The 71,769-nt window shown below is 44.9% G+C and overlaps 3 protein-coding genes and 2 pseudogenes across 3 annotated transcripts in view; 1 reads left to right on the top strand and 4 right to left on the bottom strand.

Moving 5' to 3' along the window:
• Positions 1-12,708: 12,708 nt before the first annotated feature.
• LOC132316715 (olfactory receptor 10A7-like) lies at positions 12,709-13,659 on the bottom strand. The gene has a single exon (XM_009820454.2). It carries the CDS (start codon positions 13,657-13,659, stop codon positions 12,709-12,711), a length of 951 nt encoding a protein of 316 aa, XP_009818756.1.
• Positions 13,660-26,626: 12,967 nt separating this feature from the next.
• Positions 26,627-27,602, top strand: LOC132319432 (olfactory receptor 10A4-like; annotated as a pseudogene).
• Positions 27,603-40,130: 12,528 nt separating this feature from the next.
• On the bottom strand, positions 40,131-41,093 carry LOC132319431 (olfactory receptor 6E1-like). The gene has a single exon (XM_059830227.1). It carries the CDS (start codon positions 41,091-41,093, stop codon positions 40,131-40,133), a length of 963 nt encoding a protein of 320 aa, XP_059686210.1.
• Positions 41,094-51,039: 9,946 nt separating this feature from the next.
• LOC132319430 (olfactory receptor 6X1-like) lies at positions 51,040-51,950 on the bottom strand (annotated as a pseudogene).
• Positions 51,951-63,600: 11,650 nt separating this feature from the next.
• The window catches only part of LOC132319429 (von Willebrand factor A domain-containing protein 5A-like), a 9,686-nt gene continuing 1,517 nt past the window's right edge, over positions 63,601-71,769 (bottom strand). Inside the window, 19 exon segments of the mRNA XM_059830226.1 lie at positions 63,601-63,710; positions 63,915-64,041; positions 64,249-64,472; positions 64,972-65,068; positions 65,070-65,182; positions 65,362-65,543; positions 65,903-66,006; positions 66,152-66,316; positions 66,667-66,775; positions 67,290-67,369; positions 67,685-67,829; positions 68,282-68,370; positions 68,643-68,770; positions 69,212-69,326; positions 69,466-69,608; positions 69,970-70,192; positions 70,298-70,335; positions 70,338-70,541; positions 70,903-70,978. Of these exon segments, the coding sequence (XP_059686209.1) occupies positions 63,601-63,710; positions 63,915-64,041; positions 64,249-64,472; positions 64,972-65,068; positions 65,070-65,182; positions 65,362-65,543; positions 65,903-66,006; positions 66,152-66,316; positions 66,667-66,775; positions 67,290-67,369; positions 67,685-67,829; positions 68,282-68,370; positions 68,643-68,770; positions 69,212-69,326; positions 69,466-69,608; positions 69,970-70,192; positions 70,298-70,335; positions 70,338-70,541; positions 70,903-70,978 (2,472 nt within the window).

Here is a 71,769-nt window from a genome sequence, read left to right as displayed (position 1 = left end):
GTTCAACTAAAGGACACCATGAGGAAGACTATGGACGACCACCAGAGGACCTTAGATGACCATCTGTGTACCTGAAGGCGCATGCGTCACGAGCATTTACATATATTAATGAGTTCTCAGAAATTGTATGACTATGTTAATTGTTTCTTGGAAAATATGATGAATATGTATACTTTGATTGTATATAACTTTGGTAGCGGAGAAGCTAGGCACGCACGCTAGGTGGAGCGATCCCCTGTGTGTCCAGCGTTGCAATAAAGAAGTGCCTGCTCACCTGCATACATTGTGTAGATGAGTTTTTATATTACAGATTTGTAACACTGTCTTCTTATTAAGCTCCATTTCTAACTGTTTTCCTGTGCAAAGGGACTCTCTATTCTGCGTGCAACTGTATGGAGGTGTAAGAACCTGCAACTGGAGAGGGAACTATGGGTCATAGGGGATCATGTGTCTGGGGTACCAGCAATAGGGCAGGCAGGAGTGTGTTTGTGTATATGTATGTCAGTAAGTGTAATCACTAGACTTCTTTTTTTTTACAGAGAAAATAATGGAAATACTTCTGTATATATCCAAAAACAGATTGTCCCTTATTGAAAAGCATCCCAGGAACTGTTTAAAAAATAGTGTTTTCAGTTTTGTTTATTTACTTTCATGCATCTTGGTGTTTTGAAGCACTTTTCATTTAGTTCCAGGTAAGGCATACACTTGGTTGGGATGGAATTGATCTCACCAAAATTTAGCCACACAGACATAACTCTGATATACAGGCTACCTCAGAGGTAATGAAAAGAGAGAAGTAATTATGGAATGCAATTAATTCAGCTTTTCCATAGAGCATTGCTTCATCAAACACAGGGAGCATCAGGCATTTCCTTTGACCAAATAGTGGTCTTGTCTTTTGCTATTACCTGCATAAAGGTAAAAGGCTAATTTAATTTTAGGTTTTGGGGGGAATAAGAGGTAATGAAATATCTTGAAAAATCCTTCTGTAACATTTATGCTCCAATGTGTGAATCTCACCTACATCCAGATGTCTACAATATGAAGATGTACCCCCAAGCTAGTCATCTAACCAGTCATCAATTAGCCCCAGAAGGGTGATCGCTGGCCTGTGTGAACAAGGCCATGGGTTTTGTTTACTATTGTTTGATTACTATTGATCTTCTTGATTACTTGATCTTCTTGACATGGTTTAATGTCTGTGTGTCCTTGCAGCAAAGGCCAACCACATCCTTGGCTGTCTTATCAAGAGTGCAGCCAGCAGGTCAAGAAACAATTTCTCCCCTACAATACCTGCATATGAGACTGCACCTGGTGTTGTGTGCCCAGATACACAATACCTTTCTTGTGTGTATGAGAAAGATACTGGAATACTTGAGGAAGTCCATTGGAAGGCCAGCAAGATAATTAGGGGGCTAGAGCACCCCAGCAAGAGCAGTCTTGTTCCAGGAGATACTAAGGGAGGAGGGCTTGTTCAGCCTGAAGAAGGGAAGACTAAGGGGAGATTGTATTGCTTTCTCTCCTACCTAATGGAGGGTGTGGCAGAGGCAGAGTTTGCCCCTTTCAGAGTGCACAGTGGAAGAAGGTGTAAAGGACACAGCCTGGACCATGGGAAATTCTGACTCAGTATAAATAAGCGCTTTTTTAGCTTGAGGGTGGTCAAACAGTGAAAGCAATCTGAAGAGGCTGTGCTATCTATTCTTGGAAGTGCTGAGAGCTCAGCTGGATTAGGCCGTGAGCAGCCTGCTTAAACAGGCTTCACTTAAAGGACGAAGCTGGGCTGGAGACCTCACAATGTCCTTTCCAATCTACATGATTTCATGGACTTAAGTAATTAAACGTTTTTATGATTGCAGGATTCTAGGTGGCTGTCATCTGCTACAGCAAGAAGTGGAGTGTGTAGCAAGCGAGTCATCTTATTGAAGCTTCACCATTACTACACACCACTTCTTGCTGTAGGAGATGACATACTCCTAGAATCCTACAATCATAAAAACGCCAGTCCTTATAGATATAGTGTTTACAAGACATAATGCTCAACCAAAAAATATCTATTTAAAACATGTGATCAAAACTTTTGTAAGACCTGCCTGAAAGGGAATGACTCACTGAAAAAAAGAAAACTAAAAGCCATTATATAACTTCTTGTTGGTACAGAGTTTTTTGCATTAATACCTGAAAAAGCAACAGAAAAAAGGCAGGGCAGGGAGGGGCAGTGTGCTGCCTGGGGGATATCTGGGAGCTGGGGCAGGAGACTGTGCAAGAAAGGGCTAGAAGCAATGGGTGGTCTGGGACTGCCTCCCGGTGGGGTTGTGTGGAGGTGCATGAGGAAGAAGTGAGGGCTCCCATGCCCCATGAGCAGGCCCACCCCAACCCAGCACTCCCATCAGGGCCTATGCCACAAACAGTGAGTATCCAGGAGCTCTCCGCAGCCACTGTTGCAGCCAAAGTCCGCACCCACACAGGCTCTTCAGGCAAGTTTGTTGGCCTGTCTTCCTGACACCCTTCCATGACTTTTCCTTTTCCAGTGTGCCTCATTGGGTCCAAGAGGATACAGGTAGGAAGCCAGTTTTGGACCAGCGAGGAAACCTTGGAAAAAGAGATGGGCATCTTGGGTCTTTCTTGTAGACATCGCTGAGCTTGCTCAGAGTCATACACCTGCAGGAAATTGAATGCCAAAACTCCAGACCTGGAAACAACCCTGTTATGGATGTCCTCTGGAAGCCTATATCCAAAGATAGGGTCCCATTTTCTTGAGGGCCACTGAGACCTTCTTGTTCCCCAGAGGGCAGACTAGTTAGGTTGAGAGCTGGCATCACCAAAATGCACTAGGAGCCTACAAGCCTTTCTCTGTCAAAGGAATAGCTGGGCACAGCCTGATATTGATGTAGATGGATGTGGAATAATGAAAAGACAACACAGTGAAGGGGAAGAGGCAAGTAGACAAAGCTTTCCTCTTCCCTGCATGTGGTCACGATATTCAAGACTGATCTGAGAATGAAGCAGTGTGAGAAGCACATTAGGAGAGAGTTCCCCATCACTATGAAGATATCTACCATGAAGGCCATGACTTTGCTGATCCTTTTAGAGCTGCAGGGGAGTGTCAACAACGGGTGAAAGAGTGGCTCATGATGTGGGGACTGCAGAAGGTCAATGGTAGGATCAGGCCTTTGTGCACCCAGGAACTGACCACAGCAATGATCATGGCAGACAGCCCCATGCATGCTCTCATGTTCATTCAGGTACTGCAGTGCAAGATGAAGAAATTGGCCTTGCAGTGGTCATAAGCCATCACTGACAAGAGTGCTGTCTTTTTCCCCAGACACCACATGAAGAGGTACAGCTGGAGCATGCCCTCAGATAAGCAGATGCTATTCTTGAGGGTCAATAAACTTCCCAGCATCTTAGGTATGATCATAGTGGTGCAGACAATGACCACCAGTGCCAACTGGGAGAGGAAGAGACACTTGGGATTGTGGAGTCTGGGGTTGGAAAAGGTGGCAGCAAAGATGACCGTGTTGCCTAGTGGGAAAAAGCATGGAAAGAAAGAGGAGAAGGAGGAAATGGAGGGGTAAAAAACCCAGCATAATTAATATTGTCATGGAACTTTGGTTCCTCATCGCTGCATGCCCTGGGGATCCTTACAGGCAAAGGCACTGGTGAGGAATCGTTTGCCATAGTTAAAGTGACATCCCTACAGCATGGAGATTAACCTAAGAGTTATTTCCCTAAACTCCATTTATAATCCAAGAGGAGAAACAGGCAATTCCTGATCTTCATTTGTTAGCCCTGCTCAGCAGTCTACCTCTGGAACAGGCCAGTCATGATCTAGAACACCTCATGCTTTCCATGGGCTATGAAGTAGTCTAGGTGTCTAGTTCAGACATAGTTCTATGTTTTGCAGAAGCCCAAAATTAAGAAAGATGGTTCCTACCCTATGTAAACTACTATTTACCCTTATTCCTATCTAGACCTTACCAAAGTGTTGCCCAAAAGATTAATGAGCTAAAAAAAAAACCCTGAAAAAACCCTAACAACACAGTTTAATTAAAAAAAAAGCAAGTATCATAATGAGGAACATGTATGGTTCAAAAGGTGTTCAGCTAAACCCATTTATGTTAAATGCAACATTGGAATCACTGCCAACCCCAGTTGTGCCGACTGCCAAATACTGATTCGCCTCTGTAACAGTGAAATCTCCTTTTCCTCTTCTTGTACACTTCAGTTAGTAAGGTTTCATTGGAGCAATTGTCAAGAATTTTCTACGCCAGTGCTGACATTTAAAAATGGGCCATGAAAATCTCTCACAATTGTAGTGAGTAATCATTGATATTTCTGCCTAAATACATTGTGGTGTGTGTCTATAAATGGACAGTGCTTAGTTATTGTATGGATTAATTTAATTCTGGGCTCCTCCTGAGCTGAACCACCCTGTTCCAGCAAGAAACCCATTACTGCAGAGAGACAGTATGGAAACAGACTGCATCAAGAATGTTTCAATCACTATCTCAGCAGATCTTGCACATGAAAGTGGTCTTTTCTTGTGCCTCTTCAGGTCTGCCGTACATACAATCAATGCTGTGCCACAATACAAAGCAAAACACCCTTTGGTATCTTGCAGTATGACCCTGTCTTAATTTCAGACTCTTATTCCGGATACTTCCTTCCAGAGAAAACATTGGTTTAGCTTGGGATCACAAGTGGCTGAGAGCAGATATTGGCAGTGTACACAGTTTATGTGGCCATTCCACTCCACGCAAACCTTTTCCCATTAATCGAAAAAGAATACACAAGGAAAATGCGAGTCCATCCTGAATGCTGCTGGTGATTTAGTGGCAGCAGATGGAGATACAGCTGAAGTACCCAGTACCTTCTTTGTTTTGATCTTCATTGGCAATGTCTCCAAGAGCCAGAGCCTCAAGAGGAAAAGGAACTACCAATAGTGGGAAAGAATCAAGTAAGGAGTCTTCTTGAGAAATCTCAACCCATACAAGACCATGAGACCTAGGGGAGTGTATCTGACGGTGAAGAGATGGCTGGCTGATGGCACTGTGAGGCCTGTGAGGCCTCTCCATCATCAGGATGGCTGGAGAGAGGCAAATGTTACACCCATCTTCAAAAGGGTAAGAACTATCTGGGAACTACAGGCTGGTCAGCCTTTAACCCAGGGGAAAACCATGGAGCAAGTCCTCTTGGAAGTTCTTTCTGAAAGGAAAAGATAATGATTGGGAATAGTCAACATGGATTTTCCAGTAATAAATTATGCCTGACCAGACAACTTACCTTCTATAACGAAATGATGAGAGCTGTGGATGACAAGAGAGCTGTGGATGTAACCTACTTGACTTTAGCAAGGCTTTCAACATAGTCTCTGTTAAGGGATGGTATAAGCAGATGCAGCCTCCAGCACTGGAGCCCAGCCAGCTGCCCAGGGACCTGAGGTCTCTGCCCAGGCTGAGGCACACGGCTGACGCTTTCCCATCTGCAGGTCTGATCGGTAGCAAAGTTAAGCACGTATCCCAGAGACACACAGTGGCAAAGACACACACACACAGAGGCACATGCAGGACACTGACATGGCCAGTAACACAGACACTGCCACAGACAAGGCGGTGCCTCCAGCAGCAGCAGCACACAGGGCCCACATCAGACACAAGCACAGACAGCCATGTCCCCTCTGCTGGGCTTGGCAGAGACAGGAGGTCACTAGTGCAGACACACACGTGACACTCAGGGTTCACAAGCACACATACATTTGTGGGTCCTCCAAGCATCAGCGCAGCCCCTCTGTCCACCTGGTACCCCTACCTGGTTGCCAGCCCTCAGACACACACCACAGGTCACCTACTTGCCAGCTGGTCCAACCTGATGCACCAAACATGCAGCAGTCACACACTGGTCCACAGGCACCCCACACTCGTGGGTTCCGCTGGGCACAGACCATCTGCCCACCTGATTCCAGACCCATGGTCTCATTACTTGACAGCTAGTCCAGCTTGAAGTTTGCTAGTGAGTTACACACATACACCCCTGATGCAGACCACGTTTGGGGAAGATACAAACATTTGCCCCCTCCAGCCACAGCAGCTGTCATCCAGGCACACGGGCTTAAGACCCACAGTTCCAACCCTGTCACTGGTGCTGAGCCATCTCACGGGCTGCACTCATCCAAGTCCCTCCCAGTACCTGGTTTTGGGAACACACACTCTTCCTGCCCCAATGCCTGGCAGCTGAGACCCCACTGGCACCAGTAGCTGACACTGGGTCCTCAATGGCTGCAGTAGCCGACACCACAGGCACCTACACTGCTGGTCTGACTCCAGTAGCTGGCACCAAACCCACTCACACTGGTCCCCTTAGTAGCTGGCACTTAGACTCTGCAGCACATGTACACATGGGATAGAGAGTACACAGAGAGAGAGTTAAGGAAAGTTTTAATAAGAAGACAAGACAGACTGTAGTGATCATGTGCAGGGCTCAGCCAGACAAACACACTGACTGTCTCTGTTTCACATGCAACCTGCCCCTTTTATACCCCTTTCTATTTCGCTCTATGTTCATCCCCAGTCCCCTTCCCCTGTACGTTTCTTCCTCAGTGTGCACAGTCCCACAAGCCCCCTCCAGTATCTGGGAGCATCTGCATTTTTATCAGTTGCAAAGTCCAGGTTGGCCCTCTCTGAAGTGATACCTGCAGTTTCTTTACAGTCCATCAATTAGTGTGACTGGTTAGCTCTGTTTCTTGTTGTCTCTCTCAATGTCTCCATCATTGTTTGCGTGTCAGGGTTGTGTGTCTGAATGTTTTGTTTACTATTTTCTCCTTTTCCTTATGATACCATTTTGACAAGGTCCTTGATCAGATAACATTGAGGGATCAGATGGTCTCGCCTTCCACATATTGTTAGCAGTTTCCACAGCTTCCTTGTATCTAGTTTTGGATATTATGGTCTGAATGGGTGGACCGCTAGATGGGGGAAAAACTGGATGGATGGTATTTGGATTCAAAGGGAAATGGTGAACGGTTTGTCATCTACCTGGAGACTGGTTGTGATGGGATTTGCTCAGGGGTTTATCCCTGGATCTGTACTGTTTAATACCTTTATCAAAGAGCTGGAGGAGGAAAGAGAAAACAGTCTTATACAATTTACAGAGAACATCAGTGTGAAGTGATGGCACTGTCCATCACTGGCACTGATCAACAGTCAATATACTCAGGTGCAAGGGAGGCCATTCAGAAGGACCTAGACACACTAGAGGGACCTCATGAAACTGGGAAACCTCATGAAACTGAGAAAGGATAAATGCAAACTCCTGCATCATGGATTGATTAATCACCTGCATGAGTACAGGAGGGGCAACTGCCTGCTTGGCTAGCAGCACTACTGAAAAATGATGGAGGTTATCAGCATCCTGAGCCCGATCAATGGGGTAGGGTGTTTATGTTCCTTTAACTCAGCACCTGTTAGACCATATGTGGAATACTGCTTCCAGTTTACGGCTTCACACTACAAGAAAAACGTTGATAGTCTGGAGTGATTCCAGTGGAAAGCCAGGAAGATAGTTGGGCACTGGAAGACAGGACATTTGAGGAGATGCTAAGGGAACTGGGTTTGTTCAGTTCTAAGAATAGAAAGCTTAAGTCATATTTGATTAGACAAAACAAGAAATATTTTCACCATGAAGCTGTTCAAATGCTGGAACAGGGGCCCAGAGAAGCTGTGGGACAGCATCCTTGGAGACATTTAAAATTCAACTGGACAAGGACCTAACTTAACTATCTTTGAGAAGGAGGTTGACTTAGAAACCTCCAGAGGTATTTCCCACACTGAAAGATCCTCAACACAGCTAAAATAGGCAGCTAACAGATGCAGCAGTTTGCACAGCAGTTTCTGGGCTCTGCTTCTTGGAGATTTCCTTGGGATATTCTCAAACTTTTGCAGGCTTTGTCTGGGATTGTCAGGGGACTCCTAGGAACCCCTGAGGAACTTAGAGGGTGCCTGCTGCTGCAAGTTAAGGGTAAAGATGAGGAAAAGGATAAGGATAGAATAAGGATAGCCACAGGGGTCCTTTACTTCTGGCAAGCTTCCAGTAAGCTCTAGCAGCTTCTAATGACCTTTGTCAGCTGCCCTTGATCGAAAGATCCATATGGGATGGAGTTAGAAAGTTACTTCACAGCAGCCCTTTATAGTGCTGTGTTTTGCATTTGTGGCTAAAACAGTGTAAGTAACACACCAGTGTTTTGGCTATTGCTGAACAGTGCTCACACAGCATCAAGGTTTTCTCTCTTCCCCCCACCCAAAAGCTAGAAGGCTAGGGGTTGGGTAAGAGGATGGGAGGGGTCACAGCCAGGACAGCTGACCCAAACTGTCCAAAGGGATATTGTATGCCATGTAATGTCGTGCTCAGCAATAAACCTCAGGGAAAAAAAGAAGGGCACATTTGGACCCTGAGCTGCAATAAGACTTTGAACAGATCAAACAAGAGATAGTTCCTGCAGCAGCCCTTGGGACAGGCCAGAAAGTACAAGCTGTGAGGAGTGTACTCTACACCACACCTGGGGAGCATGGTCTCACCTGGAGTCTTTGGCAGAAAACATTCAGAGAGATCCAAGGTTGACCTCTAGGGTTTTATAGCTGGGGGTATGGAGGATGTTGCTACACTCCAACTGAAAAGGAGATACTAGCAGCATATGAGGGGGTTTGAGCTGCTTCAGAGGTTAGCATGGATTTCATGTTTAACTGACCTGATAGCCTTCTACAATGAGATGACTGGCTTGATGGATGAGGGGAGACTTCAGTAAGGTTTTTCACACTCTGTCCTGCAACATCCTAATAGACAAGCTGACAAAATATGGACTAGCTAACTGGACAGTGGGATGGACTGAAAACTCACTGAACTGCTGTGCTCAGAGGATTGTGATCAGGGGCTCAAAGTCCAGCTGCAGGCCAGTCATTAGTGGAGTACTCCAAGAGTCAGTATTGGGTCCAGTACTATTTAACCTCTTCATTAATGATCTGGATGACAGGATAGAGTCCACTCTCAGCAAGTTTGCTGATGATACAAAGCTGGTAGTAGTGTTGCTAGACCAGATGGGTAGGACGTCATTCACGGAGACCTCAAGAGGCTGGAGAAATGGGCAGAGGAACCTCATGAAGTTCAGCAAAGGGCAATGCAAAATCCTGCACCTGGAGTACCCCATGCCCCAGCACAGGCTGGGGACCAACTGGCTTCAGAGAATGATCTTGGGGTATTTGTGACTTAGTAGGTTTCACCAGATCCAGTTGTCCAGGATTCTGTCCAGTCACATTTTGAATAACTTTGCAGGGGGACACACCAAAACCTCTCTGGAAAACTTGTTCCATTATTTGAGCACCCTCAGAGTAAAAGTTTTTTTCTTCTGTTCATATGGAATTTCATGTTTTTTAATTTGTGCCCATTGCCTCTTGTTCTGTCACTGGGCACCACTGACTACAGTCTTGTTCTGTCTTTTTCATCCTCTCCCATGAGGTGTTTATACACATTTACAGGATTCCCTCTGAGCCTTCTCTTCTCCAGGCTAAACAATCCCAGCTCTCTCATCCTTTCCTCATAGGAGAGATGCTCCAGTCTCTTAATCATCTTTGCGGCGGCTCTTTACTGGCGTCTCTCCAGTATGTCCATCTCTCTCTGGTACTGGGGAGCCCAGAACTGGACACAGTACTCCAGGTGTGGCCTCACCATCACTCAATAAAGGGGAAGGATCACCTCCCTCAACCTGCTGACAATGCTTTGCCTGATGTAACCCACAATACCATTAGACGTCTTTGCAGTAAGGGCAGGTTGCTGACTCTTGTTCAACTTTTGTGTCCACCAGGACTTCAAAGTATTTCTCTGAAGCACAGGAAAATTTTTTGAAAATGCCTGAGTAGGAATTAATGGATTTTCAAATAGCATCACATATATGGATTTAAAGGGATGTTTTCAGTCCTGGAGTGCCCTTTTCAAGGAGAACCAGCTGCAGGAGAATGAGGTTTCCATTATGTACCATATCATATCAACCAGCACCATGAAGACTCTGCTGACTGTACACATAAGACTTCCTTTGAACATCATGGGTTAACAACGAGACATGCAGACACCTACATGCAACAGCTTTAGAAGTTTTAGCCAGCTATCTGGAGCTGTCATAATTTCAGTAACAATTCAGTTGCCCAAACTCAATGTATGTAATGAGCTGAAATGCTCTCTAGACTCCATTAAGTTTCTTGGGGTGGCATTCAAGTATCCAAATGCAGCTGATCAGTGCTACTTAGATGCCATAGAGTGATGCATTACATGGAGCTGGCAGATACATGCTGGACATAAGTGAGACCCAAAACTTCCTGAATTGGCTGCTGGTGGTGAGGTAGGGTATGCCTGGGGCTCTGAAATTGTACTTCATGCCTATGTGTGGGTAATTAAACACTGGAGTTAGGGAAGACAAATTCCTCACTGCCTGCCATCTCCAGATACCTGCAAGTTGTCTGTTTCCCAGGTTGTCATCTTAGCTCTTTCTACAGTCAGAGGATAAATCACATTTAGAATTTACTTCATGTTTTTGGTAGATCTCTTAGAGACTCATATGTTCCATTCTGACAGTTCTGTTGCCTCTCTGCTAAAATGCTGACAAACCTTCATGGAATCAGTTTCCACATAGTATTACAACATCTGAATGGCTCAACAGTAGCAGAAGACACCTTCCCCCCTCTCCCATGAAATGTAAAATGAACAACAAGATAAAAACACAAAAAACCAAAACAAAACCAGAAAAAGCCCAGAACAAGCCCATCTTTATCCTTCTCCCATCGCCCATGGCCATCTCTGTCTTGATAGGTTGGAGTGTTCAATTTTCTCAGAGATATTGGGCTCAAACTCATAGAAGTAGCTTCTACCTTTTAGAAAGACAATTAATAAATCAAAGTCTCAAAAAGGAAGTGATAGTAAGCCTAATTACTCCTAGATGCATACAGAGGCTTACTGAAATTCAGTCTTTTATTCTGAAATATAGGAGTGTATTGGAACAGCTAATTGAGGATCTCTGCTGCTGCATTCTTAATGTGGAGAGTCCTACTTTCATTCAGTCCTACCAGGAGGATGCCTAATGCAACTTTCCATCTCCTGTGGAGGCTTGGAACTTGCTGTTTATCATTCTGAATAGATCGTAACCAATGACAACCAGTCTTTCCTAGGAAATAAGACTACCTACAATGACATATCCTTTACTGAGGTCCGTTAGTGCCAAGTGCTGAAGAAAACAAACACAGAAACAAATGAAACAAACTGCATTTACAATTACTAGCAAAGGAGGTAAAATATCCCTTAAGTTCCCCCTTTAAGAAAAGTAAAAATATACAGTTAAAATTTTTCTGTCTTATCTGCAATGCAGCTCAGCTTTAGCAGGATGCCTAGAGAACACCATACCCCCATCTCCCACCTGTACTCTATACCATAACAGTAAGGGCACTATAGGTTTCAATTCCCTCAGTTTGAAAATGTTGAGAACTCACCTCTCTTGCAGTCTTGACTGTTTCCCAAGTGCTACTTAAATAAGGTCATGACTACCCCTCCCTCTGCTTCTAATGTCTAATTGTGGTTTCAACAACTGCATTTTCTATAGTTTTTTTCTGTAAAGCTTTTTTATATGTTTCTGTCATATTCTACGGATGTAGTTTAGATCGGCTGTTTCATGGCCTTTTTAATAGGCTATATCACCAGAGAGAAGAGGACACAGTATTCTGTTAGGCCCTGATCCTAAACTAGGAATTTAAAGTAGGACAGATGACCTATTCTCAAGAAGTTCCTGTTTCTCTTCATTATGTAGAGAAAAAGGACAGCTAGCTAAAATGCAGATGTCTGTACTGCATTTTTCTAAAATTAGGAGTGTTGCAAAGGTGCAGAAAACCTTGAATGAGGGCAGTATGAGAGATGAGGAGAGCAGGGAACAGTCTCTTCCACAGATGTCACTCAGGGCAGGAGGAGGATCACAAAGATTCAAGTGGTCTACTCCTCCTGGGGCAAATGATGATGTAACAGCAGGTAGGCCACCCCTGCACAAACTGAGAAGGACAAGGGCAACCCATTTCCACTGAGCACAGTCCAAGACCAACCTCCAGCACACTGTGGGCACCTCTGCTACCTACCCAAGTATGCAAGAAGTTCTCAATAAGGTCTGAGCATACATGGACATGCATACACACAAATGTGCACACATGCACACTCAGAGGCTGTTGGAGATCTGGTTATTCCAAGGTCCTGGAGTCATTTATCTGTGAGTGCTTGTATGAGGCTCTCAGGCACATCTCCAAAAAATTTTATTCATGGCGTAAAGAACAGAGAGACGCAAAATACAAATGACACTATGGCCCAGGTGACAAGATACCTGTCCAAGACACATTGCAGTCTCTGCTACAGTGACTGTACTTTATGAAATATTACCTTTTTTTTCTTGGAAACAAAGATTGAAACCTCATTTTCCATCAGACAATGCAAGGTAGTATATCACTAATACTGAAGTAATAAGATTCACATAAACTCATACTGGACAGAAGAAACACAAAATCTTTGAGTAGAGTTTGAGATACATCCATTTTCCAAGTGTTCCAAGTTAGAGTGTTTAAAAAAAGTCAAGCATAAAAGAAACAAAAAATCCAAGTATGCAGAGGAGAAAAAAGATTCCTTTCAAGCAGAATAAGTTTACATATTCCTTAGCTCAGCTATAATTTTGATTAGTACTCCTTTCACTTCTTTATTTCTAAGGCTGTAAATCAGGGGGTTTAATGTAGGAATTATGGTTGTGTATATGAGAGCTAGGACTTTCTTAGTGTCTTGTGAATTACTGGATTTTGGCCGTAAGTAAATCAAGGTCCCACTTGCATAATACAGTGTTACAACAATAAGGTGTGAGGAACAGGTGGAGAAGGTCTTGTGTCTGCCCTCTGCAGAGGAAATCTTCAGGATGCTGGAGATGATGCAGGCATAGGATACTAGGATGAGACAAAATGGTGTAAAGATGACCAGCACTGTGGCTGTAATGATCTGCTTTTCATACAAGGAGGTGTCAGTGCAGGAGAGCGTAATGAGCGGGGGAATATCACAGAAGTAGTAGTTAATCTTCTTGGGCCCACAAAACAGCAATGTGAACACCCAAGCTGTCTGCACCACAGACACAATATTACCACTGCAGCATGACAGCAGGACCAAGGAGAGACAAACTCTGCTGTTCATGATGATTGCATATCTAAGGGGGTTGCATATGGCCACGTAACGGTCATAGGCCATGGCTGCCAAAAGGTAGCATTCAGTGGCTCCTAAAAAAATCACACAGTAGAGCTGTGTGGCACAGCCCATGTAGGAAATGCTCCTGTCCTCTGACAGGAAGTTTACCAGCATCTTGGGAACAACAACCGATGCTGTGGAAATATCCAGGAAGGACAGGACCCGGAGGAAGAAGTACATGGGCATGCGGAGGGTGGGGTGCACTGTGGCCATGAAGATGAGAAGGTTCCCAATGATGGTAATGGTGTAAGTCAAGCAGAACGTGAAGAACAGCAAGTGCTGCAGTTCTGGGTGGCTGGACAATCCAGAGAGGACGAATTTGGTCAGCAGAGTGTGGTTTCCTGGTTCTGGTCCCTCTGTTGGCTTCATCTGGGAGGAATCAAATGGACAGATTTTTGGAGGGGTAGGCGCTGCACCAAGATCACGATGCTTCAACCAGTTACTGAAGCAATGCGTCTCTTGCGAATCCCTGGAGAGGCACTGGATCGAAGGGTGCAACTCTAGAGCTGGCTTAGCTGTACAAAGTAAGGCAGCAATGGCTGTGCATTCTGAAAGCACGTGATGTTAGTGCTCTCTAAGTTGCGTAGTTTGGGATAGTGACCAAGCATACAACTACGAGGAGTTTGTATTAAAGGGTTGGCTCCATTACGGGTGTAGGGTTCATTGCTGAAAACATGTGCTCCCCCCAGATGTCAGGTCTGTGGTCCCAGCTGGTTCCATAGGTGCTGTCTGCACTGAAGGGAATGCCCAGCTAAGAACCAAAACACCCACAGTCCAAAGAAAGCAAAACTAAACCGAAAAAAGCAAAACCAAATACACTTTGTCTATAGAAAGGAAATGGAAGAAGCAATAATTAGAGGGAAAGATATCCATGGAGAATTCTAAGAAAGTGTAGAAGGTAAAGCTCAGTACTACCTGCTTCATTAGTCACATTGCCTTCTTACCCTGATGAGTGTTGCGGTGTGTGTGGTGCCGATGGGATATTCATGCAGCACTGTGCCAGCCATGGCAGCTTTGTGTTTTCTTACTGCCCAGAATGGGAAACTGGTGCACTGAAAGAGAGAAGAAATCAGCCTGCCACAGAGGAGAAAGTGGTCATTAATTCTGCGTTCTTCAGATTCGTCATCTCTTACCGAAGGGGCGACCAACCACTGGACAACACTGGTAAATCTTAAAACACAAAATGCATGTTGGCAGCAAAAATGTATCCATATATGGGGACAGAGCAGGGAAGCACCTTTTCCACTGTACACACATGGACCTGGTCAACAGACCACAGCACATGGAGAAGAACACATCATTAAAGCAAGAGCATTGCATACAACCCTATCATGATTCAGTCACTCCTCATACTGACTCCATCTAATTTCTCTTTCTGCTATAACTTAACTCACACAATACTCCTTTTTGTGAGTGGGTTCTTCTAACATGAACATGAAAGTGAAAGCTGTGGAACGGGGAGCCACAGACGATCTTTACTTACAAGCACAATAAAGAAACTCCTAACGTGCTCAGGCATTTAAAAGTCTGATGTATTTAAAATGAATCTTTCTGGTCTTGGCTGTTTCCATTAACATAGAAAAGAAAGAACACTGTGGTATTTGAAGCTCCAAATTTTGAGAGATACCTCAGTATAACCTGTGCATAACAGAATAGAGAATGACATTAAAAATTCCCTGCAGTTTGTAATGGCACACATTCACACTCATTTTCTTAACTTCTTAGATCCATGTAGCTGAAGTAGAATCTACCTAGTGCTGCTCTTTTATCTCTTATGAAAATTTTAGACTCTTGCTTTGGTCATTAGCTGTTAATTAAAGTCAATAAAACCACAGCAGTCATTGTTTTACTGATAGGTTAGCATTCTATTCCCTAACACAGAAGACCTCTCAGAAACAACTCCCACTTTGTGTAATTCCTGTTTAGTGGCTATGAGGACTGTTAAGTTTTGGTCGCACTTCCTCCTTGGATTTGCTTTATGTATTCACAATAAGCATTTCGAAGTGTCCTACCTTCAGCAGTTCTGCCATCCAGTGCTTCCAAAATGGATCATGCAAATTTCACTAGAAGAATTTTCTTTGTTTTCTTACCTTAGGGACAGTGTTGGGCTGATGACTCTTACAGTCAGCTTACGTTGCAGTTTTTAAATTGTATTTTAAATGCAGATGCTCACCTGCCACAGGTGACATTAGCACATGGCATATTCCATGGAATGTCAGGCATGTTTTCTCTGAAGCACCATAAATGGAATTTACTTGCCCTTCACACACAATGCCAGTTGCCAAAGATTAGCCTCAAAGAGAAGAAGAAAAGGAATTTGTTCAAGTTCTTTAAATTTAGTTGAAATAGTAGCAGAATCAATTAGTTTCAAGGAACAGGGACAATGAAACTACATCATGCACATGCATGTTGACTTGCAAGTACATGAGAACATACATGAGCCTCTGCACGGTAGTTCAATCATGAGATTCCTTTTGCAGCAAAATTATGTAGTGCCTTTTAAAGACAATCACAGGAGCAAAAAAGAAAATTGTTTTCTTCAGAAATTACTCTAGTCATTGAGGATGTAGAGACCCACAAGCTGGGCTTCAGTGTTATCCCAAGGCTCCTTGAAGTCTCAGACACCTTTAGCATTATTAAAGGATGTTAAGAGCAGCTGCAGGCTCCTGCAGCCCTGACCCAGGACCCTCCTGCCCAGCCACTGGAGCCCAGCCCACTGCCTAGGGACTTGGGATCTCAGGGACGCAGCTGCTGCTATCCCATTTGCAAGTCCAACCAATAGTAAAGTTAAGCATGTATCCTTGAGACTCACAGGACACAGACACACAAAGACACACAGAGACATGCAAAGGACATTGACATGGCCAGCCACACAGACTATCACAAACAATACATTGAGGACTCGCATCACACATGAGTGCAAACCCCCTCCTTCTCTGGTGTTGGCAGAGACAGGAGGTCACTAGTGCAGGCACACACATAACATCCCCAGGATTCACAATCACATGCACATTTGTGAGTCGCCTGACCACTGACATAGCCCATCTGTCTGTCTGGTATCCCTGCCCAGATCCTGGCCCTCTGACCTGCCCACAGGTCTCCTGCTCACTGGCTGGTCCAGCTTGATGCACCAAACACGCAGCACTCACACACTCATCTCACAGGCACCCCACACTCACAGGTTCTCCCTGGGCGCCAGCACAGACTCTCTGCCCATCTGATGCCCTTGCCCGGACCTCCTACTCACTGCCTGGTCGAGCTTTAAGTTTGCTGGTGAATATACATACACACCTCACACACACCTAGTTTGGGGGATGTATAGACACTCCCCCCTGCCCCCAGCAACCAGCACAAGGCATAAGAGCTGTGACCCATGGTCTTGCTCCAGCTGCCAGCGCTGAGGCCCTCACTCACCTCACTCACACCAGTCCCCTCAGTAACTGGTTTTGGGGGCACATGCTGTTCTCACCCTGGTGGCTGTAGACTGAGAACCTACTGGCTCCAGTAGCTGCACTGGGACCCCACTGGCTGCTGTAGCTCACACCAGAGGCCAAGGGTGCCCACACCCGCAGTCGGACTTCAGTAGCTGGCATCAAATCCACGCACACCATTGTCCCCAGTAGCTAGTACTTGGTCCTTGCAGCACATGTACACACAGGATAGAGTGAGAATATGCAGAGAGTTATGAAAAGATTTAATAAGATGGGACAGACTGCAGTGATCAGGCGCAGGGCTCAACCAGACCAGCAGTGACCAACCCCAGTTTACACTCAACTGGTCCCTTTTAGACCCCTTTTCTCTCTATCCCCCTCTTTGTTCCTCCTGGCTCCCCTTCACCTGAACATCCCCTTATCAGCTGGCATGGTCCCACTGACCCCATCCAACGTCCTTGACACCCCAGGTTTGCATCCTTACTAGTTGCAAATTCCCAGTCGTCTGTAGTTTCTTGAGAGCTCATCAACTGGTGCTGTTTATTCCTGGTTATTGTCTCTTAGTGCTAATTGTTCAGGTTTTATGTCTCTGTGGTTTTGACTCCCTCCCTTTTATTATTATTCCAATTTGGCAAGGTTCTCAGTCAGAGGTATTTGTCTAGATTCTTTTTATGCTTAATGGCGAGGTCTTCTACAGGGTGTTTAAGATCATCCTCAGGTAGATGAGACTAACCATGTTTTAAATGGAACTGTTTCTCCCCTTTGACTATAAAGAGAGGCTAAAGTAATTGGCCCAGATACATACCTTTTGTAGACACCTAAGTTAACACCTGATTTTTCCCATCCTATTTTGTGCACAGTTGGTTTGGTTACAATGTTTTCCACATTATTGTTATGACTGTTTTTTGGGAACCAGAGGAGCTGGGGGAAGATAGCAGAACATCAAAATTATTATTTCCATTTTCTCATCAAGGAGTCAGGTGCTTTTTGGAAAGCAGATTGCATAGTTTTGATTGGGTAAATCCGCCCTGCAAATGTAGTTTGTGGACCCTCAATTTTGACTAGTCCTCTAGACATAGCTGCCCTATGTTTCAGATCAGAATCCTCTTTAGGCCTGGGTTTTAACTACATAGAGAGCAGAGCCACAGAATAAAGTCATGACACTCAGGTAGGAGGAACAGGTAGAGATGGCCTAGTGGAATGTCCAAGTGGAAACCATTAAAGTGTGGTGTCCCTCAAGGGTCCATACTGGGACAAGTACTATTTAATATCTCCATCAGCAACCCAGACAGTAGAATTGAGTGCACCCTCAGCAAGTTTGTGGATGACACTAAGCTGAGTGGTGCAGTTGATTCATTAGATGGAAGGGATGCCATACAGAAGGACCTTGACAGGCTTGAGGAGTGGCCCATGTGAACCTCATGAAGATCAACAAGGCCAAGTGCAAGGTCCTGCACCTGGATTGGGGCAATCCCCACTACCAATACAGGCTGAGGCATGAATGGATTGAGAACAGCCCTGTGGAGAGGGACTTGGGGATACAGTGACAGGACAAAGGGAAACGGTTTTAAACTGAAAGAGCGTAGATTTAGATTGGATATAAGGAAGAAATCTTTTGTGATGAGTGTGGTGAGCTACTGGAACAGGTTTCCCAGAGAAGTTGTGGATGTCTCCTCCCTGGAAGTGTTCAAAGTCAGGTTGGATGGGGCTTTGAACAACCTGAGCTAGTGATGTCCCTGCTCATTGCAGGAGGGTTGAACTAGATGATCTTTAAATGTCCCTTCCAATGCAAGCCATTCTATGAGTCTATGATTTTATGGTTCTATGATTCTGTGGTTCTATGATTCTATTATGATTCTATGATCTTTGTCTCAATTTGCTCCCAGGAAAGCATATTACCATGTATCCTGAACTAATGGCCACTAATGGAAATTGGGAGGCCTGCAAAATGATCATTGAAATCTGTGCTGGGACATCGCTTTTTCAGTGAACAGATCCCTGGTGACTAAGAACAGATACATTCCTATCCCCACCTATGACGATCATTGTGGGAAGGAACACAAACTGCTGGAGACTCCAAACTAAACTTAGAAAATAGCAGAAAGGCTTTTTTTTTTTTTTTTTTTCTGTGTAATAGTAATATTAACTTTGCAGAGAGAACCAAAGGAGAGGGTTATTACTTTCTTTCTTCGAATGCAAAATGGAACAAGGCTACAATGCCAGAATGTTCTTTTGGGTCTTGCAGAAAACTTGTAGGACTTTCCTGATTTACTTCATGTCTGCTTGGGAATCTTAACTGTTACACAATGGTCAGTGAACATCAGCTCCATACCTGCATACACATACCACAGACTGGCTGGATTGTTTTTGCTGGATGCTAGTGACTCATCAGTTGATGCTCCCACAATGTTTCAGTTCTCCTGTCATAGCACTAAAAAATTGTAATCAGTGATGGTGTTCCCAGAAGTTTTTTCCACTTCAGTGTTGTTGCGATGTTCTTTCTTGTAAGGGGAGTGGCCACCAGCCAGTAAATGACCAACTACAAACCATATTGTTATTAGACCATCATGATCTGGGATGTATGTTTGGGAGTTCTAATGGCAGATGCATGACTTTCTCATTTTGCACAATCTGCTATGCAGATGGAGGTGCTTGTTCAGATACCTTTCTGTAGCCATGGGAACATGAGTCTTCTTCTGTAAGTCAGGATCATGGATACATGTCATGCTTTAGCCCCCACCAGCAGCTAAGCACCACACAGCTGCTCACTCACTCCCCCACCCAGTGGGACGGGGGAGAGAACCGGAAGGGTAAAAGTGGCAAGACTCATGGGTTGACATAAAGACAGTTTAACAGGTAGACAAAAACTGCATGTGTGAGCAAAACCATCAACAGGGAGGTGCTTAGCCATCTCCAGGAAAGCAGGGCTTCATCACATGTAACTGTTACTTGGGAAGACAAATGCCATAACTCTGAACATCCCCCCCTTCCTCCTTTTTCCCCCAGTTTTTATTGCTGAGTGTGACATACTATAGTATGGAATATCCCTTTAGTCAGTTGGGGTCAGCTGTCCTGGCTGTGTCCCCTCCCAACTTCTTGTGCATCCCCAGCCTACTCACTGGGCAGAGTGAGAAAAAGAAAAGGCCTTGATGCTATGGAAGCACTGTTAAGCAATAACTAAAATGTCCATGTTTTATCAGCACTGTTTTCATCACAAGTCCAAAACGTAGCCCCATACAAGCAACTTTGATGAAATTTAACTCTATCCCGGCCAAAACTAGTACAGTACAGTAAGTGTACCATGTTTTCTTCTCACTAGGCTTTGTGTAAACCAAGTGAGTGTACGCTAAAGGTAGTTGTCACAAGTCCTTTTCTTTTTATAGTAATTTACTATTTTTAATAGAGTTGTACTGCCATAGAATGTACACAGCTGCATGAAGCGTGGAAAATACATTTGGGGTGACATGTTGGTAATATTCGGCACACAGGTCTAAGAAACTAAATGCAGAATGATATCTTTAAAATGAGTCACAATGTTTATCCTAACTATCCTTCCTCCACCCACTTCCCTGTCCAGACATTGATATATAAATCACTGCTACAGATCAAAATTGAAAGTGTAAAAATGAGAGAAGAATTTAACCCTGTGCTTAGCTTTTTATAAAAAATGGAATTCTTTTTCCTTATTTTTTAAATACTCCTGATGAGGACAACTTAAACCACAAAACTGAAAGGCAGGGAACACATCTACTTTGGAATTTACCTCCTTTAAATTTTATTGTCCTCTTTCAGGCAATGCAAACTCTGGACATGGGATTTCACAATATCACCTGCTTTTCAGAAATCTACAAAAATATTAGTCAACAATTTAGTGCAACTGAGGAGGTTTAAGAATGAATGACATTCTAGCTTCCTGGCTAGCTTTCTTCCTCCATGGCTTTCTAGGAGTTGTATTCAATGGCTAGGCTAATTTTTATAACTTATTGCTTAGCACACTCTTTTGGGAATGGCTTAGCTTCCAGTTCTTGCTTCTTGGAACTACTTGTTCCACAGTGTTTCTGTAAAAGCCTGAAAAAGTCCCACATACAGGGACTAAAACACTCTGAAATGTGAAACTGAACACATGGTAGTCTATGTATTCATAGTATGTGAGGCTAGCCAGGCACTCAACAGGTCACCTCATCCACCTAGATGAACCATGGCAGAATCAGCTCTAGACAATCCTGGCAGTTAAGTAGCTACATGTGCTAGGCAATTGCCTTAGCCTGCTATATGTAAGAGAGGTAGCCAAAAGACTCACTGGGCTCTTGATAACCCTCTTTGGTGCCCAGTGGAGGTGAAATATACATTTCACATTCAGGCCTAATTGGTTATGTTAAGACAGATGGGGGAAACTGGCTCTAAGGAAGGGAAGACACACATAAGTTCAATTTAATCTATAGAGAAGGCAGAGGAAAACATTTCAGGACAATTTTACTGAGGGAAGAAAAGATAAAAAGCCAACCATCCAAGTAAATCCTCCTAGGCATAAGAGAATAAATGCACAGATCATACATATATGGCTTACTGATTATTATATTGACCTATATAAGTTAGTGATAAGGGCCACTATTTCTTTAACTTTTAATACTAGTCTGACAGTATAGGATTTGCTCTTCAATTAACAAACAGGGGAAAAAAAAAAACAGGGACAACACCAGGTGTAGAAAAAGGCACTTTCTCTATGTTGAGCTTGATTTTTCTGCTTTCATTTTACAGAAAATTCTAGTAAATTTTAGCTATACATATTTTTTTATTTAAATTTTCTATTCAGAAAAAGATCTGCTTTCATCAGAAACAAGGACAAAGAGGAAAATCTTCAGTGTCTGCCTTGTTTGGTAAATATTCCCACTCACTTATCTGTATCTGAACAATCTGGATTCTGTTATGACATTTTCAGCATTTGACTGAGGTAGGGAAACCTACCTGCAATGAAAGAAGCTTTCTAGAATTTGCAGACTTTGTGATAGCAGTCATTGTTTTACTGGGCTCATTAACATGAACAATCATCTCCTATATATACATCTTCTCCACTGTGCTGAAAATCACATCTGCCTCAGGAATACAAAACATTTTCTCCACTTGTGGTGCTCATGTCTCAGTGGCCTCTCTATACTAGGGCAGAGCCATATTCATAGATACGAGAATTTCACAGACTTCTCTTGATATCAAGAAGGTTGTGAATGTGCTGACCCTGGTGTTCACACCTTCACTAAAGCCATTCATCTACACCTCGAGGAATGAGAAAGTGAGAGGCCTTGAGAATTTTCTTCACACAACCCACAGTATTTCATGAAGGTAGGACTGCCTAAGCAACATAATTCATTCTCTCTCGTCAGATACATTCCTTGGGAAATGGTGAACTGACCTTCGAAAGAGTATCTTTCTTCACATCCAGGCATGGAGGAAGCGTTTATATAGACATTATGTTAGGAGTGAGACTCAAACCACTTTAGTAAGGTGTAGAGGTCTTGGCCAGAGTCAGTCATCTAGACTACGTTTATACTCAGTGGGGAGAAGTGGACACTTTTACAATTTAGATCATCTTGCTCTTTGCAGTGTTTTAGAATCACGTGAAACAGACCATAGAAGTACTTGTTTTTCTCTGTTGACTATAAAAGACATTCAGACACCCAGACCAAGAATTCAGACACAGATGTATCATCTACTTTGACATCTAAACTTAGATGACCTGTATCTTACTACAACCTTGTAGGTATCTGCAAGGAGATGCTAAACTGCAAACCAACTTATAAAGACCCTGAGTGCACGAATAGGCCTTAATGCTTCTGCCCAGACTCTCCTATGGCCTCCACACACCCTCTGCCCATGAGCCCAGGGTCTACATTTAAGATGACTTAAGCTGGGCCTCGTATTGATCCTGATCAGGAGACCATTGCACGTTTAGGAGCTAGTGATGCATGTAACAGTTCACTTGAGAAAGCCCAGGTCTGTGCTGTGCTAAGCATCCAGAATGGCCTTCAGGTCTGTGTTGTGCTGTGCACATCCCTGTCACGTTAAAGGACAAGGCAATTTTAGAGAAAATAAACCCCCTTGTGTTCCAGCTTGTCCTCACATATCAGAGGGGCTAGGGGCAGCTAGGCTTAGATTCTGAGTGATGCCCAATTTTTCTGTGTTACAAGTCCGGTCACGTTCAATGTATTGAACTCTCACAATTACGGATACACTCAGAACAACATACACTTTCAGTCTAGTCTCGATCCATGAACTAGCATGGCCACACTTAAGGGATTTGGTGGTGTTCAATGAGAACTCTCACGGCTAGATTAGTGAATAGGGCAGTTTATTGAAGCAACAGATACACAAGTTCTTTTGGATTGCCGGTGATAAAATTACTGCCTGCAAAGCATGTGCAAATACCCAGAATATGAGTAATATAGCCTGGCTACAAACGCGTTAAGTTATAAAGCAACTCTATAGAGATTTTTAAGTTTCCCAGGGAAGGACTCCGTATAACCAAGTGTTAGAATCTTACCCAAAGGCGTCCTTATGGGGCGGGGGGAAGAGAGGCTCAGCCCGTCGACTGATTCCAGGTGTCAGAGGTGGTCTGCGATGGTATTTTCCCCAGCAACCCTCCTCTCTTAAGCCATTTTTATGTTATTTGTCCTTACAGGTGGAGCTTGAGTGACTCTAGTCATACATACCTCTATTGTAATTGGTGTAAAAGTTTCTCGTTCTGCTTTTAAAGGTATAGACTTCAAGGGGGGGTCGCACCTTGGAGGTGGGTAGCTTTGGGATGGAGGTGTGCTTTTTGGTATTATAATGAGATTATAATGAGCAAAGTTCACCCAAAGGATAGTATTTTGTCAAAAAATGACAGATTGTTGGCTCAGGGTGGTAAATATGCAGCTCAGGGTAGTAAATATGCAGCTTGTCATTTCCATAGTACCTTCCAGTTCCCATCTTATTGCAGAGCCTGGCCGCGGTGTCTTCAATCCGCTCCACTCTCCATGCAATTTCGCTTAGAGTCAGCACACCAAGCTCCCCTGGTGTTGCCAACATCTAAGGTTGTCTAGGGAACTTCTGTGGGGTGGATTCCATGCATATTCTCCACACTCCACCCTGAAGATTTCTTCAATCCTGTACCTTTAATATAAATTTAATTCCTAAGTTACCTCCAGCAATTATTCCGCAATCCCTTGCTGCACGATAAACTCAGCAGCTCATGGCAAGCAAGGGGCCTGCAAGCAGCTTCCACTCACTACCAGTGACACCACCACCTTGCCTGTGTCTAAAAGTGAAGCAACAAGTTCTCATGAGAACATCCTTTAGGAACAGAGTGGTTTTCTCATGAGGGAATTACGTAATAGATGGAATGTCCGAAAGGGAGACCTACCTCCACAAACAGGATCTACGCAGCACGCCGTGGGAAAATCCATCCCTTTCTGCATGAAGGCAGGATTCCCAGCATTGTAAGGGATAAACGATTTGCTCACTACCGATATTGATTTTTATTGTATACAATTAAAACAGCTCTTTTATTTAGCCATTTGTTGCTGCGCCTTTCTTCTTGAGATCCAGAAGGAACCCTGCATCGTCTCTCTCAAATCAGCGTCCCTCCAAATGCAGAAGAGATGACGCCCATCTTCCACAGTCGGAAGAAAAGCAATGTACTCCTTAGGCTGTTGACTGGCATGACATCATCTCAGTTGGACATTAAGCATTGAAACAGACCCCAGTTAAACTCAGTTGAGAGTCAATCTGCACCCAGACTTGACTATCTCCAGGCCTGACTCTGACAGAAATGTATTGCAGCTTTTCAGATAAATCATACAATGGAGAACCGCTCCCCCTGCTACTCCTGACCCCTCCCCAGCCCCACTCATCAGAACAGGGCCCAGATGATGGACTTAGATTTTTCTCACTAGGTGTTGCTTATTTGAATCAATACAGAAAAATTCCACTTGTGGTGTTCTGGGGATTTTGGCCAAAGTGCAGACAGAGACTAGAGCAATTTGTTCTAGAAATCTGGGGGTTGTATTTGATTAAAAGTGGAATTGCTGACTGACATCTGCACTGCCAGAGTTAAGACATCTTATTCTGTCTGACTTTCTTTCACGTGGCCTTGGGACTGTCTTTCCCCACTCTTCTCTTTAGTCATTGACTGTAGAGTGGCCTCTGCATTGTAGTCATCTTCTGTGAACAGCAGAGAGCAAGTGATCACCTAATGTGATGTAGGTGTATTCTGGATGATAAGGTAAGTGACTGCTTAAAAGTGCTGTGTCTTTGTTTAATTAAAGGGAAGCATAGTATGAATAACCCAAATAAAGACAAAAATTATTATCCATCGAGGACAATTTCTGAAAAATCTGAAGGGCCTATCTGAGATGGCATGATGAGTTCTCCCATGGAGGGGCCTGTCCCTCACCATTAATTAGGGAGCTTAAAGCCAGAGTTAGACATGAGTTATGCATATGTCCTCTCCTCCTGCAAAGCCTTATTCCTGTGCCTAGTTTGTGTAGATTATATCGATACCAAATTTTTATCCCTAAATTTAGGTGGGATCAGCCCCAAGACCATGACTGGTTAAAAAATAACAGATTAAAATAGATATGCAAGTGCTCTACAGGTCTTTCTTTACAGTTAGTTGCAGGAGCTAACAGGAGAACAAGAGAGAAGGTTTTGTCGTACCTAAACAATGAACAAAAAAATAACTGACTCCTACAATTGCAAGCAGTCAATACCCAACAGACTATTTCCCATTGGGAACATAAACACATTGATATACTCAAGGTTTGTGATGTGGCTTTTCCAAAGATATTAACCACAGCCTTCTCCTAATGGCAGGTGAGCTACCTTATTTTACTTCTTTCTCTTCTTCTGTATGTTCTTGTTCTTCTGCCACCTACACAGGGCTTCTCTTTAAGGGAGACCCATCTCTCTATGAAGTGAATGGATTATTGGAATAGACAATAAATTCTAAGACACTTTTTATCCTTGAAAACAACTGATCCTCCTGAAGAGTGCCTGGGACAAAGGTAATTTCCCGGAGAGCTCGCCACATTCTTTAGTACTTTTTTTGTTCTAATTATTAACAGGAAGGGGTTATAATGTCTGGGCTTTTCTGTGTGTGTTTGCACATGTGTGTGCTTTGGGTCTGGCTTTTTTCTTATTAACTGAAAGTTATGTCCCCCATCCCATTCAAATTATGTCAATGAAATCAGAGCAGCTATTTTGAACAGAAAGTCTTCCCTGCCCTCTTCAATGTATGTGTAAAAGAAAAAAAAAATCTTCAGAAAACCTCCCTTTACTGTTTGGATAAGAAGGGGATAGAAGTGAATACACACACTGATGATCGATAGTTATTATGTGTGATACTGTGGAGCGTATACAGGATTCTGTGTGTTCAATAGGCAAGTCTTTTCTAGAATGAGCCCCATCCACAGAATGATAGCAAGAGGGACTCATTGCCAAAAAAACTACTCTATCAACAAATTAATAATTTCTGGGTTTTAAGGACCAGCCTTCTTTACCTGGCTGTAGGTGTTAGGGTAGCAGATCTCAGCAGGATAAGACTTCAGAGACTGGGGCAGTAGAGTACAATCCTCATCCTAAAAGGCAGGAAGAGTAAAATATTCTACCATCATAAAGAAGACATATCTTCCTTTCCTTTGACTAGACGCAAAGTACACTCATTTGGAAAAGTTGTTCTTACTTATCAAAAGCTATGTGAAGGGAACCACCTTCCCTCCTCCTCTAAACAATCTTTATCACTAAAAATACTAAAACACGTAAGTAAAATATCACTTCCTCTTCTGGGATCTTGTCCTATTACAAAGCAATATATATAAATACTTCATATACTATTTTGTATTTCTCTAGATTAACTACAAAATGGATATGTAATGATTTCTGCACTTAAAAAAAACCTGAGGGACACGACCAGCTGGAATCACACAGTGGTGACCCATTTCCAATTTTTACCTTTCTCCAGCATTCCAGAGATCCAAGGCTCTCTCTTTTGTCTGGTATTGCTTGTGAACCTCAGTACTTTGGTGGGAAACAGCCTCATCATTATGATCACGATCGTAGATGCTGCCCTTCACTCCCCCAAGTATTTTTTCCTCAAGAACTTCTTCTTGGAGATTGGCTACACTACATCCACAATCCCCCAGATGCTGGTGAACTTCCTCACAAAAAGGAAGGGCATATCCTTTCTGGGCTGTGCCATACAGATGTATGCCTTCTCCCTCTTAGGGATCACAGAATGTTGTGTGCTGGCTGCCATGGCCTATGATCGCTATGTGGCCGTATGCCATCCCCTGCACTACACTACCATCATGAGCTGGAATACGTGCTTCCTGCTATCAGCTGTATCTTGGCTTATTGGGGTCTTGGTGGCCTTAGGGCGGACAACTTTCATCTTTACCCTTCCCTGTTGTGGGCCCAACAGGATCAATCACTTTTTCTGTGACCTGTCACCTCTGCTGAAGCTGGCTTGTGTGGATACTTACAAGAATGGAATCACCACCTACATAATAGCTGTCCTCTTCATCATGGTACCCTTCTTACTCATAGTTGTGTCATATGTCCAGATTTTACACGCCATCTTCAAGATGCCATCAGCTGGGGGGAAGAGAAAAAAGTTCTCTACCTGCTCATCTCATCTGGTCGTGTTCACTCTGTTTTATGGATCTGGCATTGTGACCTACTTGACACCCAAAGCTTTTTATTCAAGCAGCAGTACCAAACTGCTCTCCTCTCTCTTACACACTGATGTCTCCAATGATGAACCCTTTGATTTACAGCTTGAGGAACAAAGAAGTGAAACAAGCCTTGAAAAGACTGATAGCCAAAAATATAAGTGTGACATGTTTATGAATTATATTAAATTAAATCTAGCAGTAGCTTTGATATTGTGTGCATTACTGCAAGGACAATGATTTGCCATCACTTACCAAAAATTCATATCTATCTTGTCAATCCTCCAGATAATTCCATTTTTATTTTGGTATTTGGGGTTTTTTTAAGAGGTATTTTTCAGATTATTTTTCATGTCATTTTAAGGTAGGTTGGGCATACAGATCAAGTGAATTGCATGCTACTGTATCATTTATGTCCTGTCCATCCATACAGAAATAGTTTTGTACTTTGCAGAAATCTTTACCTGTGGTAAGATGAAACTCACAATATTCTCTGAATATTGTGAAAACATTTCTGTGGTGCTTATCTAAAAATAATTACACAGTGATGAGGGAAAGAAATTATCAGAGAAGAGGACAATAGACCTAATGAGAAGCACTCCACAAATATCTAAGACATTACTCTCTGGTGAGTTCTGATTAAGATGTTTCCCAGATGAGGTCTTCAGCTCTATTCTGTGAAGAAAGTTTATTTGAAGGCCTGAAGGGGTAGTGATTCACTTTACTTCAAGTATCTTGAATGTAAAGAACTATGGCTGGGCTGATAACCCTGTTCTCCACTGGTATTAAATGGAGTGAAACAGATAAAGTAAAAACACAGTTTATGTGTCCTAAACTAGATTTCTGCTGTAGTCAAACTATCACTTAGACATCTCCACTGCTGTATATTGTTTGTGTGTGAAGTCAAAATGATAAGTTTATGTAAGCATATCTATATCTTAGGCTTCTGAATTGAGAGCAGATGAAAACAATGTCCCTTTTTGTGCAAATAAAAGGTTGATTGTGGGATGAAAGAAACTACTTGAGTGTTAAGGAAACAGGTGGTCATAGGGAAGTTGGTTTGAGACCCATTATTTTAAAACGGAAGGTTAAAACCTCATTTGTTTTTCCTTTTTTCCTCTGGTTGTGGTATGTACCCATCTGGAGGATTCATGGGATCCTAGTTTACCTCTTCACTCTTCTCATTTTCTTTGCCAAGTTAAGACAGTGAATGTGACATTAATCGTTAAGATGGGAAAAGCATAGGAGGGTGTTTTGCATCAGGAGTTGCTAGATCATTATGATCCCAATAAGACAGACGCACACTGTGTCAAGTATCTTTTAAAAAGCTATGTATTAGAGCTAACATGGTAGAGGAGATCATAATATAGATAAAGCTGCATCACTTCAGATACTGGGAACCCCAAGCTGTGAAGCATCACATGGGCCTCTGATTAACACACAGCATACCATGTACATTCTGTCAATGGAAGGGTTACTCCATTTTGGTCATTTCAGTTAGTATAGGATTTTTTAAAAAGAAAACAATTATAACCATCATTTCTACTGTCAAACAGAAAGGATGTTCACCTAAGAACTTCTTGCTGCACTGTTAGATAAAGGCAAGGCCATGCAGGTGGTGTAATTGCTGGTACCAAGTGGGAGCTGCCCGCAGGCTCCTCTGCTACAATAAGCTTCTGAGTTTATCCTGCAGCCAGGGGATTTGTGCAGCACAACACAGACCTGAAGACCACACTGGAAGTGCAGCATAACACAGCGCTACAGCCTGCGCTAAGTCCTTGATGTACAATGGTCTTCAGTCAAGATGAGTGCAGAGGTTGTAAAGGGATATTAGGAGTGGCTGCCAACTCCAGCACCCAGCCCAGTTCCTGGGAACCCAGGATCTCTGACCAGTCTGAGGGACGCAGCTGTCACTTTCCTGTCTACAGATTCAACCAGTAGCAAAGGTGAGCACACACGGACATGCCCAGACAGACACACACAGGGGACACTGACACAGCCAGTCCCACAGACCGCCATCACACGCAAGCCCAAGCAGCCATGTCTCCTCCTCCTCTGGGGCTGGCAGAGACAGGACGTCACTAGTGCGGGCACACACATGACATTCTTGGGTTCACAAGCACACACACATTTGCGGATCCCCCAAGCATCAGCACAGCACCTCTGTCTGCCTGGTACCCCTGTCTAGATCCTGGCATCTGATCCCACCCCACAGTCCCTTGCTCGCTAGCTGGTCCAGCTTGATGCACTAAAAGTCTAGGGGGGGCCTCTCCAAAGCTGTGCCTAGAGTTTCTTAATGCCCCGTTAATTAGTAGTTGGTCTTTGCCATTGTCTCCATTATCTCTTGTCTACCAGGTTTGTGTCTCTGTGTTCTTGTTTATTCACTTTTCCCTCTACTTATTACTGCCTTTTGCATTGAAAAGGTCCTTGATCAGATAACCCTAATGAAGCAGATGGTCTTACGTTCCACCTACCCTTAGAAGCATCATACTATAATTTTGGCGTTCTGGCAGGCTGCAGTGCACAGGTATGATTATGTGGGGCAATTCAGACAGAAACAAATAAAACCCCAGCTATTGCTTGTTTATTTGTGTCTGAATTGCAGGAGTATCACATCTGTCTGGAATTCAGTTTGAGATTAAGATGCCTATATCCAGGCACTGAAATGTGACTCTACATGAACTAAAAATCTGAACTCCTGTTACAGACAGAACATACCTCCCTTTTTTTCCCCAGATATTGGAGGTAAGTGTTATGCAGTATGTGTGCCCACTTTATGCTAGAGAATTATAGACTGACGCATGGACTCCAACAGTAATCTGCAAAGACTGCAGAGAACTAGTTCGTGATATATCACGAACAGAACTTATGTAGGGTACCATTATTTTCAGTAGGTTTTCTTCAGAAGACACTAAGGAAATGGTTTTCCAAAATACGAAGTATGTTGAAAAAGTGGGCTACATACTACATGCAGAGAAAGAAATACTCTCTACTGAATAAGTAATATAATTCTTGTGCTCTCCTTCTCTGATATGGATTGTAAAAATGTGTTAATCTATTTTATTTATCTGACATATACTGTGTCTTGTTATGTGCTATTCTTTTCCAAAACGCAATAGACAAGCATTATAGGGCTCATCTGACAGGGACACCATGACATAGGGTTGGGGTTTTTTTAAAAATGTTTATTCTCTGTTCTCTTTTGCTCTGTTTTTACATCTTTAAAAAGGACATGTCACACAATTCCAGGAAAGGGAAGCGGGGCGGCACACAGAAAGAAATGGTAAAATATCATGGAAACATTTTGTAATGTTTTTGACCTTGGATTCTGAAAGACTTATGGTTGTGTGAAAACTATTTATCCTATTAACTGTGCTGTGACTCCATATGAAACTGAGTGTGACACTCATCTGCCTAACTCTACATCTAATTTAAGATTTAGAAATCTAAATCTATCTAGAACCATTATACAGAAATAAGAACATGTAGAAAGTTAGTTATGTGGCCTGTCTTAACTGAAAATTTTTGGATTAAAATAATGGCTCTCTGAAGGGGCCTCTCTTCGCTGACTGTAAACGAAGACTTGAGAAATATGTACATTGTAGCTATCCAATATTAGATTACATGAATCCTGCTTTTTATGTAAAAACTCTGCATCTTCCTTGCAGTCAAGACACTGGTGAGCCCATTTCCTAGGCAAACAAAAAATTTCAGTAAACCGAAATTTTAATTAAACTCTGTAACAGGATATCAATTTCATAAGCAAAAGTGATACTTTCAAATTAACAATTAATTTTGTCATTTTGATTGTGGTATTTGGAGAGGACACATATTTAAAATCATCAGACTAAATGATGCATGTGATTCTTCTTCATCAGATGAACAATGATTCATTCTTGTAAGGCCAAGAGAACTTGACAGGACTCCAGAATGCTAACTACTAAGCCTTGGCAGAGAAGAAATCTTTCTTTTCTTATCCATCAAAGTTGATGCAGACATTTTGCCTTGCAGGGAATATTGTCAACCAGATAAGAATATTAAATGGATGGCATTAATCTGATCAAATGCAACTACCTATAGGCAGAGATTTGCAGCTGGGTTAAAATCTCCTCATAGACAGCAGAGAGAAAAAGAACTTCTAGGACATCATTTGACTGATACTTGTCAGAAGAATAGTATCTAAACCACACCTAATTAACTACACACACTAATGGTCTTTCTTTGCAGTGACTGTAAAGAGAACCTGAGTAGTTAACTCAGAGGTAGATGTCTGCTCCAACATGTAAAGATAGGGAAGAGGAATACCACTGACGAAGGCATACAGTAAAACAGTGCATTATATGTTTATGGTTATTCCATCTACTTTTCTCTGCAGTCAGTTTAAGGCATTGTCATGTCTGCCTAATGCTTTTATCAAGGCTTTCTTCACATCTGTGTTCCTCGAGAGTGTGAATGAAAGGATTCAATATGGAAGTCACAACAGTATTGAGGGTATTCAGAATTTTGTTCAAATCAGAGAAGTCTGATGATAGCACCTGATGTACAGGAAGATGGTGGAGTCAAACCACAAAATTACAACAGTAAGATGAGCCAAGCTTGTGCAAAAAGCTCTTTGCCAACCTTGGGCTCATGGGATTCCCAACATAGTGGAAATGATATAGGTGTAGGATGTGAATGTTACCACTAAAGAGCCAAGTGTAGATGTGGGGAGGGTGGCAAGACATGCCATTTCAACAAAATGAGTGTCAGAACAGGAGAAAGAAATCCATGAATCTGTGTTACAGAATTTTCTCTGTTTGAAGCCAAATGACCAATGATTTCAGCAGGAACTTACACATATAAATACAAGTTATGCACCTGAATTCCTCTCAGTTGTTTAAAATAAACCCTGTGGCTGCTGAATCACACACAGGTGGTGAATTCACTCACTGAAATTCACTTCCTGAAACAGACTTCTAAGAGAAGTCCTATTGGGCTGCCTGTGTATCTCCACTGATGAGAAAGGGAGCTCACATTTGCATAAATGATTCAAAGTTGGCAAAATAAAATGAAAAAAATCTCTATTTAGATGTATTTATGTTTTGAAAATCATGTATATTATCTCTTTTTGACACAGTTTTATTTGTTTGTTTAATTAATTAATGTCTAGTGGGAAAAACGTTGTGCAAACAGGGAATACTACATTGTCTGTTGCTGTCAATAGATCTGTGCAGTTTGTTCCACTGGCTGATTAGTGACTATCAAAGAAGTACCGTGTAAAATGAGTTTCTTAGATTTTATTTACACACTTGTCAGAGGGAAGAGTGTTAATCTAACATAAACCAGATGTCAGCAATGTGTGCATGTATATCTGTACTAGTCTGCTTACACCATGAACAGGGGTAGTTCATGAAAATAAATTGTCATCTCAAGAATGTGTGTCATTTGACAGTTCAAACGTCATCCTCATACAATCAGATAATTATGCCCTAGAAGCGCTTTTTTCTCCCCACTGAATGTGAAAGTTTAGACAGTTTGCTCAAGTATAGGCATCTGAATATAGCCAGATTAATTTCACTTCATTCCCAGTGTATAAAATGAAAGAGAAACTCCTTATTTTTACCACAGTAAACCTGTGAACCTGTCCTGTCTGAGATATAAGTAGAGAATAGTTCAATACATTGATACATCGTATAAGTAGAGAATAGTTCAATACATTGATACATCGATACGTTCTGTGTATGTTGACAGATGGGTCATGGCTGAAAAAAAACAGAGAAAACCAATCTATGGTAGAAGAATTCATTCTTCTGGGATTCCCTGGCAACCAGTGTTTGCAGATCACCCTCTTTCTGCTCTTTTCTCTAACATGCATACTAACAGTACTGGTAAATATGGCCATCATAGTACTAGTGTGGGTCAATCCATTCCTGCAGACTCCAATGTACTGCTTCTCTGGCAACCTCTCCTTTCTGGACATCTGGTACACTACAGCTTGTGTGCTCAAAACCCTTGGAGTATTCCTTGGAAAGAGTCAAACCATGTCCTTCATCAGCTGTACCCTGTAGATTTACTTCATCTTCCCCCTGGGCTATATGGAATGTGCTGTCTTGGCTGTCATGCTTATCATCGCTATCTGGCCATATGCTACCCTTTACACTACAGTCCCTTCATGTGCAACACCTTGTGCACACAGATGGCCTTTGGCTCCTGGGTGTCACTATCCCAGCCTCTCTAATCTCCACCTCATTCTTCTCTTCACTGAAAGTCCTTCAGAAAATTATGTTTTATTCTCTGAGACTTTTTTGTTGTCCTTGTTTGGTTTTCTCTATCTAACAGCTAGTAGCCAGCACCAATATTTCAAAGGCAGATGATGACAGTGCTTGTTGTCAAAAACAGGTCCCACTGTTGGGATGATAATGGTCAGGAAAAAAGACATAATTTACCCAAAGTCTTGGTGGTCCTGATTGCTCTAAGAGGGAAACACTGCACCTTACTTCAGCCATACAAAATTTAAATGTCTATAATAAAATATATCTATTTAGCTGCTTCTATTTTTAGTGGAACGGAAGTCTTCCCATTTAATGGACAACTTGTACTAACTGTTTAGATACCCATCTTAGTGCGTCACATACCACTCCCTTAGGGTTACCAATCACTAAAGTGATTAATGAAAGTACCTCAAAATACTTAGCGGCAAAGTAGCCTTTAGAAGAGTAAAGCTAAGAGAGCTGGCAAAACCACCTATTTTCTGAAGATGTTTTGTCACTCATTGAGTAGATTCAAGAGCAGTCTGGGTTAATAAAGATTATGGCACAATCTGGGATAGAGGAATTTACTTGATGTAAGTGTGCCAAATTATGATTTTATTATGAGTTGTCCAGGAGATGCCCCGAGGTGATTTGTAGTGTTTGAAGGCTTAAACATTTGGGAAGCCAGTCATGAGAAAACTGGGTTGGAATAGTTAGACAATTTGTTTGTTGAGCTAAATTATTAATAAATTCAGATTTTAGATAGCCCATATGAGAATGCCTTTCTTTTTAGTTAGATTAATTGGTTCCCTTGTGCTTGTGTATTGAGTAAACCACTGCTGACTCAAGTTTATTTGCTCAAAAATTCTAAGAACTGTTGAAAATGAATGCAATTATTCAGATAATTAAAGAAGAATTAATTCACTTTCCTACCATAATAATTTTTCCACTTGTCTTATTTTTTACAGATTGCATTTCATGGAGCTATTAAGGTGAACGAACTCGAAATATGGTAAACAAACAACAGAGAAAAGAAAAAAATACCTTTATTTCATCAAACCTTGTTTTCACTTTGGAAATATTAGGCGTTCTATATTGATAAAACACAATTGATAAAAAGAGTGGAAATTGCAGTTTCACATTTCATCTATCAACAAAATTTATGTCAATACTTTATTGAGGACTCTAGCAGAGAAAGAACTCTGTAGCTCAGATTAATGGATATAACAGCTGCATCGATTCTGAACAATAGTTGATCCACTATATGATACTATGACTTGAGCATTGCAAAGAGGACAAAAAAGAGGACTGAAACATGTCTGAAGAATTAGTAGATGCCTCATCAGTATTAAGCAATACATATTAAACAGTACATAAAAATCTATAAAAAACCAATGATTTTATGAATGGAACCAGAATGAATGTGCTAGAAAGTAGGCCTCACAGCTAGGCAAGAGAATAGGGGAAATGACAGTGCATCTCAAGATGCTGAAATAAAGTCAAATCCATGGAAAGAAAGTAGCCAGCTACGAAACCTCTGAAACATTAAAATCCACTACAATCTAGATGGGCTTTAATCTCACAGAATGTTGTCCTTACAAGGACAACAAGGACAAGTTGCACAGGGACAGGAGTTAGATGGCCTGACCATTTCACACAGCTTTGATTCTGCCTCAGACAGGCACATGTTTTACTCTCAGAAGTCTTATTGCTCTATAAACTTGCAACTTTCAGCTAAAAACTATGGGCTTATGGGACTTAAGATACCAAGATTTTAACAATAAGCATAGATGACATTTCTTACTAAGAAGTGTTCTGTGTTGGTTCAATAGAAGTCTTCAGAGGAGGTTATGATGTTCAAAAGAGCCCAAGATAAACAAGCACCAAACTATATGTACCAGCTAGGTACATTACAGGATTTTCAGTCAAGCTGAAATGTATTTACATCAATTTTCTTCAACAAGTGCTCAAAATTCAAACCAGAGCTGGGATTCATCCCATTTAATTTTTGCTAGCTAGAGTTCAGATGTATCATGTTAGGTATTGGCTCCACTTCTAATCAATGAAGTATTTCCCCAGATTGTTCTGGAGAATGATTAATCTACCATGGTAGATTTCTAAAGAGGTCAAATGAAACATGTTCTCAAAGTTCTTGGTTTTTCCAATAATTCTGGAGAACCACATGTAACTGTATCAGATATGGGCAAGCAAGTTTTAGATGGCTAAAAATCAGTGAGAATAATTTAAACCCTCACATTTAGGGATATTACCAAATCCAGGTCAACTGTACAAATTTATAACCGATCACATACTGATTATTTCTTTAGTCATATTTGCTGCAAATCAGAACTTACAGTAGAAATAATGTTAAATCTTGAAGATAAATACTAAATCTAATTTGGTCAGCACTATTTTTGAATATATGTTCTACTTATGTACAATACTAGAGATTATTTTATCTTTCTTTTTTTTTCCTCTGTACCAAAAATACATTTTGCATTTTTATTGAAAATATCCTAAAATTATATTTTAGTTCCTCAAAAAAGTTGGTGAAAGGTTCATCTGGATATTCAACAGCTCTCTGATTATGGCAAACAAGAGCAAAAAAAATGTACAAAATCAAATTTGCTTTCATGATTCAAAGTTGAGTGGAAATGGTTCCTTTCTTAATTGAAGGTTAATCGCATGTTTTCACAGCAACTGACTGTGAAAACCCTGGAGACTTTAATTCCTTGGGGAGGGGCCAGTCCAGAAAATATTTGTATCTTGGAGCTATTCTAGAGCCATGTTTTTTTCCCCAAGTTAAGTGGCAGAAAAGTGGGCTTCAGAAATGTGCTGCATTTTCACAGAGATATTTGTGATTTCAGAAGAAAAATACTGGTTTTGCACTTACTGTTTTCTCTCAGCATGATGTAGAGATTTGTAATACTACGAAAGTGAGAGCTAAATTCTCTCTAATTCTGTTTGCCTCTGTTTCATCTCTCTGTCACTGTATATACATATATTTTTCTCTTCCTTTATCCATTCCTGTGCATGTAAAGCCCTGAAATTGTAGCTGACCATTCTTCAAGCAGAAGGTCCTCCTGAGATCTCTTCCAATCTGAATTATTCTGATTTTATGTGTATATACTACCTTTTTACTTTTCTATCTATCCCTTCATACTGATGCAAGGGGTTTTTTGTGTGTGTGTACATTACACCCATCTTTAATCTTTGCTATCTGTTCTCCATTTATTTCTGAGCTTTTCTGTCTACTCTGTCTTTATAACTATTCATCCATTCCTGTATATACTGCAGCACCTCTCTTTCTTCTTCCCTCTTCTGTATATAGTTCATTATCATATTATTCTCCACTCAGTTCATTGACTCAATTTCTGTATGTCAATCTTTCTGCCATTATTCACTGCCTTGCCTGTCCAAGGACACAGGGTGGGATTCATCTGTCCAGCCAGGCCTCCATCTGTCAGAAACATACAGATCTTGCTTGTTTTCTGTGTCATATTGAAATATGCCAGACTTAAAATTATGCCAGGGGGAAAAAAAAAGTTATCTAAGTATAGACAACTGAATAAAACATCAGATGCCTTATTTTCAGAAGTCTAAAGTGGGTGCAGATAAATCCCAGTTAAATTATTGAACATTTTTCAAAAATCAGACTTTTTTTAACACGTATCAAGTTAATTGTCTCAAAGAATGAAGTGACAGGATGGCCCTTCATTCTTTTGGACTTCTCTTCTTTTTTAGTACTCTGAGTGTCAGTGGCCATGCTCATAGCAGTCTATTTATAAGAGGCAAAACCTATTTTTCCTTGCAATGGTTTAAAAAGAAAAACAAGAAAAAAAGAAAAAAAAGAAAAAAGAAAAAAAGCTTGACCTTCCTTGCACATTTTTAGGAATTTTTTTTTCAGTATATTTTTGGGCAACCTGGGTTATGAATTCTGGTATGTAAAGCAGAAAATATGTAGCAATGAAGTGAACAAAGCTCTGGTTTTTTATTGTCTTTTGTTACTTAGATGAGTCTTTCATCTGATGTCCAAAGAGGAAACCATAGTGGCACACACCTATTCATCCTCCTGGGTTTTCCTGGCCATCAGTACCTGAAAATGTCTTTGTTCATGCTTTTTTTCATCATGTACATCTTGGTACTCTTGGGAAACTTTTCCATCATGGTCTTAGTGAGAAGCCATCCACAACTTCATATCCCCATGTACTTTTTCCTCTGCAACCTTTCCTTCCTGGAGATCTGGTACACCACAGCTTGTGTCCCCAAAGCACTAGCAGTCTTCTTGGGTGGAGACACAACCATTTCCTTTGACAATTGCCTTCTACAGATGTACTTTGTTTTCTCTTTGGGCTGCACAGAGTATTTTCTCCTGGCTGCCATGGCATCTGACCGTTGTTTGGCAATCTGTTTCCCCTTACATTATAACTCCATCATGAATCGCACCCTTTTAACTCAACTTGTCTTTGGATCATGGTTTTGTGTTTTCTTCTCCATAACCATACCTACGTATATGATTAGCACATTGTCTTTCTGTGGCCCTTTAAATACTGAGTTTATCTTGGAGGTATGAGTGAGGTTGAAGCACATATTACAGAAAATTATGGTTGAAGCACATATTACAGAAAATTATGGACAAAGTGTGGACCTGGGAGTCATGGATTTAATCTCCAGCTGTATCATAGACTTTCTTGCCTTGCAGCTCCACTTCCTGCATTTGTAAAATCTGGACATCACAGAAACCACTGTTGTCTGTTTCTCTGAGAATTAGGTGGAATTACTGGAATTATTATTTGTTCCACTCAATTTCAGAAATCTGTATGAGGAATTTCACCATCTGAGTCTCCTTTAATAGTCATAAGTAAGTGACGGGCACCTCCAAAAACCCATCTGAGACTTAAGAGTTCATTCATCTTAGAGATGGACACTTAGAAAGGACCCACATAACCAAGATGCTAATTTCGATGCGTCTACTTTGATGTTTTTACAAAGACTACATCCAGGCCTTCATATCCACTTTTATTCCAGATATGGGGATTGGTTCTACCCGGACACAGACTATATAGCCTTCATTTAAAATTTCCTTGAGCTTCTGAGAATATACCCATGCTATGTAATTAAACAATGCCAAGGAACAGCCCTGGGCACAAGAGCATGATTTTCTGTGTTGCAGAATCATTAGAAAGATCTTTGTCAGAGCATTGGGTTATGCCACCTACTATTATTGCAAACATTCTTTGTTACTTTAGAGGAGTTTTTATTAGCCAGAAACTATTTCTGTAGATGGCTTGCATGTCACTTCTACGACTTGCTTCCTCTGTCTCTATCTCTTTCTTCTCCTCTCTCAGTTATTTTCATTTGGTTGGTTGGTTGGGTTTTTTCCCTATGTCTATTCCGATATCTGCAATGACAGCCTCTTACCTGCAAAATTTTAAATGTTTTTAAAGGAAACATTAAAAAAACCTGCCTTGTTTTGTGCTCATTAAAAGGATCTCTTCTTCGTGACAAACGACATGGTTAGTAAAACACACTTGTTTAAAGAAGCAAGTATTAAAGACAATCAGCCTGCTGGTCAGCCCCCTGCAAGCAGAGAAGAGAAATAAAGTTTCTTTCCTAAGCAGCTGAGTAGAAGACCAAAGGCAGGGGATGATGATGTATGGAACAACACAAGGAAATCAAAACTGCACCCAGGCCATCTTGAGAACCCCTAAGCTCCATTCTACTGAAGCAGACATGGAGACAGAAACAATTTATTGGAAGAACTTGACAACACACGGGCATGACTGATTGAAATGGAGACTGGCACTGCTACAACATAGGTCAAGTAAGGACTGAACACCCAGGCCTGTGCTTAAATGAGGCTCCTGCATCCATGTTCAAAGGGTGTGGGTGGAGGCCCCAGGTGAGGCTGGTCAGGGACATAAGGGCCTATTAGTGCACTTAGGGTCCTGACAGTTTGTTAACATACACATGAAATTGATCATTGCATTGGAAAACAGTTTAGTGGGGCATGAACGTCCAGCTTCCACCATTCAAAACATTTGCTTGCAGAAATCAGGGAGGAATCCATCACAAACCTCCACGTACCTTTCTGTAGAGGAAATGATAGGCACCACAACAGGAACTTTCTGTGTGGTGATGTGTCGTCTGCTCTGAAGGTTAGGCATCTCTGTTTGAGGGATATACAGTATTGATTTTAATTTCCTATAGAAGTCTAAAGAGTTGATTAACATGTCTATGTTGCCTGGCTTGGATTTCACCACACCTCATTTCAAATGGATCAATTGTGGCTACTTCCAACTGATTTAAGTCAAAGAGACATTGTATGTAGTCAGGGCAGAGAAACAGGCATCATCCCAGAGTCTTCATACACTTTGGTGAGGTGAATGCCACCTAATCCACCCCATGCATCATCTTTATCCCCCACCCACCCCCCAGGGTACTGGGAACTCTGCTAGGAAGTCATTCGCATGCACTCACTGCTTTATGGCTCTGAATTTCAAAATATCATCAGAGCCTACAAAACACCTCGCCACTAGATCTTTCAAGGCCTGTTTGACTTGTTCATTTTGAAGGGTGTAGATGTAAGGGTTACACAGCTGAGTAATCACACAGTAGAGGAAAGACACAACTTTGTCAAAATCCCTCCCACCCCTCTGGCTTGGTCGGATGTACCTGAAGATGGAGCTGCTGTACAGAATAGCAACCACAATGAGATGAGCAGAGCATGTGGAAAAGGCTTTTTTCCTGCTTGCTGAAGACTGGATGTGTGTGACAGTGTAGACAATGTAGGCATAGGAAAAGGCAGTTACTGATAAGGTGCCAGGTAATATTAGAACACTTGTCACTAGCATTACTTTCTCAATGAGGCCTGTGTTTGTGCAGGACAGCTGAAGCAGTGGTGCTATATCACAGTAGAAATGGTTGATGATGTTGGGCCCGCAGAATGGCAAACAGAGTATAATTGTCAGTGGAGAGAACACCAAGAAGAAACTCACCACCCAGCAGCCCAGCACCAGCTGGAGACAAAACCTATTGCTCATGAAGGTGGCATAATGCAAAGGGTGGCAGATGGCCATGTAGCGGTCAAAGGACATGAGAGCTACGTGGAAGAAAGTACAGATACCCAAGGTGAAGAAGAGGGATAACTGAAGGAAACATCCAGAGAGGGAAATTGTTTTTGCTCCTGTGAGGAGGCTGTAGAGTGTCCTCGGCATGAAGGTAGATGTGAAGCAGATTTCCATGAGGGAGAAATTCCTGAGAAAGACAGACATGGGGATGTAAAGGCGGTGGTCCACCAGTGTGATGGTGATGACAGCAATGTTTCCAAGGAGGATCAGGAGGAAGGCAACAAAAAGAATGGCAAATAGGATGATCTCCAAAAAGTGATTGCTAGTGAGTCCCAAGAGAATGAACTCCACCACTGTTGTCTGATTCATCTCTGAGAGCTGAAAGATAGTTAAAAAGAAGTTGTTAAAGATGGTCCAAGAATCACAGAATCACTAAGGTTGGAAAAGACCTGTAAGATCATCAAGTCCAACCATCAACCAACAAACACCACCATGCCCATTAAACCATGTCCCACAATGCCTCATCCACACGTTCCTTGAACGCCTCCAGTGAGGGTGACTCCACCACTTCCCTGGGCAGCTTGTTCCAGTGTTTCACCACTCTCTCAGTAAAGAAATTTTTCCTAATATCCAGTCTAAACCTCCCCTGGCACAAATTGAGGCCATTTCCTCTTGTCCTGTCACTCATCACTTGGGAGAAGAGACCAACACCCACCTCACCACAACCCCCTTTCAGGTAATTGTAGAGAGCGATGAGGTCTCCCCTCAGCCTTCTCTTCTCCAGGCTGAACAACCCCAGTTCCCTCATCCACTCCTCATAACACTTGTGCTCCAGACCCCTCACCAGCTTTGTTGCCCTTCTCTGGACACGCTGCAGCACCTCAACGTCCTTCTTGTAGTGAGGGGCCCAAAACTGAACACAGTATTCGAGGTGTGGCCTCACCAGCACCGAGTACAAGAGCACGGTCACTTCCCTGGTCCTGCTGGCCACACTATTTCTAATACAGGCCACAGTGCTATCGGCCTTCTTGGCCACCTGGGCACACTGCTGGCTCATATTCAGCCAGCTGTCGACCAATACCCCCAGGTTCTTTTCTGCAGGGGAGCTTTCCAGCCACTCGTCCCCAAGCCTGTAGCATTGCATGGGGTTGTTGTGGCCAAAGTGCAGGACCTGGCACTTGGCCTTGTTGAACCTCATACAATTGGCCTGGGCCCATCGATCCAGCCTGTCCAGATCCCTCTGTAGAGCCTTCCGACCCTGCAGCAGATCAACACTCCCTCCCAACTTGGTGTCATCTGCAAACTTGCTGAGGGAGCACTCAAACCCCTCATCCAGATCATCGATAAATATATTAAACAAGACCGGTCCCAAAACTGAGCCCTGGGGGACTCCGCCTGTGACGGCAGCCAGCTGGACTTCACTCCATTCACCATGGCTCTCTGGACTCGGCCGTCCAGCCAGTTTTTAATCCAGCGAAGAGTGCACCTGTCTAAGCCACGATTTGCCAGCTTCTCCAGGAGAATACTGTGGGAGACAGTGTCAAAGGCTTTACTGAAGTCCAGGCAGACAACATCAACAGCCTTTCCCTCATCCATTAGGCGGGTCACCTGGTTATAGAAGGAGATCAGGTTGGTCAAGCAGGACCTGCCCTTCATGAACCCGTGCTGGCTGGGCATGGGTAGAAATGTAGGAATGAAAGCCTAATCAGGTGGTACATGAGGTGGTCCTAACTGGAAGACTATTGTAAGCCAAAGAATGAGTCATCTACATAACAGCTGACCTGAGTAGGCACCTGCCTGTGCTGCACGTGTCACTTGGCCAGAGGACAAACAGCTAGCAAATCGTAACGAAGCAGCCTTTAGGCAGCTCCCACTCGGCACCAGTGATGATGCCACCAGCATGTTCTTGTCCTCATCTTGAAGTGAAGCAGCGTGTTCTCATGTGGACATCCTTTTGCTGGACAGTAGAAACCATGAATAGCATTTTTCACTTCTTAAGAAAATTTGGTAAGAGCTCTAAAAACCATAATGTGTGGGAATTACTCCACAGACAGGATCTGTGCCTTGGCTACAAGTCCATCCAATGTTTCGCAACTGCAGGTTCCCAGCATCTGAACGGACATAAGATTAGCTATATTATTCCCTCTCCCTTTTCATATTAGCTCCAAAAAATACTATTTCAATTAATATCTTAGAGAATCTGAGTACCTTTCTTATGAGTATCCATTACAAACCCCAGAGCCCATGCATTATAGTACCTCTGAGGGCAGATTCCAAATGAGATGGCATACCCTTTTCCATAGAAATCTTGAATGTGATTCATCTCACCTGACTGCAGATTGTCACTTGTCTAAGTACCAGTGTATTCCTCAGTACTCCCTGTGTTGTCAAAGATGGAGATTCAATACCTCCAGAGAGACTTTCTGCTGATCTTAAGCTGAGTGTCTAAAGTACTGATACATGTTCACTCTTGAGATACTGACCCTAAATAACGAGATGGGATTTAAATCCTCTCCTGTCTTATTTGTGGTACCACAAGTCAGGATCTGCAAGCATACCTTAACATTTCTGACTAATTTCTATTTTCTAGGCTGGCTTCCTGACTTAGCAGACAAGTTCTAGTGCTCTACTTTTGATCCCATTTTCCTATATTTATGGTAACATAACTTCCCAAATTCCTGTAGGTTACCAGTATGTGTCAGTTTCCAGGTGGCAGCAAGATGTACAAGGTCTCTTCATCAAGTTTTAGACGCACAACGAAAACCAGTAGAGTAACTCTTGTCCATAAACAAAGCAAATGTTGGTGTTCCCTGAGAAAATATTAGTAAATTACTTTATTTCAATTTTTAATTATTAATTCCCCTTAATAAATATTCCAGGGGGGAGGCAGGGGGAAAAAAAGCAACAGTGGTCTGTGGAAGAAATAGCAAGGATTTCACAAGCAGTCTGCAAATCATCCCGGTTCGATATTATCTCAAGCCTTCAAACTCCCATTAGCATGCATATAACCACTAATTCACCATCACTATGCATGCCTTCTGAACCTTTTTAGGACTTTGTTTTAGCATGAGATGAACCCTGCACTGCAAGTTCATTCCATTAACTGGAAAGGTCACCTGTCCATTGATGATGTCTCTCTTGTCATCAGTCATCCCAAACAGGGGAACATAAATATCTGAAGCACAGCCATCTATCCTGCAAATTATGTTATGTCCCACATCACCTGTTTCTGACATGGAATACATCAGTTGAGCCTTCTTTCTCCCACTCCACGTTTTATACTTCCAGTTAGTCCTGCAGTTCACATCTGTTTTGCAGCTTAGGGAATAATTAGGCGCTGAACTTTGCTGATGACACTGCTAGGACACATTGCTTTCATGGGCAGGTTTTGGGGAGAGCTGGTTCGTAGAATTATGGAACCAGAGAAACAGAACACTTGAGGTTGGAAGGGACCTCTAGAGGTCATCTGGTCCAACCCCTCTGATGAAGCTGGTCACCTACAACATGTTGCCCCGAACCATGTCCAGTTGAGTTTTTAATATCTCCACAGAGAGAGACTTTACAACCCTTCTTGGAAATCTGTTCCAGTGCTTGTCACCCTCAGAAGAAAAAGGGTTCTCACGTTCAGACGGAATCTCGTGTTTCTGCTTATGACAATTGCCTGTGGTCCTGTCACTAGGCACCACTGAGAGGAGACTGGCTCTGTCCCATTTGCACCCTCCCTTCAGGTATACATTGATGAGATTGCACCCGAGTCTAGACGTCACGATGATACAGCAGAGCTCTACTCTGAGCAGCAGGAGATGCAATCCTATCTCCAACATTTCCTTGATGGACACTTACTGCCTTTATTTGATTCAGCTGGAAAAAAAATCTTATTTCTTACAAGGAAAAGTCACATGCAGAATAAACCAGGACTTTTTTCTTTTCCCCTATAAACTGGTAATTTACTCCCAAAATGGAATTTCAGAGAACTGTAGAGACCAGAACTTCCTGCACTTTTCCATTGTCTTTGGTGAACACTCTGCAGGGATTCTGTAATTTTTTTCCCACCACAATTAGCTCCTTAGTGTCAGTGGAGAACTGCCTTCTAAATCCGTATAAACACATTCCTATTTTTTGCTTGCACATAGCATTTTTTTTCCACAGGTCCAAAAAGGAAAGCCACTTTTGGTATGAAATCCTGTTTTGTAACAATCCACAGCTAATACTGTATAGAGACTTGTTTTTGTTGTCTGTAGAAACAGAGTATTTTTGCACAAGTATGGGAGGACAGAAAAGAAGGCAGTCTGCTTTCAATTCAAACCCAACCTTTCTCTTTTGCCTCACTAATCTCCCTAGCATAGGACTAGGATCAAGCTCTGGGAAAAATCTGAAAGACAGAAATGCTGTTAAGACAGCTATCAGTGGTGCAGCATAGACTGTCCGCCTTCAGACCTGTCCCAACCTGTGGGTAGTGTCTCTGAAGCTGTCTCCATTAAGGAGGATATATTACAAGTGGTAAGCAAGCATTTTCAGGTCATTTTCTCTTTCCTAGTGACACTCTCTTTCCTCTGTATATACACTGTCATTGGCAGTGCATGGAATTAGTCGTCTTTTCAGTATTTTTGTCAGAAAGAGTAAATACCTCCAGCAACCTGCTGTTTCTGTGATCCAACTTCACAAAAGCTCCTAGATGTCATTGTCAAGTTACAAGATAATACCGTGAAGCTCTACTCAGAGGAGCAGGGCGTGCAAACCTACCTCCAAGACGACTCCAGCAACCTTCCCTTACAGGATTCCTGATGCCTGTGTCAAGGCCAGTGCTGGGATTCAAGAGGAAAACAAAATCTCAAATCACCTTGATCTTCTGGTCATTCAAAAAAGAATAACAGTAATTAGCAGATTTGAGATTCTGTCACCACTGGGCTAATTAAAAAGTTCTTGAAGTGCTGGAGTGCTTCACTTCGTTTGCGTGGAGCAGGACTACATGCAGATGCAGGAACCTCGTGATAACTGGAGCAGAACTAAGATGGGGATTTTCTTTGTAGGAAAAAGAAGTAGCTGAGACTGTTTATATTGTAAGTGGAGCACAGCCCCATGACTTGAGGCTGGTAATATTTAGTCAGGTCTTAACTAGTTATCTCAGCTCACTCTGTAGTCAATGGAGAGAAGCAGACAACATTGGTGGGCGGTTCACCCGAGAAGAACCTACCTTTGTGAGGTGCCTGTCCCACTTCAGGTGCGCTTCAAGGGTTGCTTCTCTCTAGGGTATCCCAGATGACTGCACTGGGCTGGCAGACATGGCATAGGGCCATCCAGAGACACAATCAGCTGGGGCCACAGTTGGTGGCCAGGTGTGCATCCCACAACACAAGTAAGGCAACAGCTGCCTAGGCTGAGGATACTGAATTGTATTTTTAAGCTCATCCCTTGGTATTGCACTTCAGCCAGAGGAGAGCTCATCACGGGAGTAGCAGGCAGGAGTCCTCTCTTCCTGAAGCAACAGTCTAAGGGAGGGTCAGAAGTGGAAGGTTCCCAAAGGCCTTATTTCTCCAGCCTGATTTAAAGGCATTATGCTGACAAGCTCAGATGTAGACAAATGTTCTGTAGTGTGTGAAAACAGAGGAGAGGACTTCCTCCCAGGTGACTGGCTTAGGCAACCCATGCTCCTGCAGATAAACAAGTGAGTGAAATTCAGCGCTGGGGTTCAGAACCAGCAACGCTCTCCCAGGCCTAGGTGCAAGGGCCATAGCTGACCTGGGATCTTTGGAGGAAGAGTGTGTTCCTTTGAAACAAATCAGTTGCACAGGTGCTCCCCATTTGTTTAAGGGTCCATGATGTGGGGTCCCAGAATACCCTCTCTTCTTTGCTATAGAGTCTGGAATTCAGGGAAGTGCTTAAATCATTGACCTCTGAGAGGGTCTTGCCTCTGGGCTACCTTTGATGGTTGTTCAGAGGTCTACAGGTGGTAGTCAGAGGTACACAGGTGTCTCCACTGCCCTGCCACAGTGGCCACAATGAAGCTGGGAGTTGTTACAGGCTGTTTATTAGCAGAGTTTCTCAAACCGTGGCCACAAGCCCTGGGAATGAACACTACGACCGGGATAACAAAATATGAGAGAAACCAGCCTGAAGCCAGCAGTGGTCAACATGCTGAGGCAAGAAGAGTGAAAGAGCCTGGAACACACTTCCCTTCAGAGACAAAGCGTCATAGGACCCATGGTCCTGCTCCAGCTATGGACACCGAGCTCCTCACTCATGCAGGTCCCTCCTGTAAGGGTATGTAGAAGGACAATGTCTTCTCCTTTAAAGGTATCTGGTCAAAGACCTTTTCAATGCAAAAAAAAAGGATATTAATAATAATAGGAGGGAGCCATAAACACGACATGCAGGGACACAACCCTGACCAACAAATGGTAAGGGACACGGTGATTTGAACCAAACCTGGTCGTCACACTAACTGATGAGGGCATATGTTATGCAAATCCTGTGTGTAGGTGCTGTAAATAGCAGCACCTTGTTTGATGGCAGCACCTTTGTCTGCCAATGTCCTTTTATGTCTGTGCATGTGTGTGTCTGGGATACCTGCTCAGCCTCTGTACCAGTTGAACCTGCAGATGAAAAAGTGGCCACTGCATCCCTCATCCTGGGCAGAGACCCCTGACGTGGGGTTTCTGTGTGTCTGTGTGCTGCAGGCACTAAACGCCAGCTACTGGGGGGATCAGCGTGAGTGTATTTGGTGCCAGCTACTGAAGTCAGACTGGGATTGCGGGAACCTCTGACCTCTGGTGTCAGCCAGTGGGATCCCAGTGCAGCTACCAGAGCAAGCAGGGTCTTGGTGCCAGCTACTGGAGTCAGTGGGGCTCTCAGCTTCCAGCTGCTGGGGCAGGAACAGTGTGTACCCCAGAACCATTTACTGCGGGGACTGGCATGAGTGAAGTGAGTGAGGGGCTCAGCACAGGCAGCTGGAGCAGTGTATGGGGTTTCCTTGGCAAGGCTTTGGTAGTGGCGGGGCCACAGTGGTGGCTTCTGTGAGAAGCTGCTAGAAGCTTCCCCTATGTCCGATAGAGCTAATGCCAGACGGCTCCAAGATGGACCCACAGCTGGCGAAGGCTGAGCCCATCAGCGACAGTGGTAGCACCTCTGGAGAAACATATTTAAGAAGGGAGAAAAAACCCTGCACAACAGCAATTGCAGCCAGGAGAGAGGAGTGAGAATACGTGAGAGAAACAGCTCTGCAGACACCAAGGTCAGTGAAGAAGGAGGGGAGGAGGTGCTCCAGGTGCTGGAGCAGAGATTCCCCTGCAGCCCCTGGTGAAGACCATGGTGAGGCAGGCTGTCCCCTTGCAGCCCATGGAGGCCCAGGGTGGAGCAGATATCCACCTGCAGCCCGTGCAGGACCACATGCTGGAGCAGGAGGATGCGCAAAGAAGACTGTGACCCAGTGGGAAGCCCGCGCTGGAGCAGGCTCCTGGCAGGATCTGTGGACCCCTCAAGAAAGAGGAGCCCACCCTGGAGCAGGTTTTCTAGCAGGACTTGTGACCCCACGGGGGACCCATGCTGGAGCAGTCTGCTCCTGAAGGACTGCACCCCGTGGAAATAACCCACGCTGGAGCAGTTTGTGAAGACCTGCAGCCCATGGGAAGGACTCACATTGGAGAAGTTTGTGGAGAACTGTCTCCCGTAGAAGGGACCCCACGCTGGAGCAGGGGAAGAGTGTGAGGAGTCCTCCCCCTGAGGAGGAAGGAGTGGCAGAAACACTGTGTGATGAACTGATGGCAACCCCCATTCCCTTTCCCCCTGTGCCTCTCGGCAGGAGAAGATAGAGGAAATCGGGAGTACAGTTGAGCCTGGGAAGAAGGGAAGGGTGGGGGGAAAGCTTTATAAGATTTTGTTTTATTTCTTATTGTCCTACTCTGATTTGATTGGCAATAAATTAAACTAATTTCCCCAAGTTGAGTTTGGTTTGCCCATGACGGTAATGGTGAGTGATCTCTCCCTGTTCTTATCTCAACCCACGAGCTTTTGGTTATATTTTCTCTCCCCTGAGGAGGGGGAGTGATAGTGTGGCTTTGGTGGGTGCCTGGTATCCACGCAGGGTCAACCCACCTCAACGCAAGTCACAGCCCAGTTCTGCTGGCTGCTGCAGGGGGTGAGTATCTGTATCTTCCCCAAACTGTTGTGTGTGTGCAGGGTGTGTGTGTATTCACCAGAAAACATAAACTGGACCAGTGAGTTAGTAGGAGGCCCCAGGTCCATGCAGGGGGTCAGCTAGCAAGGAGGCTAGCCTAGTGCTGGTTCCTGGGTGCAGTGTGCCTGTTGGATGACTGTGTGAGTGCTGCGTGTTTGCAGGGAGCATCATGCTGGAGCAGCCGGCAAGTAAGGGACCTGTGGTGTGGGGTCAGAGGGCCAGGATCTGGGCACGGGTATCAGGAGAACAGAAGGGCTGTGCCAATGCTGAGGGGACACGCAAATATCCATGTGGCTTGTGAACCCTGAGAGTGTTGTGTGTGTACCTGCACTAGTGTTCTGTCTCTGACAGCCCCAGAGGACATGGGGACATGGATGTCTGCACTTGTGTGTGATGTGGATCCTGTGTGTCAGTGTTGTTGACAGCAGTGCCTTGGATGTGGCAGTCTGTGTGACTGGTCGTGTCAGTGTCCTTTTGCATGTGTACAAGGGTGTCTGTGTGACTCTGGGATACACAATGAGCCTCACTACTGGTTGAGCCTGCAAACAGAAAAGCAACAGCTATGGCCATTGACCTGGGATGGAGACCCCGGATCTCTAAGCTTGGCTTTAGCGGCTAGGCAGGAGGAATCACCAGGCTGTGGAGCTGCTGGAGGTGGTGGCTGCTTATAACATCCCTTAACATGCATCAGTCCAGATGATGAAGATGATACCAGTGTTAAAACAGAAGTGATCAGCAGGGTTGTTAAAAGGAAAGCCTGGAGTTCTCACATGCCTATGAACTGCAAAAGGGTTAATTCCCTCAGGGCGGTCTGGTTTTCCATCTTATCATCATAGTTTTTCTGGGCAAACATTGTAAATGAGATAAATAGGGCCACTAAACCCAAATCTGGTAGGTTTATGCTGATGTCTCTGAACAGGTCTATGCATTCACATAAGTCTGATTCACTGCCTGTTCCTATAACAGCTTTCCATCTGTTTTACCACTACTTTAAAAGAACATTTTTATTTCAGATTATTATTCCTCAAAATAAAAATAACCATACAAGTAAACCCATTCCTCCATTCCTTTACTTTTATGTGTTGCAAACAGTACATACTCTCGTCTATAAGCCCACACTTACTCTCTTCTGCATGCCCTCTTAAAGCAGCTAACCTAGTAGCAATTACTTTATTACACTGAGAGAGGCAAGGTCTGAGGTCAGCATTTGCAGCAATGTCTAAGTTTCTAACACATAAGGTAAGGTTGACACTTTCAATGACTCTTCATGGTTGCTACCTACTGAGTGGGAGGTTTCCAAGGACAGAAATGCATTTAAAAATCCTTAGGGAGGTATAAAAGCTCCAGCCATAATTTTAAAGGGTATTGTTGTGGGTTTTTTTTCTTCTCAAATGAATTCTGATTTACTTGAGTATAAAAGGCCAGAATTCCCTAAAATTACTTCCTTATGAGAAGCCATTTGCCAGTGAATACCTGCTGAGTTTTTCATTCAAAGATGAACAGGCGAGACAAGGTGGCTACCTAAATGAGGATACCTACCCTTTACCTGAGATTAATCTAACCATACAGGAAACTTTTTCTATAAATCTTTGTTTTTGTTCAAACAATGATTTAATTAAAGGAAATCATACGTTTCAAATTACACAGACAATCAGTTGAAGCATTGAGAGAATCAATATTCTTGATTAGGATAATGATATCAGAAATTAGGGAGGCATTGTATATCAATCACATAAATCACATAAATGATGCAGAACATAAATAACAAGTAGGATTGCTTATGCTGATCTATGCTGATTTTGCTATGTTAAAGGTCAGTGGAGCCACAACAAACATGAACACAAACCCCTCAACCTCTTTATTTTAGAAGAATTAAATTTTGTAATCATAAAACATCTCTTTCATAGTAACAAATAAATACCATAAATGGCAGAGAGCCCTTTTATTTTTAATTTTTGCTTTGATGAATAATGAAAACAATGAAACTTTGGAAAAGACTTGGAAGCATAATCTCAGAATAAACAAGTGGAAGAATAGGCAACCAAGTGTGTAAGTCAAATACTGTCCACAGATCACACAATCAGGAGGTAGTATTTCTGCCTGCCTAATCATAATCTAAATCATCTGCCTTCTTTATAAAAGTTATTGATATGTACTTCCCAAAGAGGTCTTCACTTCTTTGTTTCTCAAAGTATAAATGAAAGGGTTTAGCAGTGGCGTTACAAGGGTGTTCAGAAGGGATACCACTTTGTTCATATTTAGCGAGGCATGCCCTCTTGGCCTGACATAAATGAATACAACTGCCCCATAAAGCATGAAGACTACAGTCAGGTAAGCAATGCAGGTAGAGAAAGTGTTCTGTCTCCCAGAAGGAGGTAGGATCCTCAACATGGTAAAAATGATGGTGAAGTAGGAGATGACAGTCAAAAAGCAAATGCTAAACAGAACCATGGTAGCAACAGTGAAAATAAGCCATTCAATATGGTGGGTCTCAGTGGAAGCCAGATTCAGCAGTGTCCCAACATCACAGTAGAAGTTATTGATCATATTGGGGCCACAGAATGGCAGCGTGAACTCCAGAACAGTTTGCACAAAGACAATCAGAAAGCTACCCATCCAAGATCTAAATGAGAGCTGACCACAGTTTTCCACTCATGATGGTGATGTAGTGGAGAGGGTTGCATATTGCTATGTATTAGTCAAAAGACATGGCTGTGAGGAGGAAAAACTCAGTAGCACCAATGAAAAAGTGGGACAAGGCTTGGGCTTTACGCCCAGCTGTGCTGATAGACTTCTTGACATCCAGAAGACTGGCCAAAAGCTTGGGTAGAGTGGCCGAGACATAGATGATTCCCCAAAATGGCAGATTTCCAAAGAAGAAATACATGGGTTTGTGGAGAGTTGTCATTCACCACTGTGGCAATGATGATGACACTCCCAGTGACAGTCAAAATGTAGATAACCAAGACTCCCACAAAGAGCAAAACATGAACACTTTGAAGGCTGGGGAAACCAAGAAGAATAAATTCAGTCACGGAAGTATGGTTTTCCATCCTCTGCTTCCACTTTGTTTATTTCTGCATTAATGAATATGGCAAGTAAAGGGGTGATCACAGTTTTTTGTTATGTGAGTAGGAAAGAGGAAATATATAGATATACATGTGTATGCGCATATAGGTATGTATACAACTATATGTATGTAGGAGACATTTTTTAATTGATTTTAACAGTTATTTTAAAGAAACCAGGAGGTTTGAGATCCTTATAATAGTTTTACTGTTTCATTTCTCAGTTACTTTGAGTTGAAAAAGGGATCTTTCTTAGACTAGAAGACTGTTTAGAAGAGTGAAGAATTTATGATCAACAGTGATATATACTGGTAATGCTCCCTCTACCACTTACGTTTCTACAGGAGCCATTACCCTAATTTATGTCCTCTAAAAGATGGACATCTAGTCAAAATTAATCTAGGCTCCTACTTTGAAGCCCAGAGTACCACCAAAAAGTGATTAACCGCATCTGGACGTAGGCAACATGAACTACCCCTTACTATAGGTGTTTCTCCACATGTTGTCCGTAGCAGAAAATAGGATACCTAGATGGCAATAGTTATCCAAAAATGTTATGATTTAAACACAGGTGAAATGTATATCACCTTCTGTATGTACAAAGCCTTCTTAAATCTGTCCTGGACGTAGCTTTATCTAAGAATTCACTCTCTTTCCAAGGAATTATTTCATGCTAAAAAATAGACCATGTAGACAACATTTTAAAGCTCTGCTTTATTAAACTTTATATCACTTGGGTTTTGTTACCTTAGTCTTTTTCATCCTCACAGGTTGTTGTCAAGCGGTTCTAAATGAGAGAAAGAGCATATGAGTCACATCTTGAACCTGTTGCTAAATGCTATTGCAAATGCTCATGCATTTAGTTTTACTACAAAAAAAAAAAACAAAAGTACAAATGTTGGGGTTGTCCTTTCATTTGTACTTATCAAAATAAGCATTAAGTTGACTTGGGAGTAGAAATCATGATCTTCCCTTGCTAAGTATATCTTAAAAATCATTCAAGTTTCTGTCCCTTCTTGCTTTAGGATGAGAATACCTTACTAATATGTTATTGTCAACACATTGTTTCTCTATTCACCCTTACTTCTATCATCCAATCTAATTACACATACGAGCAAACAGTCTAAATTTCTTGGACAACAGATTTCTCTGAAATATTTTCTTTTTCTTGTCCTAAAACAGAGTAGAATACCCACATGTCTCAGTCTCTTTAGGGCCTGGATTACATTCAGTAGCCACCAATGGTTCTCTGAATAATGAAAAGTCAAAAATGGAAAGAATATATTCACATTCGTGAACAAGCCATCAATGTTAAAATTGTCATCCCCAATAACAAATATATTCTGAGGAGGGAAGGGAGGTAAATACCTGTCAGCAATGTCTGTACTCAGCATATAATTAAACCTCTCTATGTGCTGTTTTTAAGCAAACTGAGTGGCTCCAGACAGGGAAGATATTCAGGTAGCTCCACTGCACGCTCACAGGCATTTAATAAAGCCCATTACTGTGCAAAGACTAGTAGCTGGGAAGGAGCAATTAACTCAGCTCATCAAACATGAAATCTTTAGGGGAAAAACGGATCACTTAAAAGGCATAAAAGGTCCGCAGAACTCTAAAAAGCAGCCTGATAAATCAGCATGGAAAACCACAGAGCACCTTAACTAGTAACAGAAATGAGAATCTTGTAAAGAGTCATGAAAAGAGCCCCAAATTCTCAGACAGACCTGATGAATCAGCTGTTGCAGAGTATGTCAGCTCTATGGATTCAATGAATATAAGGATCTATATTTCCTTTCCCTGCGCTTCTTTTCATTTCCGGTGGTCATGATGAATAAAATTTGTGAGCAAGTCTACACAGCCTCCTCTGGGTAAGATGGCTTTGGTAACAGCTGCTGCTAAGACAGTAAAGTGAGTGCAAAAGGATTGTGGGACCAGAAGATACACACCTGCCTGTTCTGAGAACTCCTTCTGAAGTATACTGCCATACCATAACGGCAGCTTCATTCCTGAATTAACTCAACAAACCTTAGGCTGTTATTATCACAAGTGAAGCTCTCTGTCCCACATGCCCTCTACCTCACCTTCACTCTCACAAGGAAGTCCTTTGACACAGAAGGAGCACATCCACTTGATCTGAGTGGGAGGGCACGGGTGACGGGCTCTGCCAATGTTCTGAAACTTGTTTGACACCAAAGTTGAAAGCTTCCACTGGGAGTTAAAAAATTACATTCCTTAACTGCTGAGAGAAAGAAAATAATGAAGATATTTTCACTGGGGAAGAGTGGAGGTTGATGAGTGATTACGAACATGCAACACAGCTGAGGAGCAGACAGGAAGGATGGGCCAGGAGTGTATTTTGTGTACACAACTGCACAGATATGCAAACTGAAATAAGAGCCTTCATGCAGAAGTTTTTCTCATTTTGGTTTTGCTCTTGCTCAGCTACAGCAGCTTCCAACTGAAGTTCCAAAAATTTACATCTGCAAGAACAGAACCCCAAAGAGTTTTGGCTCCTACAGTTGTTTCCCTCCCACCCCCAACCCGACTCCCATTAATTCTGTTGTCACAGAGTTTCACAAACCATTAGTCAGGTTTTTCTCAGATATTTGTCTCACTACCCTTGGGTCACATGCTTGAAAGCATTTTTTCCCATCTATCCCAAACTCCCAGGGACTTAAAGCAGCCCCTTTTTCTTCTTTACACAAGAGAAAGCCCCCAGCTCTGACCACAGCCAGCCCACAGCAGAGAGACAGCCCTCGAAAACACCAACAGAGACTCAACATTTACCTCAGACAAAGGGTGGGATGATGAAGCCCTACTCCTACTAGCTGCATCTATATTAAGGATGGTGCTTTTCCTCTCCTCTTATATGCAAGATGCGTAAAGACAATCATAGCCTAACAGATGTTTTTTATGAGTATTGTTATTAGTACCAGGGAGAACGAGCAGCTGATATTTGGATTGCCAGCAGAACACATAAGCACTCTGGGAGGATTAATCAGCCTTTTTGTTTCTTCCTGCTGCTCCCACTAATGGTTTAGTTTCGGTCAGGTCTCAGACCGAAATAGATCCATTATCAACAATCTTCCCATCCATAGGAACATGTCAGTAAAACAGAGAGTGTGGGAGACAGCAGAACAGTGACAAATGCAGCATCCCCTTCCCGCCTGAAGGACCTTTAACAGTACCGCGTTATCTGTATGCAAATGGTGAATGTGCCCTTCCAGTACTAGGTACTCCTGAAAGTACGTCAAGCTAGAGAGGGAGTTGGCATTTGATGAGACCCATCACCAGTTCTGTCTTCAGCTTTTTCTTCCTGCTAGCCAGCTCAGAGGGACGTTGTTGTTACCTTGGGTATCAGGTTTTTCGGTGCATCAGAGAAGACCCTTGTCTCTTGGAAGGTGATCCCTGTCCCATTTCTCTGGGCCCTTAGGGCATTCAGTTTTTCAACAGGCATATGATCTGAAATCTGGTTTGTCCTGTCTGAAGTGAAAGGAAAAAGGCCCATGCATGAGTTATCCTGTGGTACTGGGATTGACAGCCTCCTGGGAATCAGCTGCAGTGCACTGCATGCATTGTGGCGATCATTTAAAAAGATCCTGCCCTGAAAGTCTTAAAAGGAGGATCACAGCGAGCATGAATGGTAATATCAGCAGATCTCATTTGCAACCGAATAACCTGAGGCCGAATAACCTGAGGCCAGAAGAAAGTGTTACTCATCGCTTTGCCAGACACCTGAGAAACATGCTGTTCACCACCGTCCATAAGCCTTCTGGCAATGAATCAGACCTCACTCGCACTAAAAAGCCAGTGCTCCAGAGAGATCTCCCTGCAGCCAGAGCTCCTCGCAGGTTCTGATTCCAGGCTGGCACATGAGCAGGTATCTTTCCTTTGCTGAATAGGCTGGTTTTCAAAGAAAGTTGTTAAACACCCAGAAGGCACAAATTTGCAAATAGATGTGGTGGTTTTGCAAATGCTAAGCAAACAAGAACAGTAAAGGTTAATGACTGTAAAAAAAAAAAAAAAAAACAACCCAAACCAAACAACAGAACCAACCGAAACAAAAAGAACAGATGAGATGAAGAAGTTTTAGCAACTGAACTGTGAACTTCTACTTGGGGGAGGGTGAAATCTTTTCCAAGTAGCCTTTTCTTTTTCTAAGCCCTTCATCTCCTGTCTAGCTCCTTTGTCCTGGCTAGCCCCACCACAGCCAGCACAATCCCCAAAACAATTCAGAGCACACGTCTGGAGCAGCAGTCTGTACAAGCAGCACTGCCAGATTGCTGAAACTGCTAGTTTTCAAGATGCACGTGCCTGATTACCCTAGTAGCTTTCTGGATGGTCTTTCTTGGCATCTTATACAGGAAGATTATATTTCTTGTGTATACAGTTCCCACATGCAAGAATGTTCTCTTTACCTCAAAGGAATAAGGCAAAGACATTTTCTTCCACTACCTTTTAGTGAAGACTCACGTTTCTGAAAAGAATCCGTCCCTCTCCACCCACCCCCACCCCCCGCCCCGCCTTTCTGAAAGTGTTCTGAAAGCCAGGCACCTCCAGAGATACACCTGGTACACAATATGTTCCCTCCAGATCATCCCTACAGTTCTGAGAAGAAACAGGAATGTTTTGTAGCCAGTGGTGCACAGCTTGTGCGCACTCTCAGTGCAGGCCACAGCTTTCCTGATAGTTTTTCTCAAGACTTGCTTGATGTCTCTGTTCCTCAGGCTGTAGATGAGTAGGTTGACCAGGGGTGTGAGGGTGGTGTAGGAAAAGGAGAAGGTTTTGTTCAGGTTTCTCAGTGGAGGTGTCCCAGGCAGCAAACAGACAGTAAGAAGTGTCCCTTAGAAAATGCTGACCAGAGTGATGTGTGAGAAGGCTTTTGCTTCTCACACATGGTGGAGAAGGCCTTCTGCCTCCCCTTGCTCAGTGGGATCCTCAGGATGGCGTCTGTAATGCAGACACAGGATGCCAGAGTGAACAAAAATGGCAAGCCTACATCTGGGCCGGACATTACAGCAGCCTGGTGTCACTGCAGGAGAGCTCCAGCAAAGAGATCAAATCACAGAAGTGGTCAGTTGGGCTGGGGCCACAAAACTTCAACTGGCTTGAGAAGTATGTGATGATCGTGGAACTAGCCATTCCCCCAAGCCAAGAGCCAGCTGCCAGCTCCAAAAATACCTTCCAGTTCATCATGCTTGTATAGAGCATGGGGTGACATATGGCCAGGCGCTGATTGTAGGACACGTTGGCCAGCAGGTAACACTCGGAGACTGCAAGAGATCCAAAGAAATAATGCTGAGCCATACAACCCTGAGCAGAGGTGGTCCTGTTCCCAGCCAGGAAGTTGGCCAGCAGCCTGGGCAGGTTGATGGAAGTCTAGCTGATCTCCAAGCTGGACAAATTCACCAGAAAGAAACACATTGGGCTGTGGAGACACTGGTGTGTCACCACCAGCACAACAATGAAGATGTTCCCAAGCGCAGACTCTGCACAGACAAGGAGAGAGAGAGGAGCAAGAGAGGCACCTGGAGTCAGGTGCTTTCCCGAATCCCCGCAGCAGAAACTCTCTTGGTGACATTCGTTTTTCCCATTCCCCTTTCTCCATGCAGTGCTCTTGGTCTTTCTTTCCTCCTCTTGTCAGAAAGGGCACCTGTGAGAGAGGGAATGTTTGTGAAAGAAAACATTACCAGGGAGAAAGCAGTGTTTTGCACACATCAGGCTGTATTCACATTCCCTTTAGGGGCTCCACGCTTCGTGCAAGAAGAGGAACGGGTTCTTGGCGAGAGCTCATCCTAGGAGAACTCCTTTCCACCAAACAGGAGAGTTGCGCCATGAAGGTATGTATTACTCTCTATGGAATAAAAAGGGAATGGGCGTTTGCTCAGACTTCAACAGCCCAATTTCTACGCCTGAAGTTACTCCAAGTATGCTCTTCACAGGTGTAAAGGACAGAGTTCCTTTTGCTCTCAGCATGAGAAAGCCAGCTCAGTGTGTAAGAGGAGATTTAAATCTCAGCTCCACAGTAAGTGAAAGAGGGACCAGCACGCATATGCTTAGCTTTGTGTATGGCGAGACAGAAGCTCACGTTGCTTGCTGAATTGCTGCATGAGTGTGTCTAGCTCATTATTACGTCGTAGGGTGGACACTACAACAAGATCACTGACAGGACAACTTCAGCGCAAGGGCAAAGTGGCCGATTGCGTCTGGGTCAGTCTCAGAGCTTCAGGAAAGCAGAACTGACGTAACAGGGACAGGAAACAGCAACCTGTCTGGGGAAACTGGGGAAGCACAGAAAGCCACAGGCCATTGAAAGCAGAGGGGGTAAAAGGCCAGCTCAACGGTCGTGGGGCGAGATTAGCAGGAGAATCCTCAGTGAAGACCCCACCACCTAATACACTGCTGTGGAGGTGTAGCGATCCTGACCAAGACCGCTGCATGTCGAGGAGTTAGTGCTCCACATAACAGTTCACTGGGGAGGCTGAGGCCTGTGGCGGGCCGGGCCGGGTCGTGCTGGGCTGAGCCGGGCTGTGCCGGGCCGGGTCGTGCTGGGCTGAGCCGGGCTGTGCCGGGCCGTGCCGTGCCGTGCCGTGTCGCACGCAGAGCGTGGCCGTCAGGCCGGGCCGGGCCGCACAAATCCCCCGGCCGCAGGGCAAGCTCAGCAGCTCCTTGTAACGGAGGAGCCCGCAGGCAGCGCGTGCTGGGTGCCGGCGATGGCGGCACCTGCCTGTCCTTGCCTGTGTCTAAAGGGGCAGCAAGACGTTCTCGTGTGAACATGCTTTCTGATCGACGGCAGAAACGGTGAATGCAGTTGTTTTCCTTTCAGAAAATCCTCCAGTAGCTCGAGCGACCCTTCCACGGCGGGATCTGTGCGGCGTGCTGCACCCTGCTTGGAGACCCGCTGATGCTTTACAGCTTGGCGTTCCCAGCATCTGAAGGGACATGACATTAGCTATATTTTCCTCTCTTTCTTTACAGAGTTAGCCTGAATAAATAGCATTTTCAGTGATAGTTTACAGGGTGCTTTTCTTACTGGGGTCATAGGGATCCAGCACCTCCGCATGCAGAACAGGAGGTGAAGGTCTTCTCCAGGCCACCTCAGCATAGCGGGGGGGATGATCTTGAAACCCCCGTGCCCGAGTGTGGACTCTAAGGGCTCTAAGGGCCTGTACGCAGGTCTTGTGGACCTCAGAAGGTTGGCAGCTCTCAGGGATCTGAGCGTGCTTGTCCCAAGGCACCTGGAAGTGCCTGCGTAACTGTAACGCTACGCTGCTACTAGTGGCTGTGGCTGTGTGGCTGCATTTTTGATAGGTATCCACTGCCAGTTGTCAGAGTTAACCATATCACAGCTATACTATAGACACACACTGGCAAATTTAAACAAACATAACTGACATAAATGCGCCTGCTGTTGCTGTGATTATCATAACCACATGCATAATACACAGTCTGGGTAAGGTACTACAGATCGCTACACGTATGCATCTTACAGTCACGGTTTCTTTCCTCACTGGCTAATACAGCTTTACACTTTACCCCCAATAACCCCAATGCCCGAGGAAAACACACAACTGATGTCATATCATATAAGATGCCCTTTCTCCTGTCAGTAGAAGAATTGGCACGGCAGGTATTGAGCACCTCTCAGCTTTCAGCTGTGGTTTCAGGGCTCTGTGCTCAGTGTGGCCAGGCTGAGTGAACAGCGGGTGAAGTGCAGAAGGAGCATCATCTAGTGCATGCTTGTGGTAAACACCTGTTACGAGCCTGAGTGCGTGCCCAGGGGAAGTCCACACTTGAGGAACAGAACCCTCTGCCCAGACTGCATCCTAGGGTTTTCCTAGCACTGTGGATAAGCACAATGATGTCCCTGCTGATTTCCTCCCCATGACTTTTGAGCCTTTACAGGGAGCTGGAGATGCTGAAGGGCAGCACCTAGGTGGTCCATAGAAATCCTGGGATGGATAGGCTGCTCAAAAAGGTGATGCACCCAAACTCTAATACACCTTTCTCCCAGGCTGGGATGAATTGTGTCTGGAAATGCTGAAGACAGGTGGAATTAGGAGAGATTCCCGCACTGAACACTGTGAATGAAGAGTTTCCAAACTTCCTGGGCAAATGGATGAGAGTTAAGTGTTAAAAACCTGAAGGAGTGAGATGAAAACCCAGGTTACAAAGAGTGAGGGAGCGTTTTATGGAACAGCCCAGTGGGAGATGAAGTGAGAAGTATTGGTCACCTTGACCTATACTCCTCCTAAGCTTCTCCAGCATCTCAGCTGAGGTGGGTAAGTGTCCCAGGGCTGGGTCCAACACTGCAACAGCACAGCTGTAACTCAACACCTGTAACCATGCTCTCTAGAATTTCAGAAGGGGTAAGCAGGAGAAAGACATCCAGGAAAGGGCAGAACTAAACCACACATCTTTGCCTCTCATTTTCACTACATAAAGACCCATGGGCTAAGTCAGAACAGCCCAGATGTGCCTCAGCAAACATGGCACTTTCCTGTAATCTTCAGCCTAAAGTGAGGACCTTTCCTGTGATGGGGCCTGGGAAGGAAGACTCAGGTCTGGGTGTCACCTGTTCTGCCTCATGTCACTTCCCTCCCTATTCTCTCTGAAAACCCTTATCGCACAGGAAGGCCAACAGAAACCGTTCAGCTCTTTCACCCTTCCTTCCATAGATGAAGCTCTGGGCCTGAAGCACCTGAATGCCATTTCCTAGTGTTATGGAAATAATCAGTGTCCTGGAGGGTGCCTCCCTTGGGATTTCAGGGAAGGAGCACTGCATAAGTGCATCCCTGCGGAGGGTGACAGCTCTGAGCTGGTGCAAACTGTTTCAACACCTCAGGCAATGACTGTCCCTCCCCAGACCTCCAAAGCATTTCAGCCCACTCTGAGAAAAAGAGAGACTGAGGTGGGGCAACAAGCACAGGCTTTTCCAGACTGATGCAGCAGAGCCCCGTGAGGCTCCAGAAAGGGGATTCAGCTCACATCCTGCAGAAGACTATAATGGGATTGATTCCTTCACATATAAGCAGCCATGGATGACTGAGGATGCCTTTTCAGCCTCTGCCAATTGTCAACGGGGAGAAAGAAGCAGAGTCTGGTATTCCCTCCAGGCCATGGAGACCAACTGAGTGTGATCAGATGAGTCACCCTTGGGGTGTGTCTAGGGGGGAAGAAGCCAAAACCTCTCTCTGGATCATCAATGCATTTGTTGGTGACTGAAGTAAGCTGAGCGACCAGTATTTCTTCACAGTCATGATTCAGCTCTCCAAAATGTGAGGTCCCCAATGCCCTTCTGTCCTCCTTCTACACTCCAAGGAGTGTGGGAGGGCACATTCGTCTCAGCCCTCCCACGCTGCTTGCATCTTTGGGGAAGGTGACTCCTCTGTCTCCTCACTGACCTCCAGGGCAGGAGAGGGTTGCCAGTGCACACAGACCTTTGCACTGTGTCTGCTCCAGACAGCAGAGGTGAAGCTTAAAGGGAGACCAGCATTTATTTTCAGTCACATGCTCCAGTGGAGTTAAAAAGTTAAAGCTAAAACCAAGCTGGACATTAATCACCTGACAACTCTTGTGTAACAGCTGGGATAAGTTAGACATCAGTCATCTATCTGTTGAGCAAAGTGCTGCTACAGCCGCTACTGCTAAGATCAAGCTGAAATAAGTTCAAGCCAAAAATAGTCTAGAAAAAGCCTGGCAAGTCCTCAGCTCTTGTCTTGCTAACCTAGAACAAGTCTGTGCCTTTCCAAGAGCAATGACAGCACCTTATTTATTGTATTACAATACACAGCTCTCTGAGAAGCAATGTCCTTTTGTTACAAATCTGTAATATAAAAACTCATCTACACAATGTATGTAGGTGAGCAGGCACTTCTTTATTGCAGCGCTGCACGCACAGGGGATCGCTCCACCTAGTGTGCGTGCCTAGCTTCTCCGCTACCAAAGTTATATACAATCAAAGTATACATAGTCATCATATTTTCCAAGAAACAATTAACATATTCATACAATTTCCGAGAACTCATTAATAAATGTAAATGCTCGTGACGCATGCGCCTTCAGGTACAGGGGTGGTCGTCTAAGGTCCTCTGGTGGTCGTCCATAGTCTTCCTCATGGTGTCCTTCAGTTGAACTCAATCTTTGCGCATGCTCAGGTTGGTTGCAAAATCCCATTCTTGGAATCTTCTTAAGTTTTCCCCGGTTTACTGACCAGGCCTACAACTTATCAATCTCTTGACAAGCAAATTCTACCTCTTCACAATGCTACATTGTTCATAGCTAGTTTATGATTAAATCAGGGATAGCTCATACCTAGTTACCCTTATACAGAAAATATATATATATATAATTTTTAATCTTTTAATAATCACTTTCTAGCTTATAAGTTTCTGTCAATTTCCATGCCTATGAATAATCAATGTTTATTTCTATTAATATCTATCGATTGGCATTCTTGATATTCATATCAAGATGGGGAGGGTAAGGTCACACTGTCACAGGACTCAAACAAAACTTTTCTATTCAATTCTTCATCGTTCCATCTCGTTACTGTTAGTTCTTCAGTATGGAACGGCGACTCCCTGGTGAGGTTCCTATGGTTATTGTTTCTAACTTAACAATCCTAACTTATTTATTTATTAATCAAATTTAACCTTTTCTATATATATATATAAAATCGTATTTTGATTAAAAAAAAAATCAGAATATTTACAACACTTTCATGCCCCTCCTCGTGACTTGTAGATGGCCCCTGGAAGGAAGGATCGTAGGCCCAACTGCAGTAAAGGCTATGTCACACCTTTTGGCTTACAAAATATTCACCGTTTATTGGAAAATTAATCAGAGACTTTGCCACCATGGAGTGAGACCCATGGATTCAGGGCCCTGGGGCAGGAGGGAGTACATTGCATGACTGGTTTGCCAATCAAAAGTTCCTGCAGTTCCACCTCCAACATGCTGATAGTTTTCAAATCGATCTTGCCCCACATGAGCTCTCTTGGATATTATGGTGGGCTGGGTCTGATGTAGATGAGAGTTTTCTTTCCAAAACGATTGTTTTACATGGCAATGCAGATATGGGAGTTCCTGACACAGCCTGGTCTTCTGGGGTAAAGCGAAGAGGTCAGCAAGTGGGGTGCAGCAGGAGTCCTTCATTGGGAGCCTCTGCTATTGTGCCTGCTGTTGACACCTCTAAACATTCATCTTTTCTAGTGTGCACAGCACTCTCTTTTCAAGACAGAAACCATAGAATCATAGAATTATTTATGTGGGAAAAGACCCTTAAGATCATTGAGTCCAACTGTTAACCTAACACTACCAAGTCCACCACTAAACCATGTTCCTAAGCGCCATCTTTGTGGAAGCCAGTAGCCCATTTTGCCAAAGCCAAATTTGGGAAGGGAAACCACTGGGAATGTGGTGCTTCCTTCCCACTCCCACCTCCGCCCAAGCCAAACACACTGGAGGCTCTGAGCTGGAAGGTTTCTCTTGAGGAGTTCAGCATGATACAGGTTCAGCCCAGCTAGTAGAAGCATAAGCAGTGAGAACTAATCTGTAATGTAAGACCCCAGCTGGTAACAACAGTGGTATCCCAGCACGGTAGGTGAATTTAGGCTATACTTTCTGGCCCTTTTTAGCTCTGCAGGTGCTCCCAGTCTGTATCACAGAGCCTGAAGATGCTTGACTTCATGCTGTTCCCAAGGAGGGTGTTGGCTGCCTCCAGGCACCTGTCCAGCTGGGACACTGCAATCAGGGAGAGACAGGGGCACTAGGGGAGTCAGGCAGGAGGGAGAGTCCACAGACAGAAAGGAGAAAGGGGACACAGGACTCCTTCACCTGCCCCCAGGAAATTGTGGTCCTGTGAAGGGGTGAGGCATGTCCCACTGGAGAGAGAAGGGAGGAGGCTGTGTTGTGGGGATCAGCAGGAAAAGGACCCTCAAGACTCACCAGCTTGGCTGCACAGCCAGGTCACAGCCTTGGCCTCCAGCAGCTCACCGAGGTCTTGGTAACACTTGTCGTGTCTGTGCAGCCAGGTCACAGCCAGCACTGTGGCCCAGATGCTTGGCTCTATGACCTGTAGGAGAACAATGACTCAGACCAGCGCGCAGTGCTGAGCATCCCCCTGTCCCCTCACTGCTTCCCACCCCTTCTTTTGTGACTTCTGGTTTCTGATCCCTTCATTCGTCTCTGGCTGCCCTGTGGATGCCAGTGTTGCCACCAGCCAAGGGGTTCCCACTGTCCCAGGATCACATGCTGCCACCATAAGAGGTTCTCTCCTTACCTCACCAGGCATCTTTCCCTTGATTTCAGCCTCATCGATTTCCAGCACAGAGGCCAAGCCTGAGCTGAGGGCCCAGGAGCCATCTGCATTCTGCAGTGCCACCAGCTCCTGGCACTCAGCAATGGCTTCAGTGAACCAAGGCCCAAAAATTGGAGAGCACAAAACAAATTCCATGGGATCCACATACTTGAGAGAAGAAATAGATGGTGGTGGTGGTTTACATGCTGTGGGAGAAGATGTGAACAGGAGGGTTGGGAGAATCACAGGAATCTGACCCCTCTCTACTCTCCTGTGCAATGCTCCAGAACATTATCTCTGCTCTTCTTTGGGCAGCTACCTGCAGTCTAAGCTCCTTCCTGCATGTCCCCAAAGCAGTCCCATCCACAGCCCTTTCTGGACACCCCTAAATCATGCCCAGCTTTGACCATTGCCTCTTCTCCTGGCATTCCTGCCCAACCATGTCCCGAGACCTCTCTTGATAACCCCCCAACACATTTTATCCAAATACGTATCTATGATCCAGCACCGTCCCTGTCCCCTCCCTGGGTGTCCCTGAGCTGGGTCTCATATCTGCTGAAGGACTTTCATGTTTAAGGGTAACTAAGGGAAGGGTTAAAGGCAAAATTCATTGGTTTCCACGCCACGGGCAAGACATGGCAGGATAACCCTCCTATAAGACACTAGATTATCCCTACATGTCCCATCTGGGTCAAGGCCCCATACCTTTTGAGCAAGCGCCCCGCTGGGGCAGGGCAGCAATGCCACGGGTGAGTTGACAGAGGGCAAGCCACGAGGCACACACTGCTGTCAGCCAGCCAGCCAGGTGGGACCCCGATGCTCACAGGATAGCAGGAAGAGACATTATGGGAGTAACAAAGCTCAACGATCTGGCAGGGGATGAGTGACTGGCGGGGTGGCAACAGTGCCAGGGGCCCTTCGAGGGCAAACAGGGAAAGGGGCTGAACTAAGCCCATGGGAAAGAAACACCTGGTGGTGATGGGGCCTTGCCCATGAGACTGGGGGTGCCCAGTGGCTGGGGTTCCAGCACCAGTGGAATGAAGACATCCCATGGAGCTGCCCCATCAGCTCTTTCCTGCAAGTGTATTTCCTTACCTTGGTACCAGGTGAGCCTCTGTGATGTGCGAACCCCCACATAGCTGGTAAAGGGGCAGATGATCCCTGAAGTGAGGCTGATCTCAACTGCGCGATGTCTTGGTTCATCCCCTGACCCACTGGCAGCCTCTTGCAATAACCTCTTCCGCAAGCATCTCATGGCCAGACAATGCCCAGCCAGCCTGGGGACAGAGTGGGGTGAGGCCTGACCACCTGGCTCATCTCCATGCTGGGGAAAGGTGGACAGAGAGAGAGCCTGAACACCTGGGTTCTCTCCCTCCAGGGGTGAGGATGGACAGAGGGAAAACTTGGATGCCTGGGTCCTCGTCTGTCTGGAGGGAAGTGATGCCCAGGTTCCTGGGTCCTACCCCTGTTGGGTCAAAGCAGGGAAGGGGGGCATGCTTGGATAGCTGGGTTCTCTGCCGGTTTGGGATTGTGTGTGGAAGGTGAGAATGCATAAGCTACCTGGGCCCCCTCTCAGCTGGAGTCCCTGTTAGAAATAAGGGGCATGCATGCATCTTCCCTTAGGACAGGCTCTCACCGGCCATCTCCCTGCGGGCACAGTGGGAATTCAATCGTGTGAGTGACGTCCTGGCCATTCAGGCTGTACTGCAAGGTCAAGAGTCCCTTGGCCACCCTTGTATCCTGGGAACACATGGGAAGCTACTGGAGGTTACGGGGGACACAGGATGGTTACTGGGGGATATTGGGAAGTTGCTGAAAGATTAATGGTGGTTACTGGGAGGCTGTTGGGCAGTAACTGGGTTGACTGCAGTCCCAGCTCTCTCACCTGTGCCTGTCCATGGATCTGGGCGTAGAGGCGGCTGTGTTGACCCTGAAAGATGAACTGAGGGGTGGCCCCCAGCACCTCAACCTCCAGGCCACAGGGCAGGGTCCAGCTCAGAGACACTCCCTCACCTGCTGGCTTGAGGGCCTGCTTCAGGCACTTCAACACCTGGGGACAGAAGGCAGGACACCACAGTTCGCAGCTCCACCAGGGTTCAGCCCATGGCCCCCGGTGTCGGGGTTCCTTGGGGGACAGTGGAATGTGTGGAGTAACCTGCACCAGCTGGGTTCCCTGGGCGCAGTCAGGTCTGTGGGTTATAGCGGGGCCAAAGCCTGGGCACCTGAGTTCTCAGTGGTGTGGGGCGGTGGGGTAGAGTTAGGGGAAGCCTGAGTGCCTGCGTTCCTGGGGCAGCTGGGTCTCAACTACTGTGTGTGGGCGGTCCACGTGCTGGGATACTTGGAAGTCAGTGTGTCTGTGGAATAGAAGGGGACCTGCCAGGGCTCCTGGGTTCCTACCACAACTGTCATTCTATTGTCAGAGGAGACGTAGGTAGCTTCACCTCCTGTCTCCCTGTCCAGGGCCGTAGCCAGGGCAGTGCTGTCCTCAGAGAAGCAGAAGGAGAAACACCTGTGGGGGAAGCAGGGAAAGGTGTCAGAAATGAGAGCCAGAGGTGGGTGCAAGGATGCTGGGATAGAGCTGGAGACCACAGGCTGGAGTTAAAGCTGGGGGAACAAAGCTGGGGTGCAGAACAAGGGTGCAGGAGGAAGAGCAGGGAATGAGGGACTGGGGTTGGAGCTGGGGTTCGACAGGGAGCTGACAGAGGAGAGCTGAGACTTGGGGCAGAGTCAGTCTAGTGGGGCTGGTGCAGAGCTTGGGGGCACATCAGGATGTACAAGCCCTGTGCCTGTCTCCCTGCTCACTCGGTGAAGGGTGCCTTGTTGTGGGAGGTGTAAGCAAAGACTCCCACATGGGGGCTTGGCGCAGGAGAGCTGTGCAGGGTGGGAAGGGTTTTTGGGACACTGGCCCCCAAGGGGCCCAAGGATTGGGACAGGCACTGGTGAACAGGGGCCCTCATCAGGGATGGAAATGACTGGACAGCCAAAGGGTGGCTGGAGGACTGGGGGCAGAGAGTCTCCATTACCGGTGGCTGTTGCGGTGACGGCAGACCTCAGCTGCAATGGCTTCCTTGTCAGAGGGTGGCCTGGCCATTAAGATGAAGAGCTGGGAGACAGGGGACATGAGTGGCGGGGCTCTGCACAGGCACCCAAAAATGGGGAGAGCAGGCCTCTGAAATGGAGAGGGGGGCCCAGGAGAGAGACCCACTGTGAGAGACTACCCCACGGAGAGATATCCACTCAGGGACAGAAACCCGCAAAGATATAGACCCACCTCTTCATTCCCCCACACCCCACAGTATTCTTTTTGTTCCCTTGTGACCACCATGTACTTTGGGTGGCTCCTTCCAGCCACACTCCTGTGTCCTCACTCCCGCTGGGACACCTGTCCCTCCACCCCTCCATGGCCCTGCACCCAGACCTGGCGCATATGGCCGCAGGGACAGGGCGTATTGTAGATTGAGCGGAGGATTCCCAGCAGATCAGTGTCACCCAGACTGGAGCGGGTGGAGGGGATGCGCCACATGGCCTCAGTCAGGTTGATCTGAGTATATTCAACACTTTTCCTGCTTGGGCACAGCATGTTTGGAGAGCACCTTGCTCTATGATGGCCCTAGTGCTCCCTGAGACCCTGCCCCATAGCACTTCCCACAGCTATGCCCTAGGGTCCTCTGCAAGTCCCTGCCCCATAGAAGTTCTTGAAGAGACCTGCCTTCATAGTTCCCACAAGACTCTGCTCAGCAGAACCCCAAGAGATGCTGTCCCATAATGCCACAAAGATCCTGTCCCCAGAATCCAGCCCTCCCCTAGAGTAGGCAATCGTGCCCTCCAGCACCCAACCTAGCCCCATACCAACCAGCCGATTTTAGAGCATGCACACCTGCCCTCCAGCATCTAACCCTGCCTCATAGCACCCATTCCAGCCCCACAGCACCCAGACGTGCCCCACAGTATCCAGCCCTACCCACCAGCACCTAATGCAGCCCCATAGCACCCAGCCTGCCCTGTGTGTGCTCACAGGTAGATGCCCACAGAGGTTTCTCCATAGCAGTAGATGTTGAAGTAGCAGCCCAGGGGCAGGCTTTTGAGAAGGAAGAGCAGGGAGTCCTGTGGAAAAACACAGCAGGCAGGTCTTGGGAGGCACTGGTGGGGGGTACAGATGCCTTTGCCCATAGTCTGGTCTTCCTAAAGCCTCTGGACTCTCCTGGATGACCCAAGCCAGTGCCCTGAACTCTGCTGGGCACCTGAGATGTTTCGGGACCATTTCAGGCCCCACCAGTCCCCTTTCACATCTCTTTCGCTCTGTAAATGCTTGCCCTGGCCCGCTCCCCCTCAGTCTGCTCCTCAACCCCATCCTGGTCCCTGCTCTGCGGGGGTACCTGTGCATGCTCAAGGAAAGTGGTGTCCAGGAGGAAGATGAACTCTCCAGACTGGCGCTGCCCAGGCACTGCCTCAGGGATGCTGGGTGCCAGTGTCACCAACACCGTGGGGTCACCAAGCAGGGAGCCTGAAGGAGGTATGAGGTGGGATGAAGGCCAGATAGGGACCCCCCTCCTCCTCCTGGTTCTGATTCTCATTGTGCTTTCAGCTTCCACCATCCCAGAGCCCGTGATGCCCCACACTGGTACCTCAGTACCCTACTGTACCGTCCACCAGTTGCACAGCACAGTGCCCCATGTATTCCGACCCAGTGCCTCCAATACAGCTACCCAGTGAACCCTAACATAGAACTCCCCGTATGCACCCTGCTGTACCTGATACCTCACCACAGTGTCCCCAACACCCCACCCTGGAGCCCCAGGACCCAAACTATCCCAGGTGAATGCCTCCCGTTCCCATCCCAGTGTCCAATGATATCTCACCCCCGAGAGTCCCCAGTGTCTCCCCGTGCCCCAATGCCTGCTGCAACCTAGAGGTGCCCCCATGTTCCCTTCGCAGCTGCACTCACCCAGAGGGGCCCCAGGGTCTCCCTTCTCCACCACAGCAGTGACTGCAGCAGGGTCTCCGAAATACACCAGCAGCTCCAAATCATGCTGACTTGGGGGGCTGCCAGCCAGTGAGACCTGGAGAAGGGGTGCCTGCTCATACGCAGGAGGAGGGGACCAAACCCAGCATTGGGCCAGGACAACAGGCACTGATCCCAGTGCATCCCCTTTTTCTTAGTGATGACACCCTGAGATCCTGGCACTCAGGAGGGCATACCTGTGCGGTGCTGTGGTCTTGGGCAGTGTAGATCAAAGGGGTGAGGGTGAAGTTGGCCTGGACATCAGCCACTCCACGTGATGACTGCAGGCTAGCGGTGAGCAGCAGGCTGTAGGGCAGCTTGCTGGTGAGACAATTCCAGGCTGCAAGGAGAAACATGGCACTGGGGAGGGCAAAGGCTTTCCCTGTGGCGTTGGGGGGTGTGTGTCAGGATTTGGCATCCATCTATAGGACATATGGAGAGAACTGGGCGTTGTCAATAAGGCATATAGAGGGGTCCATGAATCTGTTTATGGGAAATGTGTGTGGGAGTTGTGGATCCCCTCATGGGGCACAAGGAAGAATATGTGGATCTGTCCAGGGGCTGCATGGTGGAAAAATGTGTGTCCCCCTGTGGGTGCAAAGGGAAGTTGCTCCGGGTCTGTTCATAAAGTACATGGGGAGTCTGTGGCCCTTCGGTGGGGTGTGTGACTGGGAGGGCAAGTTCCTTGTGGGGTCACTCACCGTAGAGTTCTGTGTAGGGATGCAGTGTGAGTGGCAGCACAAAATGGGCTGCTCCGTCTGGCTCCTGTGACAGCTCTTGGACATAGTGCAAGGTCATGACCACCTCCCTGCCAGGGGACAGGGTGCCCAGGAAGCAGGCAAGTACCTCGCCCGGATACCGAGACTAATCCTGAAGGTATTCCAGATTCTCCCAGCCCCCTGTAGCCTTGTGCAGCTGTTGGGTCTGGGTGGGAAGGGGAGGGACAGAGAGCTGATCACCAGGCAGGCCATGGGCTGCTCATCCCGTGCCCCTGTGGTGGTTCGCCCCTTCGTCCCTGGATGCTGGTACCTCATCCCGCAGCATGGCCTGGACCTTGACATCCTCACAGCCTGAAAGGAGTAGATGGCCATGCGGGGCCCCAGGGGGAAGACGAAGAGGACTTCTCTGGAGATCTGACTCTTGTTCAGGTAGATGAGTTCGGAGGCCACGTCAGCCACATAATCCTGGATCGCAACATCCACCACAGCGCTACATAGAGGCACTGTATACAGAGGTATGCGGAGCCACTTTCCCAGCAAAAAGGATCCTGTTGCTGTTGGGAGAGATGCAACCTGTCCGTCAGCACACATTAATGACACAAGGAGGTGATTGGGGCTGCTTCAAGTATGGGGCTGTTCCCACCCTGGAAACCAAGACTAGGTTACCAACATTATAGAGGGCCTAGTGTGAGCCTGCCATAGAACAGTGTCTGCCCCCCACCCCCCAGCTTCCCTTTTTCCCCATACCACCCATTTCCTGTAGAGCTCTTGACGATTCCCATCCTTGTTTCATTCTGGGAAGATCCACTCCAGGTATTTCCCCCTACAGCTGCCTATCCCTCTCCTTTCTTTGTCCCCCTTTGGGAGCATCCCCCCTCCCCTGAATGTTCCTCAGCTGTCCCATCCCCAGCTCACTGTCGTGGGTGTAGGATTTTCCTAGAAGTCCAAAGCTCTGATGCCAAATTTCTGGAGACCTGCAGACAAGAAGGGTCTCCCGTAAGAGGAGAGATCCACAGAAACCACCAGGCAGCCCCTATTTGGTGAAGATTCCTTGCCATTTCCCCAGTTCCACACACATACCCAGAAGCCCCAACCCACCATGTACAGCCAGAGCAGACGCAGGGATTCAGAAATCCCTGTTTATGAGCACTGGGATGTCACCAGGAGTATCTCTGCATTGAGGAGGTCTGCACTCCACCCCCACCATGGGAGTATCTTGAAGAGAACTGAGGGATAGCAAGGGGAGGTGGAGGGAAGAAGTTGTGAAAGCAAGAGTGGATGGATGGATGGATAGGACTGTATTGGGATGAACAATACATGGCTATCCATCCATGGCTGGTGGTTAGACTGGCAGATGAGGTCCGTTTTGGGACAGATGGATGCATAGGTGGACAAACAGAGAGACATCAGCATTTTTGTTGAAATGGATGGATGGACAGGCGGAGGGGTCCATTTTAGAAGAGATGAGCAGATAGCTGTCACAAACAGTATTGTGTGAATGTAGCTGCACAAGAGATAGCACCTGCGAGTGCAGGCTGAAAGTCCAGACAATAAGGGGGAACATAATGGAGAGAGAAATGAGGCCAGGGAAAGGTAGGTGTAGTTCAAGTGATATCTGGCTGTCTTCCGGCCAAGTGCCAGGAGGTGAAAGGGACCGTCCTCCACCCCAAACCCATCCACATACATCTCTCTGGTTCAGACCCACTTGCCTCAGTTTCCCCAGTTCCCACTCTGGGGTGACAGGGTGGGGAGCAGCAGAAAAATCCCCACCCCACCGTTGTG

This window comes from Gavia stellata, chromosome 28 (genome assembly GCF_030936135.1).
Source record: "Gavia stellata isolate bGavSte3 chromosome 28, bGavSte3.hap2, whole genome shotgun sequence".
Taxonomy (NCBI): Eukaryota; Metazoa; Chordata; class Aves; order Gaviiformes; family Gaviidae; genus Gavia; species Gavia stellata.
Note: the sequence above shows the minus strand (reverse complement) of the source record. Positions and strands in the feature narration are given on the sequence as shown.

What these genes read in the sequence shown, in the direction of transcription:
- LOC132316715 (XM_009820454.2), bottom strand. Translation starts at nt 13,659, where the DNA reads ATGAAGCCAACAGAGGGACCAGAACCAGGAAACCACACTCTGCTGACC.
- LOC132319431 (XM_059830227.1), bottom strand. Translation starts at nt 41,093, where the DNA reads ATGAATCAGACAACAGTGGTGGAGTTCATTCTCTTGGGACTCACTAGC.